Source organism: Mercenaria mercenaria, unplaced genomic scaffold, assembly GCF_021730395.1.
Source record: "Mercenaria mercenaria strain notata unplaced genomic scaffold, MADL_Memer_1 contig_3606, whole genome shotgun sequence".
Taxonomy (NCBI): domain Eukaryota; kingdom Metazoa; phylum Mollusca; class Bivalvia; order Venerida; family Veneridae; genus Mercenaria; species Mercenaria mercenaria.
In genome coordinates, this window is record NW_026461762.1 from 1 (window position 1) to 67,454 (window position 67,454).

The following is a 67,454-nucleotide window of genomic DNA, read 5'->3' on the forward strand; positions in this document are numbered from 1 at the left end:
CTTTGACACTGCACTGCACTTTGTCGCAATGGCCTCTATGATTATGTGAAGTTTCAATCAAATGCCATTGATACTTTTCAAGTTATACACCGGACAAAAGTGTGACGGACAGACGGAAGGACGGACAAAGCGACAACTATATGCTCGCCCTTCGGGGAGCATAAAAGTATATAGTCAATCGATAAAAACAGTTCAACGTTAAAATGTTAGCCAACAACCATTTTTATCATTTGAGCCACTAAATGTTTTGAGAAAGTCCCTAAAGTATACCCGAAGTCAGATTCGGATTCGGCATCGGATTAATTCGCAAACGTCTAATACCCATTGAAAGAACTTTTTGCAGGACCCTCGTATGGCCACTTCTCCTATATAACCGAGCGGATTTCAACTAAACCTTTTAGCAGTGATCAGTGCAAAGCCTCAGAGTGAGTATTGTCGGCATAAAAAATGATGTTTCAGTCCAGTTATTTTCCAGTTATTTTCATTGGAGTTATTGCCCTTGTTTTATCGGCTTTTAGCTCGAGTACTAACAGAATGAATAACACCAATCTTCACAGAAGTGATAATGCCAAGTCTAGGTGTGCATATCATCGGCTTGCTCGGCTTCGTTGATTTTCACCTTAGTTATGACCCTTTATTTGTCAAATGTTATGATGTTTTAGTCATTTCTAATCTTAATATGCGGATTTACCTCTACCTTACAGGAGTGATCAGTGCAAAAACTTGTTTTGCATATCGCTGTAATGTAATTGTTCAGTGAATTTGTCACTGGTGCTCAGGCCCCGCTTTCACTAACGTTCTCAAAGTGAGAAAATTCTCAGCTCAAGATTGTTTCAGAACTGTCTGAGAATTGTCTCAGCTGAGAAATTTCTCAAGTTGGCTTTCACTAAATTTTTTCTCAAGGCTTGAGATTTTTCTCAGACTTGAGCTGAGATTTTGACTTGAGAACGTTAGTGAAAGCGGGGCCTGACCAATAGTTTATGGCATTTTACAATGTCTGCGTGGTAAGAGGTTGGAGACATACATTTTTTGTGAAATGTATGCTCTAGCTTCAAATTATTCTTTTAATGCCGAAATAATTAGGGGTCAATAGGTCAGAAATCAAGGGCACAGTGACAGTGATGCTGAAAAGTGTCTATTTTACTGTTCTTACTCGATTAGACTTTGATGTCAGAACCATCCTCTTAATGCTGAGCGCCAAGCGAAGAAGCTACTAGTGCCGTTTTCACGTCTTTAATATGACTCGGTCACACGACCAGCAATCTCACGAATTCGAAGAGTATTTTCTACTACTAGGCTATCGAGGCGCTCCATTAATATCATTGAGATGAAGACCCTACTTTGATGGATTACACATATTTTAGCCGTAACAGCAAAATATATGGAAACCACTTTTGAATAACTTTTACTTTAATCATCTTCTTAAAGGGTGTTCACTAAGCTTGGTCAGTAGCAAGATGAAATTGCCAAAGTGCTCTTTGTGCGATTAACTTAGGCCCAGTTGAGCCTCTTATAAGTGTTTTAAGCCTTGATTTTTTCATGCTCTGTAAGCAAAAATTGTTGTACTTCCTGTCTCGCGGATGTATTTGGGGACGATAAATCAGTTTACTGACAGCCCTTGTGTTTCCATATAAAATCTTGTATCATTTTAGTGAAAAAAGATCTTTTATTCCACAAGGATTGTGATCGCAAGATGAATGTATGTGTCTCGTGTATGCGGAACTCATATTGCAACCCAATTCGATGCCATTCCTGTGACACAATTGTGACTCCAACAATAGGTAAATGTTTGTTTGTTTGTTTGTTTGTTTGTTAATAATACATTTGCACTTTCATGTCTGGTCTATAACTCATGTCATTAATCAATGGACTTTTTGCCAAAACTATTCGAAGTTTATGGAGAGCTATCCTACTCGACCCGGCGTTGGCATCGTTTGTAAAAGTTTTGATACTCTTTCTCTCTGTAATTATTTCCTGGATTAGCTTCAAACTTGAAGTAGTTAATCTTCATCATCAACAACATCATATGGTACATATGGTACAAGGGCCATAACCCTGGTACCAACATTTTATGTATTATGCCCCCTTTTTACTTGGAAGTTCAGGTTAAAGTTTGATACACTTTCACTATATCTCTGTCATTACAAAATGGATTTGATTCAAACTGAAGATAATTGTTCCATGTCATCATCTATATCATATCGCACAAGAGCCATGGCGTGTACAAATATCTTATGAATTATGTGTCATTTTTACTAAGAATTTCGGGTTAATTTTGATGCGTTTTCACTATATCTGTGTTAGGTAAGCGTGACACTTTGCGAACTTTCGAGTATCATCTTGAAAATTGGCATGTGTAAAGTTGACTACATGTATATTTCAAACAAGGCGCAGTTTATTTTATACTAATAGACCCAACCAGTTTTTGTACACGAGAGGTCAAAGTCAGTTTTTGAAAATGACGTCTCTGCGTATCCATGGCAACTGTTACGGGTACTCCACCGGCACCAGCCGACAGATTTTCTTAAGTTCTACACTGCTGGACGAAAATTAATTGATCCTTGATGCTGATTTAAAATTATTGTTTTACGCCAACAAATATTCGAAAAGTGGAACGAAAACCGTCGTTTTTGACTAAGAATTGACGTTCAGTTTCACTGCATTTTCGGCTTTAAAGCGGCGTATCAGAAAATCTCTGAATTATTTTTTTTGTTCATTTTTTTCAATAAACGGTGTTTAAAATGTATACCGAGTACAAATGACAAATGAAATCGAGGGGATGGCACCGACTAATGCTTTTGGTACATGTGATTTTATTTCCCCCACCCACATGCGTACCGTAATTCGACGTTTGCAGATACGTTCGAGACATCTTAATTCGGCCATTGTGTTTAGCTTACCAGCTGCACAATTTAGTGTTTTACCTGTCACCAAAGACCTTTATGAAAAAATAGCAACAAACATTTCGTTCAATGGCGAGACGCTTATAATGTGAAAACAGAGATGAAAGGCACATTAATAAATAAAATCTAAATACATTTCAATAGACGAATTTACAATGCGGTTGGTTGCCAAGTAGATTCGAAGGATGTTTGGATTTTCACGCGCATGCGCATTTTACGTGTGGCAAAAGACCGCTGAACGATATGTAAACCTGCATGTAAATTTAATTATCATTATATTACAAATTGTATTGCCTCTATAAAATGATTTTGATCACACAAGGTATGACTAGATACAAAAATACCTATGCAATTGATAATATCATACCTTGAGTTCCGCATTTTTGTCGAGCCCGCTTTCGGTGAGCTCGACTTAGTCGTCACTTTCTGCTGTATGTACGTGCGTCCTTGCGTGCGTCCGTCCGATTTTGTCCGGACCATAACATTTGACATGCATGGACCAATCTTGTTTATATTTTGCATGAATGTTAACCTCATTGGGAAGGAGTTTCATTTCTTCTTTATGCGTGGTGCGATTTTGATGTAACTTGGCATGACTGTTCACCATTATGAGACAGATTGTCGTGCACAAGAAGCAGGGGGATTTTGATGTAATTTGGCACATGTGTTCAACATCATGAGGCAACCTTGATTTTAGAATAACTTTCCTTTGTTATTACTCTAAATAGCTTATATTGTATGATTTTTATTACTGGCCGTGGAAAAAAAATTGAGACTACTTTTCTGTGGTACAACATGCATGTTACATCCAATTTTAGATGTATTTTGACCTATCTGTACCTGGTAAGGAGTTTTGTATGGTCTTATATCATATAGTTTTTTTTTAATTGGTCAAAAAAAAATCCGTATGCAAATACAGGTGCTAGTGTAAATCAGTGCTAACACTGTCAGATAGTATAATAAATGTTACTTTTTAGACAGCTGGCGGGCTCGTCATTCTGCTCGTGGGCATGCGGAATGTATTTCTTGTTTCTTAATTTTTGTCCGTCCGCGAGCATTCTCATTCCCGCAAAATAAACATTAAGGCATGACCCGTGTAATAGTGCACCTTCTTTTTGAAGAGTATTTAATTTCTACAATAAACCTACTTATTTTCAGGGGGCATAGTTTCAAGCTCCACTGGGACCAAGTTTTTTTTTCCTTATTTTTCTTTTTTTTCTACTACGTTTTTACTTTTTTCAAGACTTATTATTGGTTTATTGTACAAAGGTAAAAGAAACTTCATTTGATAAGTGATTTCTTGCTGTTCAAAGTGAATTTACCTCTGAAACAGAAAGGGACTGAGTTAGACATATCTTTAGAAATACTGAGTTACACGCGGTAAAAGTTCTCTATTTTGCCTTTACTATTTAGATTACATATTGTGGAAAACAGTTAGTTAAGTTTTACTTCTGCCCCAAGGTTATTTTTGAATGAAGTAAGCAAAATTTAAAACAGTCCCACATGACTCGACCTTAATTGTTCAGTATTGGAGTTAGAATTCTGTCTAGAAGAAAATGATAGTCACAGTTTTATTTTGTCTTTTATAATTGTTCACCAATAGTTTGAAGTTTCTTTTATCATAATTGATGGGATAATGAATTTCCTGCAAAGCTTTTGAACAGTGGCCATCACTTTCAAATCTGTCTCTACTTGAGCTTGAGGAAATGTCATGAATTATACAAAATTTATAAAAAAAAAAAACGGCACGGTAAAAGTTGTTTAAATTTTTAAAAATAAGATCTCACTCACTGGATATTGCTGTACCTATGTTTTGAACATTTGAAATATTAACCATTAGATGGGTCAAACCTTGAACTTGTTCCTTACATTTGAAAATATATTTTTTTTCTTAAAGGATTTGTCAAAATAATTTTTTCCTACAAATACTTTTAGTATTTATTTTCCTTGGACTCGAATGATATTAATATATTTTGTACGGAACGCTGCCGTTTGTCCCTGTAGTAGATGTATTTAGTTATATACCGGAAATTGTTACGTAATATTATGCAACTGACATGATGAAAACCGTAAAATTGTTCTAGAATGTCACCTGATTACACCGGGTTTAAAAGTTACTGAATCAAAAAAAGATGTCTTTGATGTTTCCTTTGATGTTTCATCAATTCCATACTTAGTACGCACTCGAACAAATATCGGCGTCCCAGAATAGGAAGGGCGTAAGTGTTAGTTGCGCCCTTTTATGAATTATATATATTTTTTAAACTACATACCAAGGGGTATAGTTCTATTAAAACATTTATTTTTTTGTTACAAACTGCTGTGTTGACCAAATTCACCAATAATAAAAGGGCGTAAGTAAAAACGTTTTTCAAAATCATAGTAATAGAAGGGCGTATCTGCAATTAATTTTTAACCAGAAGGGTCCTTCTGTTATTTCTAGAAGGGCGTATCTGTCATAGACAGATTTTTCCGTTTTGTCAAAAACTATGATTTTCCACTTACGCCCTCCTAATTCTGAGGCGTCAAAATCACGTGGCTTGGCTGTTTCTTCATTAAAAATAAACATATCAAACGATACCTAAATTGAAAATAAAATCTATGAGAAGGTCCTTTGGTAGAAATTTCCTTTAAAAAATGTTCATATTGAAAAAAAAGAACAAAACAAAACAAAAACACAACATAAGTTCCTAAGATCTGCATCATATCAGGACAAAAGTATATATCTGCATTTCTTCTTGAAACAACTGTGTTTTATGAGCTGACAATTTTATTTCTGACTACGATATATGTTATTGGGACTGACTGACTACTGCGATATTCCCAGTGAAACGGGCTAAAGATAATAATAATACAAAGAACAAGAAATAAACTATTTCGGTAAAATTTTATTACTCGTACAATAGTTAAGTACACATTACTTTGTGAAGTCATGAATAAATCTCAATAAATCTGTTGAACACATTTGACTCCTAACGAATCTGCGTACGTCGAATTCCAGTACGAAATTTATGCATGGGGGTGGGGGAAATAAAATCACATGTACCGAAAAACTTGAGTCGGTGACCCTCGCCCTCCCCCTCCACAATTTTATTTGTCATTTTTGTCATTTGGACTCGCTATACCTTTTAACACTGTTGATTGAATAAAATTAAAAATTCAATTCAGGGATCCTATATGCCACTTTAAAGACGAAAAAATTCAGCGAAACTGAACGTCAATATTTAGTCAAAAACGACGATATTCTTTCCATTTTTCAAATATTTTTCGGCGTAAAACAATGATTTTATATTAGCATAAAGGAAAACTTAATTCTCGTCAAATAGTATAGAACTTAAGAAAATTTGTTGGCTGGTGCCGTTGCAGTACCTGCAACAGTTGCCATGGATACGCGGCGACGTTATTATCAAAAACGGACTTTGGTGGTCAACTTTGACGTCTCGTGTGCAAAAACTGGTCGGCTCTATTTTTATAAACTGCATCTTGTTTAAAATATATCCTCCTTTCTATCCCTTACACCGTTCCTCCCCATCTATCAATGCTTTGCATAAAATTTAAATGTACTTGTTAGAATTTTGAAGCAACCCGCCTGTAATATTTTACAGCTTATTTTTGTTGTGGGCCTACTTTGCAAATGCAAGGCTCTAAGGCTATGTTTTTGGTGTTCTTTGCTTCCGGGAAATCTACCCTTACCTTTTATCTTTTGATTCAAAATTAAAGTGGTTGTTCCACATCATCACGCTCAGCACAGAACACAAGGTCCAAACGTGTGTTTTATAAATTATGTCCTAGTTTTACTTAGACATTAAGGTTAAAGTTTTGATGCACTTTCACTCTATCTCTGTCTTTACATTAATTTGATTCAAACTTATAATTGTTGTTCCTTTTCATCATTCGCATTATAAGACGCAAGGGTCATAACTATTGCACTTAAACTTTGATGCATTTTACCATATCTCTGTTGTTACTAAATGGATTTGATCCAATGCAAACATAAAATGATTGCCCTACATCATTTCCTCATCATATGACACAATGTCCATAAGTCTGGTACCAATCTTTTATGAATGCTGCACGCTTTAGCATAAAGTGCTCGAGGTTAGCGTTGTGATCACCCTGTGTTTGTCGTAAAGCGACATGCATCATCCGTCTTGCGTCGTAAACAATTTGACTGTTAACAGTTTGAAATAAGATTTTCTAGGTCAAACACTAGATAAATATGTCAAATTATAGAAAGACATTATTAACATTCAGAAGGTTTGTCTTATTATTTCCCGAATATGTTAAAACTTAAGAATTACCCTTGTCTATCCATTGGCCGTCCGTCCGTCCGTCCGTTTTCGCTATAAGTTATAAATTTTGTATATTTCAAGTAAAATAAGGTATTTTTTCGTATTTTTCGTTTGTTAGGTATAAAACTCAATTAAAACTATCCAAATACCCGATTTGTTTCTTTTTGGGTATATTTTAAGAAAGTAACAAATAGCGATTATGGGCAGAATTTCTTAAAAAAATTCGTCCAATGTTTGGACAATACCTTGTATAAACATTACGACTAAATCAACGGGTTCAATTTCGCGCTATTTTTACTTTCCCACAATTTTCGATGGTGTTCCTGTACGCGCACCAACGGCGTCTCGATTTCTGTGTGTAGCCGACAGTAAGTAAACCGACAGGAAGTTTATCGGTAAGCGGAAGTGCCTGTAAGGTATTTTAATAAAAGAAACAAAAATGTTATCGTAAAAAAGAGTAGATTTTAGTAGCATTTTCTTTCGAAATTTGCTCAAATCAATGATCATGTAAGCTTGCACAAGTTTGGATATTGGTATTCTGTATTTTGACCGTTTACGTACAGTCCCCTTTCGACATGTCTAAGTAGTTCAGATAAATAGAAGCCCGCCCGCTTAGCTCAGTAGGTAAGAGCGTTGGTCTACGGATCGCGGAGTCGCGAGTTCGATCCTCGGGCGGGGCGTATGTTCTCCGTGACTTTTTGATAAACGACATCGTGTCTGAAATCATTAGTTCTCCACCTCTGATTCATGTGGGGAAGTTGGCAGTTACTTGCGGAGAACAGGTTTTTACTGGTACAGAATCCAGGAACACTAGTTAGGTCAACTGCCCGCCGTTACATGACTGAAATACTGTTGAAAAACGGCGTTAAACCCAAAACAAACAAACAAACAGATAAATAGATATTCATACATTTCATTCCATTCCTTCTGGAACGACCATCCAAACAAATTACGGACACATTTATTTATTTCTACGGTCAGTAGAAAAAAAACTAGAATTGTGTCGGCCATCTTAAATATAATGGATAACGACGTGTTGGAAGTGCTTGTCGTTATTTGTTTTTCAATATTGCCTTTAGCAGTGTTAGTTTTTACGAGTGTTTTGATCTTTGTTGTTTCGAAGAAATGAAACTTTTTCTTTACATCATGGTATGAAGATTTACAGCAATAAAATCATCCAAAAAAGTTATGTTTTTGCAATCATTTTGCTTACTCTAATTGAAATTGAGCAGAAATCATTCAATTTTATGTGTTTGAATCTTCGTTTGAAATTGAAAGGGTTAAAACGAAATCGACCTGCCTTGTGCATTTACTGTATTATTTTTTGTAGTGTTGGCAAATTTCTGCGGTAAATACGCATATACCCTGCCACAGCACTGAGGAGAGGTGGGTAGCGGTATGACAAGATAGATGGAGACATATACTATGTTCTGTTTTTCCGGTGGGTTTATCTGTAAGGCTGAATATGGGCCCCGTTCCCCTCTCAAATATTTTATATATTTCATCCAGTTCTTATGTTTTGAAAATAAAACTTCCCTTATGGACACCTACCTCCGACAGCCTTATCATGAATAAAAAAAGCACAATAAATTTTTGGTAAAGGCCTTTGGGAACCGAACGACAGACCGTCTATTTTAACTTGGCACATATATCAAACATTAAATATTCAATTATACAATGTGTAGATTTCAATTTAAACATTCAATCTAAATATGATTATCATTATTATATTATAACATACATTATAACATAATCAGACATACACATGATACAATATACATAAAAAGTTTTGAGTTCCTGTTACATATGTACAATAGATATGATATAACTCATATATTTCTTCGAATATACAAGTGAAACTTTAAAGTACTAGTAATAATTTCCAGTCCGTTTGTTTTTTATCTGATATCCTATCTTTTCTTATATTGTATATTTTGTAAATAACACTGTAGTTCATTATTTATAACAATAAAAATATAATAAGAATAAATAAACGTCTGTTTCGTCGGTGTTTCCAAGGCTGAATGGACATAACGTGCTGTTTGGTAAATCACGATAACTCGTGCTGATGCAAGCAAGTATTCTAATATTTCAAATAGTGACACACCGTTTGTATTTTGTCCATAGATATTAACAATAATATACGTTTTATTTGCAAGTTCAAATTTTATTGCAATTAACCTTTCACAGACTATTTCTGTGTATTTTATATTATTGCAAAAAAATCTTTTGTTAATTAGAAAGTATATACCTGCACTGTTATTCTTTTCACCACTAAAATAGGCATTGTCATCCAAAGCTGTTGCCCAATTCTGACATTTATTTGAGTTTAAGTGTGCCTCTTGTAACAGGCGTATGTCATAGTTTTGTAGCTTTAGCCATTCAAACATTTGTTTTAGTTTTAAAGTGTTACCTATCCCTCTTACGTTGAAACTACAATTTTTTATAGTCATGTCAATACAGTGTGTTTTTTTTTTTCTTCAACTGGTACGGTAGATGACCACACAAAAATGATGTATATGGTATATCTGAAAAAAAAAACGACTGTGTTTTATCATAAACAAAAAGTGGAAATATCTATAATTTTAAATAAATGGTATAGTTAAGGTGACTTCATTAACATATTCTGATATTACATCTATATCTACATTAAACAAGTTCCATCAATAACATTTAATATTAACCATGTCAGTGATTTTGTTGGTAGAGAAATAAATGCTTAAACGAGAACGCCTTTTTATCAGTGTCAAAGATTTTTAATTTGGTAGCAACGATATGCACATTAACGGACTGATACATAGTAATTAAAGGAGTTTATGGCAACAATTCTATGTGAATTTATATATTAAACTCTTATACTTCACAGAGGTTGAAACAGATGCGCCTATTATGCAAGTTACATATAAAAGATTCAATGCGTATGGATTTAGCTGTATATCTTATCCTCAACGAGTATCCTTTATTGTTTGTCACGGAAATACGTTCTCTTCAAGTTCTGACATTGTAATGTATGCATACGGCATGCTTCGTTTTAGTTTATGTCAGTTAAACAGACGTTTCGAAAAAAGTGTACTCTAAATCTAATTGTCTTAAAGGCAAAGAAAATCTCCTATATAAGTGACCCCCACTAAATGCCAGACATTTTAATCCCCAATAAACAGGATCCTGTCTGGTCCAGTCTGATTAGGGTCCATGAAACCCCTGTAGACTTGACATGTAGTCCATGTCAGAGGATCATAAATTTATTGATATGTAAACATAATTGGTTATTTCCAGTGTTTTTCATTACATTGATTGAAATGCAGCTTTTTTTTCAGAATATACATAAACTTGAAAATATATACTTTTTGTAATTATGTCCTGACCAATTAAAATATAACTCTTGCATCAAGGCAATTCTCACCCTTTTAGAAATCCCTCACCTAATGAGAAATAGAATAATTATTCAAAACTCAATAAGAGAATTGAAACGTAAGTTTTTTTTCAATTATTATGACCTTTTTATCTAATTAACAAAATAAAACCAGAAAAGAAAATGAATATTGCTGGATTTTATCAGAAATTAAAAAAGCATTCAGTTTCATTTTTAATAGATAATCAAAAAAGAAATATGTATATTCACAATAAAACCCAGCAATAAACAGACATCACTGTTCAAAATACGCATGAATGATTGATACATAAATGATAATTTTTATAAAGGTGCCTAAATGCATTTTCTTTTATTTTATATAAAAGTCCAGCAATAATAAGATATAATTTGTATAAAAACATAATTTATTAATCAAAGTTCAAAGTTCTATTTAATTTAATTAGTAATATTTAGCCCTAATTTAATCAGGCTTTCTAAACTCGTTATAAAGGTGTGAACTGGTTTGCTATAAAGGTGAAAAACATCACATACAATCTAGATAGAACAATTTAGAGGTAGATCAATTAATCTATATACTGCACAGTAGCTATACAGTAGCTCATTGTGATAAACAGAAACAAGTCTATCAATCGTCCAGTCATGTATATTTGCTCTCACCGCCATTTCGCAGACCATAGGCCACATACCTTGCATACCAGATCCGTGTCTTTAAGTACCTTATACGGGTTTGTGTAAAAAGGCAGCAAATAATATGGGTTTGTGTTAAAATGCATGAAAGCAAGCATCTAATTCAGATCGACAAAAAGTATCTCTTACCTTATTTGTTAAGACGATTTTTGTGTATATTCTTACGAACGTTTGTCCGCAACGGAGTGCAGTGTATGTACATTCCATAACCCTTAAAATACGGCACCTTCGCCTAAGCCAGCCATGCCGGTAATCTATACAATACGATGTATCCACATCCTCAATAAAGGATGTTTCAACACCGCTTATATAGGAGACCTTAACATGGCTGACATTTCAGAGGGTTCGAAATCCGCATACACTACACTATTAAGTGGCTATCGATGTTGAGAACCTTTGTCTCAATTACTTATTTCATTTTCTTCCTGAAATAGCCACAGACGACCGCCAAACAGAATGTACTGTGCAACCTTTTCTAATTAATCCCTTAAAAGGAGGTAATTCATCTGAAGTATAGAAGACGGCCGTAGCAATATGTAAAGATATCTTAGTAAAATTGGTCTATATACAAAGTAGGGATGCCTCTACCTGTACGTGTGCGCGACACACCTCCATGCTACTCTTTATGCTTAATTAAAACAAGAGCTGTAACTTTTAGTGACAAATGCCCCCGAAATATGCCCGTTGTCTGTGCAAAATATGCCAGACTACTTAAGGTATGCATCGTTTTGTGACCAGACAAAAAAGATCCTCCAAAGGAAAACTTAACCTTGGAGTTATGGGACTGGGTCTTGAGCGAAGGTTAAGATCATCTTTGGCAATTTCATTTGTCAGCTTTTGACTTTGTAATCTTTGACATTTTTTCATTAATCAGCTTTTGACTTATATATTTTAACTGATTACTTACCCTGTTAAGCGATTGTGATTATATTTCTTGCACAATAGAGTCAATGCCTTCATCACTGTAATAAGAATCAATATAATAGTGTTTTCCTTTCCTTTTTCTCTTTTTTCTTTTGCTTTTTTCCGTTATTCTGCCTGTCCCTTTACTAGAGTTTAATGATCGACTTACACTAATTGCTTCAGTTCTTTTTCTTTTCTTTTTACTGTCATTTACTTCTATTTCTTCATTGAAATTAGCTGGATGCTGGTCTGTTAGAGACATATTTCCGACCTCCCCTTCAGTAGGTAAGACACGCTGTTTTTAAATACTTTATAAAGCTGGTTCCCTTTTCAGTTATTTATTTCAGTCTGGACCATTTTTATCTGATCACTGTGTTGTTAAGATTCTCTTAGATGTTAAAAATGAGACTATTACTAGTAGGAGCGTGTTATTTAGAAACATCAAACATTTGAACGAATCAGAATTTTCTAGCGACCTAAGTGCAATAAACGTTGAGTCACAGAATAACAGCAAGTTTGTTAAAGAGTTTGAATCGGAAATAGAGGATGTCCCGAATAACAACGCTCCCCTAAAAGAAAAAAATATAATTCAGAGAACACCAAAACCGTGGTTCAATAAAAAAAATGCAACATCTACAACAACAAGTTAGAAAGTCCGAGCGTACATGCAGTTTGAGTCGTATAAACAAATAAGAAATGAATGCTATTTTGAAATCAAACGTCAAAAGAGAAACACACTCAGTGAAAAGATATAGTACGCTAAAGGTGACTCCAAGACTGAATTGATATCTGAACTAACTGGTACCAAATCTGAAAACCCACTGCCTCAAGGACAGTCTAATAATTCATTGGCCGAAAAAATTGCCGATTTTTTACAAGGCAAAAATCTCAAAAAAATATGTCAATCCCTAAGCGTATACCAAAACTTTGTACCTCAAGTATAGTATATACAAAATTTAAACGAATTAACTGAATTGACTCAAGATGAAGTGAAAAAGCTCATCATTGAATTGAATACTACGTCTTCAGAGTTAGATATTTTGCCAACACGTATTCTGACATCACATGTAGATGAACTTCTCTCTAGTACCACTAAATTGGTGAATCTCTTATTACAACAAGTGCTTTCCCTGTGAAATAAAAACAAGCGGTTGTTAGACCTTTGTTAAAAAAGCAGGTCTTGATCTAGAGCTTTCCAGTTATCGTCCTGTGAGTAATTTATCATTTCTATCAAGGAGAAAAAGGAAGGAAGTCACCGCCCTTATTGCGATTGACTTAAGTGCTGTATTTGACACTGTCGGCCACGACATTCTTCTGGATGTCCTAAAAGCACAATACGGCGTCTGTGATACAGCTACACTCTTCGATGGGTAGACTCTATTTAAGGCTTCGAACTGTAAGATTAATATCAACAATGTATATTCATCAGACCGCCATCTTGAATGCAGTGAGCCCCAAGGCAGTTGCCTTGGTCAGTGGCTGTATCTCACCTATGCTGGAACTCTTCCTTGATGTCATTCCAAAATCCATATCAGCCTACGGTTTTGCTGATATCATGTAGCAAATAAAATCTTTCGTCCTACATCTGTTTTCGTAAAATCACAAGCGATCGGAGACCTTGAAAGGTGCGCAGTTATAATTAATGTCTGGATGAAAAGAAACAAACTGAAACTGAACAGTTCCAGAACTAAATTTATGTTGTTTCGTAGGAGACCTCAATTGAACTTATTGCTGGTGATGATGTCAAACGTCACACGTGAATGTACAATTAGATATCTCGGTGCATTTCCTGACGTAACCTTGAACTTCAAAGCTCATATAAATTGCAAATGTCGTACAGCTATATTGAATTACCTACGAATTAAGAACATCCGAAAATATTTAACAAAAGCAGCCACAGATGCAACGTATTCAAAACATGTGCGCAAAACTTGTCCTTAATAGGAGGAAATGTTACAGTTCCAAACAAGCATTGTATCACTTATATTGGTTGCCGAAGAAAGCAATAATTGAGTTCAAGATAATTTCTTTCATGTATAGCTGTCACACCGGCAGAACACTTATGTATTTAACAGAATTTCTTACAGAGTATATTCCTAGAAGACAAGGTATGAGAATGTCAAATAATTATGAATGTCGTTATGTTGTTCCATGCAACTAGTGCAAAACATTCAATGGTAGAAGTTTCTGTACTATTGGTCCAAAATTTTGGAGTGAACTGCCATTAGAACTACGCAAAGTAAATCAGTTGACACATTCAAAAATTCTTAAGACATTTTATTTCAGAGATTTCATGGCATTGTTTTAAATGTTTTGATAACTGTTTATTATGCGAAAACAGCAGGTGATAGTTTTTAAATTTTTGTAAAGTGTTCACATTTTACCATTTATATTTATAAGGTGTGTTTAATTAAACGCATTTGTTGGTACAGGCTGTATGGGTAGGATAGTGTGTGTGCAGTATTTCTTTTTTAATAGTATATGATGGCACCATTAACCGGGGATTTGAACCTCTATATGCAGCCCGTCTGGGCGTAACATGTGATGCTTTAAGCACTGGTATTCGCAATAGGGGTAAAATGACCTCAAGGGGACCGGCAGTTATTATTATTATTATTATTAATATTATTATTATTGTCAATATTAACATTGTTATCATTATTATCATTATTATTATTATGTACAATGCCATTTAACATGTCATTGTATAAAAATAGGCGTTTCATCATATTATTCAGTTTCAGTTTCAGTTTTTGATTTACAGTAACATTGATTGATTCATCATTCTCAGTGTTTAAAAAGTGTTTCCAAAGCCTTCGGAAAGTTTATGGAAAAGATTGTTACCGATAAACGGCCAAAGTTATTATCCAATGTTATCCATTTGCAACAATTTCCTTTATTCACAAGTATTCACTGAAGATTTTGAACTTGATATCCGTTATATCTGCTTAGGTACCCTATTCTATTTCATTTTACTGGTATTTTATGATATGATATATTACAGTTTCCAACATTCTAAAAGGAAAGTGACAAGCTGAAAAGGTGACATATTATTATTATTATTATTATACCACATTTATATAGCACTCCTTTCATGCACATATACACGTTCAAAAGTGCTTTACAGAACAAGTTGCAAAAATACAAACAAATATGCATACAAAAATAATGCATTCCACATTAACAAAAATCGTATAGATTAAACAAGATAAACATACATACATATTCAGAAGCATTTAAGTGATCCAAGGATAAAATACTGTTCTACGCTGTTTTGTGAAGAAGATGAAGAAAAAGTATCAATGTATCGGTCATTTAACATAATATTGTTCAAAGAAGTGGGATTTGGCAGGCTTTTGAAAGCAGCTAGCGTGTCAGCTTCCCTGATGTTGACGGGAAGGGAGTTCCAAAGCTTTGGAGCAGGCAATGCAATAAAAGCTGCGATTGCCATACATCATGGATTTAGGTTTTGGCATAACCAGTGACTCTTGTGATCTTAGGTTTCTGACCGTTTTATACACCTCTATCATATCCCTAATATAGGCAGGGACTGATTGTGTAAAGCCCTAAAGATGTGTGTCAGAACCTTGTACTGCACCATGTATTCCACTGGCAACCAATGGCCTCCTTCAGAACCGGTATTATATGATTGTGACGGGGCGTCTTAGTGGTGACGCGAGCTGCCGTGTTCTGGACATGTTGCAACTTGTCAAGTGTGCTGTTTGGAATACCACTTAACAAGGCATTACAGTAGTCTAACCGTGAAGTAACCAGGCTGTTGATAAGGGTCTTTGTGGCATCACTGGTAAGATACCGTCTGATGTGACCTATTCTGCGTAGTTGTGCATATCCAGCCCGGCACACAGAGTTGACCTGTTGTTCCATATCCATACTGTTGTCAAATACTGCACCAAGATTCCTAACACATTTTGTGGATTTTATCATAGCGTCACCGACCTTCACAGAGACGTCATTACGCTTTGATGTGAATAGCATTACCTCTGTTTTATCAGTATTGAGCTTCAGCTTGATGCGATGCATCCACGAGACAATTTCAGCCAGACAGCTCTCAATGCGGCGCAAAGCCTCACTTCTAGCCACAGCCTGTATAGGCTTAAAGGATAGGTATATTTGAGAGTCATCGGAATAGAAAGGATGAAGTAGTCCGTGACGTCAGCATAAGGCACCCACGGGTTTAGTGTACATGATATAGTTCTTTGAACCAAGCACTGATCCCTGGGGCACACTGTATTTCATCAACATAGGCGACGACAACTCACCATCAACGCACACAGTTTGATAGCGGTCACTAAGATATGGTGACACCCATGCAAGTGCTTTGTCTGTGACTCCAAAATGATGTTCGAGTCGGTGTAACAGTGTTTAGTGGTCAATCGTGTCGAACGCTGCAGACAGATCAAGTAGCACGAGGACTGTTACAGAATTTTGGTCCTGAGATGTGAGGATGTCATTCTGCACCTTTATCAAAGCCGACTCATTTGAATGAAATAAAATGAAGCAGAAATGGTCCACTATTCTGTAGAAAATCTGTAGTAATGTACGAGAAATAGACATGCAAAGGGATGTTCTGGGCTTTTTATCCTTATATAACAGAGGTCAATATTCGGCCACTTCCGAATTGGAAAAAAGGTCATTTTGCTCAAATACGGCAGAGAAAATGCCCAAAATATTTTTATTTTATTTTTGTTGTAATTAAGCAATTGTATTCACGATATTAACGAGTAATGAGCTCATGTAGGATTAGGGAACAACCAAATTTCGTCCTATTAAGACCTCTTTTGCAAAAGGAAAGTAAAGCATTTCTCCATTGAAATGTTCTAACTCTAATGTATTCAAGACTTCTAATAGACAAATTTGCAAATCATAAAGTAGGAATCTGATATATCATGGGTCTGCAGTTTTCATGTATAATTTCTTGGATGCAGTATTATTTTAAAAGCAATTATTCGAATTAATCAGCAATTTTGTATTTCATTATATATTTTGCCATAAAGTGTACTAAGATACAGTAAAATACTGATCACTCTACGTCGGTTTGGAACCCGCAAAATGCTTGTGCTATTCAAGGATTTGAGCTCCTCAGATATAGAGAAAATACCAGGATAATATGTTTATTGTATTGTTACTTTAGTGTTCCCTTGTCAGTACAAAATAGTTCAAGACATGTTACTAATTGGTAAATAAAGTGGTAAAATTGCCTGCAAGTTGCAACAGATATACAATGGGCATTTTGTAAGTTTTCATTTCTGCCTGGTGCATGCATTAAAATTATTCTTCAGAGCTATGACACAAAATCCTAATTGTTGGGCGAAACATTATTTTTTTTTTTTTTTTTGTTCATTTTCTGTTTTGAATAGTGATAATATAGGGGGACAATTTTAAATCAATTATTGCATAAACAGTGATTGTAAATTAAGTGCTTGTTCGGGCAGTTGTAAAAGTAATAAATTATGCACATTAGTATGCACGTTAAACTTGCCTTATACGACCGAGGCTGGCATTGCATGTGGGGTCAATATCAACATGAGCATAGCTTAATTCATCTGCATGCTATGAAAATTCCGCTGTGGCGCGCTCATTGGTCTAAGGTATTGGTTTGTTGTACCTTTTCGATAGTAGAAAGTAGAGGCCAGCAGACATGTAGTGGTTCTAATCACGGTGCGGGCTTTAACTTATATAGAAACGGTTTTCGTAATAAAAGAGTCATTTTGATGCCACAAGGAGGTCACAAATGTTTCCCGCTGGGATCATCAGAAAGGTGGTTTCTGGTTTAAAACCAATTAGGATTGACATATAAGCGCCAGACTTGGTGTTTAGCTAACTTACACGAAGAACTAGCTTTTGATTGTATTTTGGGTCACTGTTACTGAGAACAGAAAATGATTTGCGCTCAGTAACACTAATTCGGACGAGATGTTGCAATGAAACGTTTTATGTGAGTAGCTTATGAGGACAGAAAGGTTGGGTGATTGTTTTTTGTAGCCAATAAAGTCAAGTTCACTGTTACTAAAACAGACAATGTTTGAAACATCTAGTTTTAGGAACTTACCACGCGTTTGTGTTAAGCTCACTTGAGCGCACAGTGCTCAAGGTGAGCTATTGTGATCCCCCTGTGTCCGGCGTCAGGCCTGCTTAATCCGTCGACAACAGTTTGATTGTTATCACTCTAGAGGGCATAACCTTGGCCGAAATCTGGGGTCAGAAACTAGGTCACTAGGTCAAATGATAGAAAAATCTTGTTAAAGCCCTAGGGGCTACATTTTCTACTTGGTTCTCATATTTCTTTGTCAAAATATTTGTCTTTATGAAACATAAAACAAGTTTAAAATTTGATTACCTGAGGTTAAGAAATATGTCACTATGTCAAATCATAATAAAAACACTGTTAACACTCCAGAGGCAAGATTTTTGACTGGATATTCATAAATCTACTACCCCTCTCAAGAACTATGTCACTAGGTTAAATCATTGCAAATTCTTGTATATTGATCTGCTTGATTTACATATAGCATAAAAATATATAAAAATCTAGGTCAACTTAGATACTAGGTTAATTGGGGTAAAATGTAGGTCAGATCAGCGATACAGGGGTTTTAGAGCCCTTTTGTATATAATATTGATTTATATTGCACAGAATTATTCATGTGTAAGTCCCTTTAGAATATGAATGTCAGAATTTTTATTTATCAATACATTTACGTATCTATTGCACTGTATTTTTTGCTCGCCGTTCCGAAAGTCATCAGAGCTATTTCGATACCACCGGCGACGGCTTCGTATGTAGACACATTATTTACGATTTTCAGCAAGCTCATATTTCAGTTCTTACTCATCGTATCATACATGCTTACCCAATGAAATACAATTGCATGACTTGAATAGGTTCCATAACTGTTGCTTTAATTTTGATGAACTTATACATCTTTGCCATGTTTTTCGAATTTTCTTTCAACTAGACTGGTTGTCAGCAAGTAAGCATCTCGGAAACTACACATCAAAACTGAACGTAATACACTTCTTCGCAGTGATAATACCAGCATAATGACATATGTTTTTTAAATCTTGCTATCATTTCTGTGGCTGTTTTTGTACTTAGCCACTTCTGTTATATAAATCAAATTTCAAGCTCCTGTTTCTTCCTTGGAAATCCTCCTCAAACGCATACACACATCCAACTTACCTAAAAGAATTGTTTTCCTTAGTTTCTTGCTGTTGTCTATTAGTACCCCGTCATCTGCCTCAGCCCGCATTATTCCCATTCACATTATCTCCCTCTCCCCCCTCTCCCCCAAAACACACTATGTTTTAACTTTCTAGGTACTGTCAACTTCACCCCTTTCCAACCTCCAAACCCTTCAGTGTTTTCTTCAGTTTCTTGATGTCTTTCAAAACCAAGTTGACCGCCCGCCTCCCCACCATCATACCCCGCCACAGCTTCCCAACAAAATAGTGTAAGCTCACCTAAGCACGAGGTGCTCGGGGCTGCATTATTGTGATTACTAACTGTCCGGCGTCCGTCTATCCGATTGGCTGTCATCTAAGGAGCCTTGATGTGTTAAAGCAAAATGTAAATCAGGAAGTGTTTGTTTCGATGATAAAAAGAAAACTTTCTTCACATGTTCTCCTTCAACTTGAAATTATGAAGGGGAAAGAAAAAAAGTGGTCTGTTTCTATTCTTCGGGATATGTTGTGTCAATACATTACAGCTAAGGAAGCTGCTGAAAAGTCAGACGGATTTGTACGTAAACAAATGGACAAAAGCAATCATTTTCATTCGCAAACACAAAATTACAGTTCAAGAGGAGCTGGAAATAACAACTCTAGAGGCGCAGCAGCCGGAGCTTTGGTTGCAAGTGACAATCAAAATACTCCTAAAAAGGAATCAAAGTTAGTGTGCAGATATTGTGGGAAAGATCATTGGAATGATGAATGTAAAAAATACAGAACAACAGATGAAAGAAAAAGACGAATCAAGTGAAGTTGTTACATCTGTCTAAAAGAGGGACATATGTCAAACGATTGTAAATCTTCAAAGTCATGTGTCTATTGTGGTCAAGTGAATGTTCATCATAGAAGTTTATGTGAAAAGAAATTCAAGACAAGTGATTCACGGGAAGCTGTGCATTTGTCAGGTGAAACAGAAAGTGCTACAAATCTAAGTGGAAATTGTGAAAATGAAGTCGAACTTTTATCATGCAATAAAAGTGTAGTGATGCAGACTGCCACAACTAAAGTTATCGCCCCTGAAGGTGAGAAGTTTGAAAATATGAGGGTCAAACTAGATTCTGGGTTTCATAGAACATATGTTACTGAAGATCTAGCACGACGGTTAGGGTTAAAAGAAGAAGAAGAATATGAAATACAGTTGGTAACGTTCGGAAGTAAACACACGAAGATTATTAAAACAAGATCTACCAGATTTGAAATAAAATCAAAAGACGGGAAGTACATGACCCTTTCTGCCAATATTATACCAAGCATAACAGGAACGATACATCGGCACCAAGTTAAGTTCCATTCTCCGAACAAGTTCCATGAACTTACTCGAAACTTAAGTCTAGCTGACACTATTCCAACACAAAACGTAACAATCAAAATCGATTTGCTCATTGGAAACGACCGACTTCTACCTAGACATAATTCGATCGGAAAAGATTGAAGTGCAACTAGGATTATAGTTGTTATCTTCGTGTTTACGTTGGATCTTAACGGGTAAAACACAGTCGAAAGAGCAAACAAAAATGAATGACATCAACATGTTAATTCTCACGTATGGAAATAATGTGACGGAGACAAGTGTATTTGCGAGTGTTGATGCTGCTCTTCAAACAAAGCCGAATATAGAAAACTTTTAGAATATGGAGGTAATTGGTATTACAGACAATGCTGATAAATCAGGTGATGAGATTACGATGTCACATTTTCAGAAAACAGTGAAATGCTCCGATGATGGAAGATATGAAGTGACATGGACTTGGAAAGATGAATTTCCAGAGTTGCCGGAAAATAAAGGATTAGCACTTGGAAGACTTCGGTCACTTTCTGGGAAACTACAGAGACAACCTGAACTACTAGAAAAGTATGATAGTGTCATTCAAGACCAATTGGACAAAGGGATAATTGAAAAGGTTGAAAGGTCGCAATGTGATGGAATGAAACATTATATTCCTCATCATGTTGTTATAAAACCTGAAAAGTCTACTACCAAGTTACGAATAGTATATGATGCGTCAGCAAAAACAAGGAAAGAACATAAAAGTCTCAATAAGTGTTTGTACAGGGGACCAGTATTACTTCGAGATCTGTGTGTGATTTAGACTTAACAAAATTGGAATGGTATCTGACATTGAAAAGGCGTTCTTGCAAGTGAAACTCCAAACACAAGAAAGAGACGTTACTAGATTTCTTTGGTTTAAGACCTGTGACAATCCAGTGGTAGACGAGAAGAATATTCAGGAGTACCGATTCTGTCGCGTGCCTTTCGGTATTATATCAAGTCCGTTTCTACTAGGAGCCACAATAGAACACCACCTAGATTTATATAGTTCACCACTTGCTGAACAGTTGAAAGAGGATATCTATATGGACAATGTCATCACTGGAACCGAAACGGTGAAAGAGGCAATAGATCTTAACAGAAATGCAAAGTCTATGTTCAGTAGAGCTAAGATGAATTTGCGTCAGTGGATAACCAACAATGAAGATGTAAATAATGAAATTCCTGAGGACGACAAAGATAAAGATAAAAGTGTAAAAGTTCTTGGACACAACTGGAGCAATAATAATGACACACTTAATGTGTGTAAGAATAAGATGCTCAATAAAGAATTAGAGTTGACAAAACGAAATGTGCTGAAACAAATAGCGTCAGTTTTTGACCCTTTAGGGATATTTTCTCCGGTAACTATGAGAGGAAAGATTCTCATTCAAAGGGCATGGAGCAAGAACTTGGATTGGGCGATCTTTTATACGAAGAAGATTCGAAGGAATGTCAGGAAGTTAAAAGTGATTTGAAAAATATTGAAAGTATTACATTTCACAGACGAATCACACAGTTGGACGGAGATAAAGATGTGAGATATTCCTTAGTGTGCTTTAGTGATGCGTCTAAAAAAGCATATGCATCAGTTGTGTATGTAGTGAAAGAGGTGAAAGATGACATAAAAACTGACTTAGTGTTTGCAAAATATAGACTCGCTCCAGTTAAAGAAATTTCGATACCAAGGCTAGAATTGATGGCAGTTCTAATAGGCGTGAGAAGTGTAAAATTTGTGAAAGATCAAATGAGATTACAGTTCAAGAATATATATGTGATGACAGATTCTATGTGTGTGATTCAGTGGATTTCAAGTGAAAAGAAAATGTTGGTGAAACAATACTTTTGTGTGATGAAAACATTGAATGTGAAATTGATACTCCGTTTGGAATACATAGTGAAAACTTTTCATCAGCGTCTCGCCTTCTCAGAGTAACCGCATGGTGTCTAAGATTCGTAAGCAAAACAAAAGGTATATCAAAGGAGCAGAGTTGTCTTACAAGAAAAGAATTAGATAATGCTGAAACATTGTGGGTGAAACATGTTCAACGAAGACATTTCGGAGATGTGTATACTTCGATCTCAGAAAATAAACCAAACACACTCGCTAGACAACTAGGCTTGTATGTAGATAAAGATGGCCTATTCAGATGTTTCGGAAGACTAGAAAATTCAAATATGTGTGAGGCTGCTAAGTTTCCAATACTGTTACCACAAAAAGAGATGCTTACATATTTACTGATAGAAAGAGTGCATTCAAAGATACTCCATAGTGGAATTTCTTAGACATTGGGTGAAATCAGAATGAAGTATTGGATTCCCCATGTACGAGCCACGGTACGCTCTCGACTGAAGCTGTGTAAGGTGTGTAAACGAGTTGAAGGAGGACCTTACAAATTACCAAATATTGCTCCGTTTCCAGAATCACGTGTGACGTCTTCTACGCCTTTTTCAAAGGTTGGAGTTGATTATATGGGACCTTTGTTTATAAAGAAGAGTAACGGGTCATCGAGTAAAGTTGGATATGTCTCTTCACATGTTTAGCCACGCGAGCTATTCATTTGGAAATGGTGCAAGATATGTCAGCTCGATCATTAATTCACTGTCTCAGAAGATTTATTGTTACGCGAGGAATTCCATCAGAAATTATAAGCGACAATGCAAAACACTTTAAGCTTTCAGATGAAACAATCCGTCTAATATGGAAAGACACGATAAAAAGTTGTGATGTTCAAAATTACGTTTCAAATGAAGGCATCAGATGGTCGTTCATAGTTGAGTTGGCTACATGGATGGGAGGCTTCTATGAGCGATTGGTAGGAATAGTGAAGCGATCATTACGAAAGGCTATTGGAAAAAAGATCCTGACCATGGATCAAATGTTGAAGTTTTAAAAGAAGTGGAATCTGTGGTAAATAAAAGACCGCTTGTATATGTTGGAGATGATTTGAATTCTTCAATTGTCATTACCCCAGGACACTTTCTGTGTTTAAATCCTTAAACAGGCATCCCTGAACTTCCATATGATGATGACCATGATCGAGAATATAAGCTAAGAGAAAGTACAGCCGAAAGATTACTTCACATTTGGAAAAAAGGTGAATAACTTCTTAACTGTTTCTGGAAAATATAGAGCAGCGAATACTTGCTGAAGAGAAAGATCACAAAATCGCATAAAGTGTAATAGAGTACAGGCAAGTGAGATACCAAGCATCTGTGATGTCGTTCTCATTAAGGAAGACCTTCCTCGCGGGCAGTGGAAATTAGGAAAACTCTCTCACTTACGAGTCAGCAGAGACGGTAATATTCGCTCTGCTCAAGTAACGATGGCTTCAGGAAAGGTTCTCAATAGACCGTTGAACTTACTCTACCCAATTGAAGTGTCAAATTCATAAAATCATAGAAGTGAGATCTGTGATAAAGTGTTGGATAAACGCGAAAACTCTGACTTAAGGCCTATAAGGAAAGCTGCCCTTAAAGCCGAAGAATTAGTGAAAAAGACGTTATAAATATCCGACTTTTTTTTCGCCGGGAGAGTCGCAGTTACTAAAGCTTTGTGCGAAATTACAGGATTTTTCATTTGTAAAATTTTTATACAGGCAGTTAAATGTGAATAATGGGGAGATAAAATACAAACTAAAACCTATAAAAGAGTAAATTATATTGCGCAGAATTATATTGCGCAAAATTGTATTGCGCAGAATAAATACAAAGTTTCATTTTTCTAGATTACATAATAAATACTTGTAAATAGTTTAATGAAAAATAATATCAGCCTTATTTATGTATTTTTAAAGGATAGTAACATATAATTAAAGAAATTAACTTGTGATTTGCTCTTATTAGCTTGCTATTATCGGATTAATGAATTTGCCATGAAAAGTACGTGCAACGGAGCAGTGTTGTGGAAATATATTCGTGCAACGGAGTAGTTGTATAAACAGTGAAACCACGTGTTATGTGCACGCTTTTTTTTTCAGTTAAAAATTGATATTTTGTAAAAAGGACGTAAAATTACTGTGCCGAAATCATTTAAATTGATTAAAAATCTTACACATCTGTGATCACTGTAGGAGGGAATATACATACAAGAAGAACTTGACACGACATATTAAAGAAAAACACAGTGATATGAAGTATTTTCCTTGAGTAATTGAGGAATGTGACAAAGAATTCGTTAGACGTGGATATCTAAGAGTTCACCTCTTGAAAATTCACAAATTGGAAGAAAATGCAGTCCGAAAATTGATGAGCAGCGGAAATACTTATAATAATTCATCACCAGCAGAAAACAGCAATGACGTCAGGAAATACTATCCAGAGGTTGAAGACATTAGCAACGAGGAGATGCCGGAACTGACGTTAACTGATGTAGAGGATGTTTTAGATGATTCTTCGGTGAAGGATTATAGACAGAATATGGATAAAAAGGATTTTGAAAGTAATATTGATTCATTGGAAAATAATAATAATTTGAACTCGGGAAATTCAGTCAATGGTTCTACTGAAAAGGACGTTGATAGTGTTTCTGTGGGAAATTCAGGTGAAAACAATGAAGAAGACGGTGACTTTGTGTACAGTGATGAGAGTGAGATTGAGTTCTTAGATGATGTTATTGGAAGTGAACCTGAGGACATTGATGTAGAGGATATCTTTGATGAAGAAAATGATGATGATGATGAGAGTGCTGTTGATTACGAGTTTGCTGCTGATGATGACTTGTATGATTACTTTTATAATCAAGAGCCAGAGGAGATATCCAGTTCAGTAGAAAAAGGAACTTTAAGAACAGAGGTGGAGGTATGGACGAGAACGGGATATCACTATGTGACTTACAGAGATGGGGAGCCAGAATTCAGTACAACAAGATATGAAGATGACTTTCACAAGTATACAATGAAAACACATATTAAGTGAAAAAATAGACTTTCAAACAGTGGGAAATATTATATTTTTTTGTTTTAACCAAAGACATTGGATTCATGTTAAATGTTACAGTTTGCTAAAAGTTGATAAATTTTCTCCCTTTGGGAGTGTCACAGATTTGCAAATTATTTTTGTTGGTGTGTTTATAGACACTATGTGTTATGTTTAAGTATACTCCGTCCTTATCTCCGTTGTATCTTTTGTCTGAATTCGTTGTGTAAGTCCGTGTATTATTTTTGAGTAAGCAATTTTCATGCAGAAATTGTTTTTCACGATATTCTTGATTTTATTGTTTTTTGAATGTCATGTGATTTTTAAGCGGGAAAATATTATATAGATATCCTAATTACGAGTGTATGAGGCAATTGCTGTTCATTTAGAATTTGGAATATTTGGAATTTATTAAAAGTCATTGAAAGATATGTGTGTTTCTTATCTCAATAAAAACCAGAAAACAAGCAGTTGTCATAAAATTACCAATGTGGCATGAAGAAAAAATAACTTCGCCACAATTGTCAGAGTCTGTTGACCCTTTACAATGATTGTACAAATAATACTGTTTTATCATACATTAATAATATTTTCCCTCCATACTTATTTTCCAAAACTGTCGAATCAAGCAGTGTATCTCAGGTGAGTGACCTAGGGCCATCATGATCAACTTGTTTAATTTCTTGTGTTCTTGATATTGTGTCTAAGTATCCTGCCCCCTCAGACACCCCCTTACGTTTCTATATATTTTTATTTTAACTTTTATATTGTATTTCTCAGTATTTTTTTAACCGCACCCACCCGTATAAATATTCCATAACCACATCCTTTCTGCTGACAACGCTTTCTTTTTTCGTTGTTTTTTATAAACTTTTTCAAACATTCCCATTATAGGGACATGCAAGTTTATCAAAATAAAATTCATAAATATCATCTTCATATAAGTTATACAGTTTCAAAACATAAAATCCTTCTTGTATATATTTCATGTATATGATGAGACGGTTCAGCTGTGAAAAAGACAAAAACGAATGGATCAGCAGTGCCACGGACGAAGATTAACGGCTCTGCAATGCCAAAGGCGAGACTTAACGGCTCAGCACTGTAACAGACGAGACTCACCGGCTCTACAGTGCCACAGACGATACTCAACGGCTCTGCAGCGCCACGGACGAGACTCAACGGCTCAGCAGTGCCTCAGATGAGACTCAACGGCTCAGCAGTGCCACATACGAGACTAAACGGCTAAGCAGTACCACAGACGAGGCCCAACGACTCAGCAGCGCAAAAGACGAGACTCAACGGCGGCTCAGCAGTGTCATGGACGAGACTGAACGGCTCTGCAGTGTCACAGACGAGACTGAACAGCTTTGCAATGCCACGAACGGCACTCAACGGCTCTGCAGTGCCACAGACGAGACTTATCGGCGTTGCAGTGCCACAGACGAGACTCAACAATATTAAACGGTTCAGCAGTGCTACAGATGAGAATCTTGTGATGAAGAATTCACCCATGTTCCTGATACCGTAAGTGATCAGCCAAATAAAATTGTGAATTCGGGAAAACCTCATACTGTAGAAGAAACAAGTGATTATGAAAATGAAACGAGTAATGTTAGTGACCATGTTCTTGATACTGTAAGGGATCCATCTCATGAAAAGAAGAAAATCCGATATTGCTGAAGAAACAAGTGATCCTGACAATGAAACAACAACTATTTGTGACCATGTTTCTGATACTGAAAGGGATCTTATAAATTGGAGAACAGAGATAAATCACATTATGCCGAAGAAACAAGTAATTCTGAATTGTAAGGGGCTATGTTTTGATGCTGAAAGATATTTACCAAATAAATTGTTGAACAGAGATTGATGACATACTGTTGACGAAAAAAGTGATTCTGAAAATGAAATAAGTATTGTTGGTGACCATGAAGGGTTTAAAACTATGGGGTTTTCAGTATGTACTTTCTATTGTAATTTTCTTTTTCAGCTGGCATGTATCAAGACATAATGTTTTGAAGAATTATTTCCTAGTTCAATTTTAACTGTTCAAGTATTCAAGCAATAAATTCTGGACTCTTTAGTCATTTTGCAGTGTTAGTTTGAAAATGATTAGATAATTGCAATATTGAAGTGTCTTTCGTTTTATTCACCTTGCTGTGTCAGTGATTTCCTCGACATTTTTCTGTTGACATGTTGCAAATTGTGCATAAGTCTTAAAGGGACAAACCTACACATTTTTGGCTAAAAATGATACCCCTCAAAAATCCATTAAAAGTTAGTACTCTGTTTGCAAGATATTTTGATACATAATCTAAAATATTGTGTAGAAGGTAGTTAATTATTGCAATGCTGTCATTAGTATGATGCTCTGACTCCATTTTGGTAATTTGTGGGAAATTGACTTTGAAAATTTGGTCTCTTATTTTCTGTGATAAAAATGGAAATACTATCTTGATTTTTTGCCTGGACATTGCTTTGGTAACAACTTCAGGTCCCCCATTTTCATGATATCTACCGGTATCTCGATTTTTTGGAAAATTAAACTTTTTATTCTAGCATTTCAAACGTTCAGTATTATATTGCTTTTGAATGTAGGACATTTTAAGGTAACAAATGATAGCTATGTTTTTTCAGTATTATGATGCAATAGGACTTAGCACTATGTAAGGGAGAAAACTAAGTGGATAATGTTACAGTATTTTTCAAGAATATTGCAAAAGATTGTCACGTGATCTCCACTGAAATGCAATATTTCTTTCTATAACACTGCTCTATCTCCACTATGATTTAACATTTCTTAGAATGACATTGGTCTATGCCCATGTAATAATGGACATAATACATTGTAATACTAAGTTCAGCTTCAGTTTTAGAAAACAAAAAAGGAATTCCATGCTATTATGTCAAGTAGAACTGCCAGATCAATGAATGGAATAGAGCTGGAGATAGGACTTGAAATCCCGAATCCAACGGTATATCATACTCAATTTTCATAAAAATGGCGTTAGAGCATCGTAATAATGACACGACGATATATACATTCTGTGCCAAACATAGTGGAAATAAATATGTTAAAACATTTCACCAAACCTGTGGATGAGTACCTTTAAACAGCATTTTCATTTTAGTGCTGTTGACCTAAACATATACTGTCAAATGCCTCTGTTAATTAGCTTTAAATAAATTTTGAAGAAATTGTTGAAATTTATGTTATTTGAATATTTTTAAAAGTGAAGGCGTGTTAAATAAGCATTTTTTAAAAAAGAATGCATGTTGCATACTTGTGACATACTTTAACAGGCTTGGAGAAATTACTGTCATGTTGATTTTTTGTCATATTTATTTGTCACTCAAAATTAATTAACATTCTACTGAAATATGTTCTTGAAATGCGAAAAGGATTTTACATGTAGTTAAATTTTATTGTATTGTAGTACACAGACATTAAACCTCTGTTCAGCAACGTTAATCCATCAAAACAAGGTCAAGTACTACTTGTTCTAATGTGCCACTGCCCATACTCATGTTGAATATTTGTCACTTAAACAATTTGGTAGTATGTCCAAGCCTTGTCAAGTACTATTTTGTGTATTATATTATTTTCCACATCAAGGTTAAATAGTTATCGCTAAAACAGTTGGGTAGTCTGTCCTAGACTTTGTCTTAATGTGTTATGTCACTGTCCATATCCAAGCTGAATACTTGACAAGTACTACTTGGTGTATTTTGTCACTTACCGTACCCGTATCAAATAATTTCACAAAACAATTAAGTAGTCTGTGCATGACTTTGTCGAGTATGATTTAATGTATAGGTCTCTGTCTGTACTATTGCTGAATACTTGCCACTAAAACAGTTTGGTAATCTGTGCAAAACTTTGTCAAGTACAACTTAGTGTATTATGTCACTGTCAATACCCATGTTGAAAACTTGTAACTTAAACAACTGGGTCACATGTCCGGGACTTTGTCAAGGACTATATACTGTAGTAGGTCACTACCCACCCGTTGAATAGTTGGCACTAAAACAATTGGGCAGTCTGTCCAAAACTTTGTCAAGACTTCAGTGTACTTTTATCTATTGGGTCAATTTCTATTTCTGTACGGAATACTTGTCATTTAACAGTAAGATAGTCTGTCCAGGGCATTTGCAAGTACTACCAGGACATTGTCAAGCGAATCTGTTCATTTTTGTTTAGTATATTATTATATTTACCATTGAACAGGACATCTAGTAGGTATTCTTTTTAGTTGGTTTCAAAACCTGAACGGGAATTTGGACATCCACCCAGCAACGTTTTGCACAAGTAACCAATCTGTAACCACTTGCAAGCTCAAGTTTGTGTATCCAGATAGTTTGATCCTGTACACAACAGTGTGGCCAAACAAATTTTAACATAAATGTAACCAGCATGTGCCTGTTTGTTGGCCAGACCGTCCGTCTGAATTTGTTTCATGCATGTCTTAACAAGTATTTGACATAGAGTCGCCAAACTACACTGTTTTGTTATTCAGCATTGGAAGAGTGCACCTGATGTTTTAATTGTGATTTCAGATTGCCACACCAGCGGTATGGATCTTGACTTAGTCAAATTTCAGAAAAAAAGAGTATAAAAAGGGCAGTTTGTGTCGTATGTATCTCAACCCCCCCCCCCCCCCCCCCGCCCGTGATTATGAAACAAAACAGAAATATCATTTAACATGTAAAGTTGTGCATCTCGGGTTTTATTAGAGATTTCATTCATTCACACAAGCGTTAGGCCCTTAATTTAATAAATACATGCATAAAATTGAATAAAAGTTTGTGTCGCAAACATCTGAAAACGTTTTAATGTAAAACGACTTCTTCTCATAAACCGCTTGATGGATCTTCATCATATTTGGTCTGTAGCATTCCTCTCCCAAGTCCTCTCCCAGTTGAGTTCCAATGGGGGCACTTGGCCCCTTTTAGGGGCCGCTAGAGCTAAAAATAGAAATACATTTAAACGACTTCTTAACATGAACCGCTTGATTCATCTTCATCAAACTTAGTCTTTAACATCATTATATGGTTTTCTATCAAGTTTGTTCAAATAGGGGCACTTGGCCCCTTTTGGGGGTCGCTAGAGCTAAACATAGAAATACCTTTAAACGAGTGTTTCTCATGAACCGCTTGATGGATCTTCATCAAACTTTGTCTTTAGCATTGTTATATGGTTCTTTCCCAAGTTTGTTCAAGTGGGATCACTTAGACCCTTTTAGGGGCCGCTGGAGCTAAAAACAGAAAAAAAAAAAAAAAAAAATTTTAAACGACTTCTTATCATGAACCGTTTAATGGACCTTCATCAATATTGGTCTGTAGCATAACTATAAGGTCCTGTCACAAATTTGTTCAAATGTGTTGAAATACATTTAAACGACTTCTTATCATGAACCACTTGATGGATCTTCATTAAATTTGGTCTGTAGCATCATTATATGTTCTTCTCCTAAACTTGTTCAAAAGGTGGCATTTGGCCGCTAGAGCTAAAAATAGAAATACCTTTAAACGACTTCTTTTCATGAACCGTTTGATGGATTTTCATCAAACTTGGTCTGTAGCATTATTATACGGTTCTTTCTCAAATTTGTTCAAATGGAGGCACTTGGCCCCTTTTAGAGGCCACTAGAGCTAAAAATAGAAATACTTTTAAAACTCTTTGTTTAATTTAAATTTTCAACAATTTTTTATTACTTTAATACTTTGTCACAAGCAAGATCTAATTTGGTCAAAGTCGGCCTCAGGTGAGCGACTTGAGCCTGTTTTGATGTCACTGTGCAAGACCAGAGTTATGGCCCTTGACTTACTTAAAATATACATACGGGCATAAAAGTTAGTGTCAAATGTATACTAAAATGTACATGACGTAGAGTCATACAACATTATAATATTGTTATATAGAATGTGAAATTGTGCGACTGGTGTTTTGTTTAGTATTTCACTTAGCCATACAAGAGTAATTTCCTTGACTGTCTCTAGTGCCTTGACTGAATTTTTTCGCTTAATCAATACACCCGCTTTAAAAGCTTTGGGTATTATTTAATTACCTCGTGAATATGGTGCCTGCTTTTGAATTTTGTCTCTTGGCAGTTTCTGTGATATGCAGGCTCCATATACTTACATCCTCTCAGGTTAGTTCTGCCCATTGCTTTCTCGTTTAGAGAAAATCCACTATTGTGTCCGGGGTCTATATGCCGCGTTTCATGGAATACACCCTGAGCATAATAGAAGTTTCCATGTGCATGTGCATACGAATATCTTTAAATTCTATCTAAGTACTTATATCATATGTAAATGTTGAGTTCTGCTCAACCCGGGGCTGGGGGGCGTAAAATGTAGCTTGCAGTTCCACTATGAGATTCAATCAAACCGAGCCTGCCACATTATCGCTTATGTCGTGTTTGGCGATCTGTAGTTTTTTTATTAAAGTGAAAAATAAGCTTTATGTGCTTAGTAGTTGTGTCTCATAGTTCTTCAATGTAACCACGTACAGTAACAGGAGTTGGAGGCACTAATGTGTTACAGACACACATCTAGTGACAATCTGGGACATATTTGTATTGTGTCACTTGGGTAAAAATATGTTATGTCAAATCATTGAAAAACTTAATATATCATAGAGGCCACATTTTCAATATGATCATAGTAAATTTTTGTCAGAATAATTGTCTGTATGAATTTTAGGTTAGGTAAACAAAGTTGATACCTAATATAAAAAAAATACTGCACTAGGTCAAATCATTAAATAATTTACCTGATATACATAAAACAGCATGAAAATGTTTGTCTCTAGAAATCCTGGCTTAATTAGATACGAGGTTATCTTAGGTATTATCAAAGTATTCATCACAGTAAGTTACGGGCATCCTTGCGTGTTCCTTTCATGGTGCCAGTTTCACTTGCTAGCTATCAAAATAGATAAAAGTTTTAAATCGTTCTTCTGAGGGACGCTTATGTTTTGCTTGACTGCATTTAGAGGTAATAATAGAATATTCGATCATGGCCAGGTTTCATAAGTAGTGTATAAAATACCGATTTTGAATCAATTTAACCTCGCCTGACCCCATATCCCTATTCTAGTGGACTTTAACCTTACCCTAAAATTAAAATACTAACTTGATGCCCTTGGTACCCTGAAAATCTTTTAAATCTTTAATTAAACCAAACGAAAACCTCCAGTTTAACCAAAAAGAAAACATTCAGTCCCCGGTCCGAACCAACTAATGCCGGACAATTTAAAACCCACAGGTTTTATCAAAGATACAAGCTGAAATAAAATTGACTTAAATATCAATACAGTACACCGTAGCGTATTTACCTTCTGATTGACAGTGCATATCAAGATAAAGATTAGGTTTTCAGTGTAACCGGAGAACAAATACTACGCTATAGCAAATACAATTCTATTGTGTATTGAGAACTTGTCCTACTTGTAAAACACATACTTGTCCTTAATGTACCTGTTGTGTCATAGGTAAATACCTAGCGCATTTTCTGAAAATGATAATGTGGGAAACCACAAATTCAACCAATCAAAAAACCTGCCATTTTTCTGCCAACTTGGCAGACACTGCCACATTGCTGCCACTTGGCAGACTTTTGGCAAAATTTGGCAGATTATTTTTATTAATAAAATGTAAGGTATTTGATTTTATTTTCAATTAGTAAGTATATTATTAGGGTACACATAGTAATAAAAACTAGGGATTAACTTAAAAGTTTGTTTATGAATTCATGTTCATCCGATACAGGTTCATCCAATATGTAGAATCTAATGTAACTATTCCTCATAAGTGAAAATGTTACTTTTGTAGATGTTGAATCGTCATAAGGATGAATGTCAAACATTGTCCCTTGTGTTAAATAAATTTTAATTTTTTTCTTATACATAGATATTAACTGATCAGTGTCAAAGTCCTCAGCTGCCTCAGCTGCTATATTTACATTATTAAATATACTAAGAAATGGATCATCATTATCATTCCGCCACCTAAATATAAAATGTGATATTGGGCTTTTAGTCGGTTTATACGGTTCACCTATAGGGCTCGAAGCCGTTAATTAAATTTTAATATCTATTATATAAATTCCGGTTTTTTCGACTATAAACACACCCCTCAAAAGCACATCTAGTACATCTATTTTATATTTTTGGTCTATGTGTATAAAATTTTTATAATCTACGATAATTCCAGATCCTAATTCAAATACATTTAAATAGTTCAAACCGGCCATATTTTCATATGTTGAATATATCCAGGCACCATAACGGTCAAAATACTTTTTCATTTGTATGTATTCATAAAGAATGTTATTATAGTATTCAAAGAGAAACACTTCACGTCCCACTTCCTCTAGCCTTTTTCTATTTTCCTGTCTTTCTTTTTAAGTTTAAGAATTATTTCAGCTAAATCATCAAGTCGTTTTGTTGTAGCAACTTCAGAAGCAGACAAATTGTCAACTATATTCTTTGTTCTAGCTAATTGTGTTTCTTGTTTTAAGAAAACATTTTTTACTTTTTTAATTTCTTCAGCATTAGTGGTAATTTCTTCGACATTAGTGGTTATTGCTTTAGTATTAGCAGTAATTACTTGGGTATTAGCAGTGATTGATTCTCCTTGTTTAACTGATATTTTAACTGCAGAGTTAAGATCATTTATTATTTTTTTAATTTGATCATTAAATTCATTAATATCCTTTTGTAATAAACCTGTAAGTTTACTTAAGTCTGCGTACTTTATGTTGTGACGTGCATCAACATTATTAATCATATCTACAAGTTGTTTCTTCAAATTTTCTAGCTGATTATTAATTATGTTAATTGCTTCAGTATTAGCAGTAATTGATTCTCCTTGTTTAACTGATTTTTCAACTACAAAGTCCAGTTCATTTTTATGTTCTTCAACTTTAGCATTAAGCTGCGTCATATCTTCTTGTAATTTTTTTGTAATATTACTTAAGTCTGCGTACTTTAAATTGTGACGTGTATCAACAGTACTAATCAAAATTCGAATTTGTTTTTTAAAGTCATCTATTTTAGAATTGAGCTCTTCTTTAAGGTTATCTAATGCTGTGTCATGATCATCACCTCTTTGTGAAGCTGCCTTTTCCAATTCAGATTTATATTCTGCAAGTTTATTTGAAATTAATTCTAATAAATCTTTATGCTTTTTTTCAGTTTCAGTATTTAGTTTATTTATTTCTGTTCTGATTTCTAACTGATATATATTTTGTAACTTTTTCTCAGCTTCAATAATCTTGTCTTTTAGTTCTTCATGTTTAATTATACTATCTTTTAATTCTTGAACTGGATTGTATAACTTTTCAAAATTGGTCCTAAATACTTTTTTTATGTTTTCATCTGTCAAATCAGATTTCTCTTCAAGTTCTTTAATAGAATCAACCATAGCTTTCATTTCTTTTTCAATTTTCTCTTGTAATTCAACTATGAATAATGAATTCTTTTTAAAATCTTTTGTTAATTCTTCAATATTCTTTACTTCTGCTTCTAGTGTTTGTTTTATACTTTTAACATCTTCAGGATTATAGTTATCTATTACACTTTGAACTTTTTTAAACACAAACCGTCTTGAAACTGCATCGTTGGGTTTATTTGGATCTCCTAGGTTGGTTATTTCATTACCTCCCATATCTAATGCTCTGTTCATTGTGTTATCAAGTTCCTTATTTCTATGAAGATACGATTCCGTTTCCTTTTTAAGCTTTCTGAATTGCTTTTTAGTAGCATAATCACTTAAATCAATATCAAATTTAACTTTACTTATACTTTCAGGTTCACGTAATTGTTCTATATTATTAAAAACTCCCATTATATATTACCAGTAAAGTTTTTTCTAAAAATCTTCCTTGGTTTGTCAATATATAAGAAATCATATTTTTGATTTATTGCATTAGCAAAAGAGTTATGGTTAATATTTTGTTCATTACAAATCATATCATTTTCTCGTGTACCTGGACTTTCAAATAAAATATAATGTGAACAGTTAATTCGAATCTTTTGGTGTTTTATAGTAAGACTGACTTAAATAAATAACACAACAGTTTTTGTGACGTCCTTGAATAAAGTATTTTGTTATTTCATTTTGAACTTTTTTATCTTCACATACAAAATCATCAAATATTACTACTTTTTGTTTTTCTAATTCAAAAATCTCACAAGGTTCAATTTGGTTGGGATCAGCTGAATATTCAAGTATTTCGTTTGGATCTACTTTAATTTTTTTTGCAATTTGACTTAAGTGGTTAATTAAATCCTGATATTTAGATTGTTCTAGGTTTTTAGCATACAAGTATAATTTATCATAATATATAAGAGGTTTTCGAAGTATATGCATTAATGTATTTGTTTTTCCAGATCCAGAAGATCCACATATTAACATTCCAAAACATGAATCTGGCATAAAAGGATAATGTTGTTTAAACTTATTAGATTTATCACTTTTTGTATCATAATTTGGAATTTCCATTTATATATAATAATACATTATCTTACATTATATTACATTATTTTACATTATTTTACATTATTATATAAATGCAATCAAAACTTAATGAAATAAGAATAAGAAAAAACTTAGCCGGGCAAAAGATGAGAGCTCTTAAAAAAGAAATAATGAGAGAAAAAATTAAGAAAGCTACAAATCGGGATATGTACACTGAAATTTATAAACCAATTACTGAAGGAATAGAAAGTCAAAAAGAACAATTATCAAGTCAGTTAAAAGCATTACCTGGAATAAAACAACAATTAGCGTTACTAGGTGATGAAATGAAAGACATACAAACATACTAGGGTTTACCACAGCTATTCCAAGAACCGCAACCAATTACAGGGTCTCCTGGAAAAGTTGAAAAATCTAAAAGACAACAAGAATATATACCAGTAGATTGGGGGGATGAACCTGTCGGATGGGTTCCTCAAGATGAACTTAAAAGATTAGAAGATTATGGAAGAGAAAAGATGGAATAACTGAAACAACTGATGATACAACTGAAGAATTTGAGGCAATATAAATATCGATAAAGATGTATTATCAGATTGGAACTTACCTGTATTATCAGAGTTAGCAATAAACAAAGATAAAGATGATTGGATAAAAACAAGAAAAGGGGTTACCGAAAAATTAAAGAAATGTACTCGTAGAATAAATGAACACAGTAAAAAAAAACCAAGATGAAATAGTTGAATTTACAAATGCAGAACCTATGGCTGCAAGTGAGTATGTTTCGGAGTTAGAATTAGACAGAAAAAATCTTAAAAGATATGGTGAACGCTTATCAAAAATGATTAATGACTCAGAGTTATTTGGAAAAGGAATAAGATATCATAACTCATATAAAGTTTCACCAAATGGACAATATGGAAATTTAATTATTAACTTAAATAAACTTTATGGTCAAAACAAATTAATTGCTAAGGATAGAATAACTGGAAAAGAAGTCATTAACACTAAAGTAGATAATGATTTGATTGATTTGATTAATAAAAGATATAACAATAATAAAAAAACATTCAATTCATTCTAGAAAAACATTTAAAGAATTAACAGAAAAATCAGGATTACCTATCAATAAAAGACCTATGAAATTTAAAAAAGTAATTAGAGGACAAGGTTATGACGTTTGTCCATGTAATCCAAAAGAATTGGTTAATGACTTGGAGTTAATTTGTGGTTCAATTGATGCTGGAAATAATAATGAAGAACTAAAAAATGAAGGTATTAGTATAATTGATGAACTATTAAAAATGAAAAAATTGTTACCAGAACAACATGAAATGTTATATAAAAATTATTTTTCTTGAATATATAAATGGAACAAAAAATAGTATTAAGTTCTGAAACAGTTAAAAATGATAACAAAAATACTCCGAGTGATTTTACAATCAGATTTAGTCGTTCTTTAATTTTAGATAAAAATAAAACTTATGTTGTTGGTTTGGATAGTATTAACACTATGACCTACTCTTGGCATAATATTAGTGATGAATATGACAATAAAAGAATTCGTTATTATAATGGTAAGGATTGGAAAGATATCATATTTACAAATGGTTCTTACAGTTACACAGATATTAATAATTATATTAGGGAAATATTATTAAGTAATGGTGATTATGAATTTGATAAATCAGACATTGCTCCAATAAGTTTGGAATTTGATTTAAGTAGTTTTAAGATTTTGATTTCAATTACAGATAATTTTATGTTGGATTTGAAAAAATCAAATTTTCATACATTGCTTGGATTTGAGAAAAAAATTGTAGACAAAACTGAATGGGGAACTACAACACCAAATATAACTAACTCTGTGGATACAATTTACATTCATTGTGATCTTATTGATAATTCACTTGTTGATGGTAATTTCAGTGATATTATCTATGCTTTAAGTACTGCAGATTTAACAAGAGCTTATCCATTTACAAAAGAACCACAAAGAGTTGGATATTCTGAAATCAATAAATATATTATAAATTCAATTAGAATATATAATATTACAGATGTATTTGGTAGAATAATTAATTTTAATGAGGTTGAAACAAGTTTTACACTAATTTTAAAAGAAATATAAATTTTAGTTTTATATAATGTACAAAAACGTTTATGACAAAAATAAAGGAATATTTATTTATGTTGATGCTCAGACCGAAGAAGAAATTATACGCGGAACAGGTATCTTTGACACTTTAACGAAATTGTTTTCAAGCGGAGTTGCATCTTCAATTAGCACAGCTGGAAAAAAAGCTTTGGAAACAGCAGGAAAAGCAGCACTTGAAAGTGGAACAAAAAAGGTTGGAACGGAAGTTGGAAATTTGGCTGCTAATAAAATTGTTGAAAAATTTAAAAAGAAACCTGCTCCGGCAGTTTGTAATTTAATTGCCAAGGAATTACAAGAAAAGAATAACAGTAAAAATAATAATGATAATGAGGAGGATATTAATATAAGATTGAATAGATTATTGTCAGGATTTGGGACTTCAGCTCAGCGTAAACGTATTAACAGATTAATTTATAAAAAATAAAATAATATATAATATATACATGTTTAGAACAAAACAATATTGTGAAAGATATGAATCAACTCCTATTCAATTAGATACAGCCTTAATATCTAACTTGGGAAATAATGTTAAGCAACAAAAAAAACGGATATCACTTTACAATTAATGATAGAAGATCATATTTTGATTGGTTTAAGGGTTATTTTGAAGTAAGTTTTAAAGTAAATAAGCTTGCTTATGGTAATAATTATGCTGATGGAGACCAAATTGCTATAATTAATAATGCAGATTCATTAATTGATCAGTTAGTGGTTAAACAAAATGGAAAAATTGTTTATGATTGTAACAATTTATATAAGGTAGTAAATGTAAAGAATCTGGTTGAATTGTCTGAAGATTATGCAGAATCAACTGGAACAAATGAATTTATTTATTTAGATGAAACTAATATTGCTGAAAGTAGGAAAGATCAAGATGAATATAATAAAGGTTTTGGTCTTAGAAAGAAATTAATCCAAGGTGGTAATGAGGTAAATGCTAAGATTCCATTAAATAATTATTCATTTTTTCAGGGTTTAGAAACTAATATTCTACCTCCAAGTCAAATTCAAATATCACTACAGCTAACGAATGATGATGAATTAATTTTTAGAGCTAATGCTGCTGATGCTGGTAGAGAAATTGTAACAAAATTAATTCTATGGGTTCCACGTTTAATTTTCAATGAATTTGGACTTAATTTAATTTTTGAAAGATTTACAAAAGCAAGATGGTCATACCTTCGGGAAATGGTGACACAATCGAATGATACACAACAAATTTATACAACTTTTAGAATAACGGCTGGTGTAACAAAACCACAACTTGTATTTGTTTATTTACAACGACCTGACAAAAGTAATTCACAAGAACATAACCCACATTTATTAGATACATTTAAAGTTAATGCAGTAGATAGTGATTGCACTTTAAGCTCCTGTCGTCTTGAAGTTGGTAATGGTGTTTTTTATCCAGAAATAGAATACACAAGTATATCAAGAATATATGATGATGTAATTAATTATTATTATAAACAAAATAACAAAACTACTGGAAGTCTCTTAAATAGATTTAATTTTCAAAGTTTGTTTGGATTTGTTCATTTTAACTTGGAATATAAAAAGGAAGTAATAACAGAAGATCCTAAGCATATTACATTACACTTTCGTTTAAATACACTTCCCACTGCAAGATATCGTGCTTACGCAATTGTATTGTATGACGAAACAGTTGAAATAAATACTATTGGAAATGAACTTGTTATTGTTTAAATAAGATAAATTTTAAATATATAATGTCATCAAATTATATTGAATATAAAGTTAACCTTAGAGATGGACAAAAGAAAAATTTAGCACAAGCTTATAATAATAGAATTCCACATACTTTTAGATTAAAACATGAACAATTACGCGGAAACTTTCCTTTACTTTTAACAAAAACACAAATTAATCAAATTGAAAAGTCTATTAAAAATAACAAGGGATTAGAAATTACAATTTCAAAAAAAAACAAATGTCCAGTCAAGGTCAAAATGGTGGATTTTTAGGAGCTTTGGCTGGTTTGTTAGGAAAAACAATTCTTCCAATGGCAGCAAAAATAGCTCCAAAAATATTAGCCCCTCTAGGCATTGTATCCCTTTCTGGACTGGCCAGTACTGGTGTTAGTAAAATACTTGGAAATGGTATGATTTCAGTAGCTAATGATAAGAGAAATATGATATCACCATATCTTACACCTAATCAAAGAAAGCAACTAGTAGGATCTGGAGTGATTAAATTAACACAAAAACAGAGACAAAATGGCGGCTTTTTAGGAATGTTGGCTGCTAGTTTAGGGATACCTTTGATTACATCTTTGTTAAGTGGTAAGGGACACGGTCAGGGTATACAGATTGATTCACAACGGAGACCTTACAGACGAATTCCTATAGTAAAAAAAATAAAATTTATAAACAAACCAATTTCTAACTTTGAAATTGAACAATGGGTAAAACAATTAAAAATTAAAAACTTTAGGGGTGTATTTAGTAGAAATAATTTACCAAGAGTGAAACTCTCGGAGACCACAGGTTTACCAAAAACGAAAGAAAAGGTTGAATGTGGAATAATAAATTTGGACGACTCTGTTGGTCCTGGAACACATTGGGTTTGTTACTTTAATACTTTATACTTTGATAAAACCAGAGGTTTTCTGAGAAATGCTTTGTATTTCGATCCATTTGGACTTCCTCCGCCGAAAGAAGTATTTAAGTATATACCAAATGTAAAATACAACAATGTTCAATATCAAGACAAAACAAGTACACTCTGTGGATATTATTGTTTATTTTTCATAAAAATGTTACAAGATAAAGTACCGTTGTATGATTTATTGTATAAAATACTAAAAATTAATAATGTAAAACAAAATGAACAAACTATTATAAATTATTTTAATAAAAAAGGTTAAAACTATTGTTTTAATTAAAACTTATTAAAACTGTGTTTTTATTTAACTGGAATAATTAATATAATGGGAATATTCAATAATATAAATGAAAAAGTAAATAAAATAGAAAGACAATTAATAAGAAAACCACCATTGTTTTTAACATGTTATACCCAAGATACCGATGGTGGATTATTTCAATGGAAAACTGTAAATGCTAGTCCTGGTTTAGTTCAAAATGGTAATAATTTAACAATTAAACAAAGTTGCATCTTAATTATTCTTGTTGATGCAATTAAATTAGATAAAGGTGAAGCTAAATTACAATTAAAAAATAAAGAAAATGTAATTCTTCAAAGTTATAATGTAAAAAATAATAGAAAAAATGAATCTATTTCTATTTATTATGCTAATGAATTTAAAATAAATAATGTTATTTCTATTAATTCTTTAAACGTTATGAATATTCAGTTAACAATTTATGGTTCTATAATTTAAGAATAAGCTAATGTATCAATACCATTATCAAAAAATATATCTTTTATCGTCATAACATGATAAAGATGTTTTATTTATAACATAACTGGAAAGATTGTGTTTAATCAGAACGAATAACTTTAAAGGTGTGATTACTTTGGGCTGAATTAAACAAAGTATCTTGTAATTTTTATGAACTATTGTTTTCTTAACAACAAGTTTTTTAATTCCTTTACATTTTTTAATATTAACTTCGTTTTCTAATAAATATGAATACATTTTACTTCTTAATCCGACAAATTCAACAATGGGAATGCCGGCAGCTTCATCTTTAAATTTTCCAATTACTTTTTTATTATTATCGAAATAAAATTTTGAATTATTATCGTAATCACTATTATCAAATAAATCTTTGTTCTTATAAAAATCCTCATATGCATCTTTGGTTTTTATTTCATAACATAATGAATCAGTGTCAGTGAATAGTAATTTACAATTACCCTCGTACTTTTCCTTAATGTAATTATAATGAAAATCATACATTAAATATTTTGATAAATCTAGAATGCACATTCCAACATAACAAGGTCTGTTTAATAACAAGCTTTCTTTTATTTGTATACCAAACAGATTCTTGTTAAACATCGTTGAACTAACAAATGAAGGTTTGGCTATGTATTTTAATAAGATATTTTCATCATGAGTTAATTTAATATTAACCCTCTTGCGTAAATTCTCCATCGTCTTACCGATTACAGAGTTGTTCTTTAACTTAAAAAGTCCTTTTCAAATGAATTTTTTGCTTTAGATTTTTTTTGAGTATTCAAATCAATATACTTTTTTAACCAAGGACTTTCATTAAAAGTTAATATTTTGTGTATTTTTGTTACTTTTAACCCTAATTGTGTATATAGTTCAAGATTTTTAAAATGAACTACATAATTTTGTTTTTTCATTAAAGTTGGAACTAATTTTTTTACATTACTTTTTCCTATTTCAAATTCTGTTTTAATATTTTTACTATAATCAGAAAGCCATTGATCTGGTATAATATTTTTTTCAGGAGCTAAAGGATAATCATTATGTACAGTATGTAATTCTTTTGGATCTTCAAGATCACATTCAACTATAAAGTTAGTTTTACCTTTTGCAATTAATGTCTTGAATTGTTTCTCAGATATAAACTTAAAGTTTCCAGAGGGTAAAGGTTGACACATGGCCCAACCGTAAAGGTTATTGGCGTCAAGGTACATAATGTATTTAGATTCTAATTCAGGATCATAATCTTTCATATATTTATTGTTTGCTTTACTGTATCTGTTTGAAATATAACTTATTCCTCCTCTCAGTCCCTTTTCAATAAAAAGATACACATCAATATCAGTTATTAAATCTAACTTAATTCCAGTCATTTTTAACATTGCATCCCAAGCTAAACCAGGACTACTAAAATAATGACAAGGATCTAATTTGTAGTACTCCAAACATAGTTTTCTAAAATTTTCAAATACATCAGCTAAAAGTAACACGTCAGTTTTTAAATATAGATCAAGATATTCTCCCATTGTTTTAATTTTAAATTTATTCCAAACATTTTTAGCATGTTCATATTCGTTGTCAGATATGTGTGTTTCATTTAAAATTGAATAAAACTCTTCTTTAGAAGGTAATTTTGTTTCTTTGAATTTTTTAAATGAATCCATGTAATCATATGGATAAACACCTTTTGTTTTTAATAATTCTAGTGTAACCGAAGGTTCCAGCTTCGCAATGTAATCAAATTCTTGAGATAAATATTTAAATTCTGGAATATTTTTACTAGGTTATCCAATGATTGAGACATAAATTGGAATGAATCAATAAAGACCAAGTCGGAAGTCATAAATGCCATATATCTTTCCATATTGTTAGGAATAACATTAATTTCTTTTTTAAATTTTCCTATTTGTTGCATAATAAAATGACCGTCATAACCTCTTAAATTATGAAAAATAACAGGAATTTTGTGTGTTAGTTTAAAATTAATATTACATTCTGAGTGAGTGCTTCCTCTAAATTTTCCTGTTATATGACAATGGTCTTTTACTTTGATTGAATCTTCTATATATTCTTTTTCACAAATATGACAAAACTTCTGTTTTTTAAATTCACTTTCATCTTTTTTAGACATTCTTAGTTCTTTGTTAAAGTGCTCTTTAAATATTTCTTTACAATATTCCTCTTCCTCAAGCATTTTTTCAATAAACTTATAAACTGTATTAGGGCCTCTATAAATCTGGGTTGGTTTAGTATATTTATCGTCATAACAGCAAACAACTTTATAGCCGTAACCACAATCTATATGATTTTGATATGGTTCAGTAAATGAAGATTCAGTTGATGGTAAAGCAGTTAAAACTTTTTAAGTTATTGATTCAAAATCAGCATAAATTACAAAAGGTACTGCTAAACCTTTATGATAATTTTTAAATTGTACTTTACTTCCCTCTTTTGGCATTTTTACACCTTGGATACCATTAATAGCTAAACAGTTTGGTATGTGTTCATTTAATATTCTTTCTTGGGTAAAGTGTTGCAGACAGCTTTTACAGAAGTGTTTTCTATGTTGGTCTTTGGTTTTGTTAGTCATTAATCTATTAAAGTCTTTTATCCAAACATAATGTTGGACTACAGTCCTTGAGGGCTTACAGTCATCATCGGTTATTTTATCATTAGTAATTAGCAACATGTCAGTGTTCTTCGTATTTATATTTTGATATGTACAATGGATAAATACTATTTTCTTCATAACCAAATATATTAAATGATATTTCATTTAAAACTTCTATTTTAGGTATTTGATTTAATGTAACAGGAAATTTAATTCCAGTATAATCAAGATCGTTTATATGTTTTTTTATATTTTGAAACTCTTTCAGAATGTTTTGTTACAGGAAATTTGTAAGCTAAATGACACCATCTAAAACATTCGTTATCATCATTCTTTATATTTATTAATCCTTTCATTGGATGTTGTAATGGTTTTGGTAACTCTAAATAACTTGAAGCAGCCAATGGACTATACTTATATCTATTTATATAATGAGCATCAACTGACTCTATTCTCCAACCACTTCCTTCAGAAATCAAATTACCAATTGTATTTATTATTTCATCAAAAGCTTGATGTAAAGTTTTTTTTATTTCGTTTGTGTTAATAATTTCTAAAGCCTTTGATTGAAAATAAACTGATTTATATATTGTATCAGTTTTATCCATTTTTGCAAAAGTTATTTTTAAAACAACGTTTATTTTTATACCTTTTAAAGTTTTAAGTTCAGATTTAAGTATTTCATAAGAGTCGTTTATAGTTAAATATAATTGATTTTTGGATCTTGTCTATATTCAACTTTAATTTCAAATTTCTTATAATATTGATTTTTTGATCTCCCGATTTCCATCTATATATTATATTTAGAAAAAAAAATCACTAAGGAAAAAAGGATTAAAAAATAATAAAATAAATAAAGTTTAAGAAGAACTAAAATATTTAAATTTATATCTTTTTCCGCTGGTTTTTGATATTCCACTTTTAACTTGGTTTTTTCCTTTGCAGCACATTGTTATTAACCCTGAATTAATATCAAGGTCTTTGGATGCTGCATAAGTGCTTCTATCTATTTTTTCTTCATTAGTATCATAATTGGTTGCAATAACTTTTTTAGGATTGTTTCGAATATTATTTGGTCTGGGACAATCACATAACCTTTCAACATTTTCTTCTTCAGTTAATAGACAACCACAGTTCCATTCAAATAAATTATTTTTTAAAAGATAAGGATCTATAACATTTTGTAATTTATCAATAACGTGATTTTTATATTCATCGCTAACTATTTGATCAAGTTTTGATTTAATAACATTTCTTCTTTTAAGAACTTTCTTATATGAATTTTTGTCTGGATTCATTATTTCTCCTAAAGTGCTAGATAATTTTGGCATAATCATTCTATCTACCTTTCTATTAACCATCTATATATAATATACTTATAGAAAAAAAAATCTCTAAAAACGCACGTAAAATTTAATACAGCTCTTCTTCTTTTTTACTTTTATATCCGTTAAGTTTAAATTCCTTCATATACGTTTCAAAAGGCATTGAATATTTTTTTCTTCCTGCATTTCTAATAGTATTGTAAAAATATCCTGAATAACTTTTTTCTCTTCTTCTTTATTTACTTTTCCAATCCGTGCTTTTGTTATTAGTTGTTTTATTTTGTGATGATGTGCTTTTAAAATAAATTTCTTGTCGTCAAGTTTTAGTCTATTAGTAAACATGGTAATTGCTGATGGAACAGCGCCAGCAACTGCTACAAATATAGGAATAGCTGGAACAAGTGCTAATGCAGCTGAACAACCAAAGATACCTGCTGTAATAAATAATCCGGTACTTACTCTCACACAAAATTTATAACTTTTTCTGTAAGCAGCAGCTAGTTTAGTTAAGTGAATAATTAATTGATCTATTGTTTCTATTCCATTATTAGAAATTAGAATTTTACGACTCATTTATATAATATATTTTTTAAATTAAATTTCTTCCAATTCACTAAATGGTACCCAACAATTTTTCATTGTAACCTTTCCATTTTACTAAAGCTTGTTTTTTCTTATAGTCTCGTCTGATAACTTTTTCTATTCTAAAAACCTCTTGTGTAGTAGGTAAAAGTTCTTGTTCATAAAATGAACCCTGAATTATTTCATCATTTAAATCTTTAATAGTGTATGTTCTGGGATTTGTATAAGTAATTTTATAAATTATAAATATTTCCTCTGTCCAGTTTGTTGTATATTCTTTTCCAAAATGTCTTTTAAGTTTGCTTAAGCGAACTCGATCACCAATTTTAAATTTTGTTTTACTCTTTGGTATCTTTAAATCACCATATAAATTAAAGTAAACAGTACCTTTATTTAAGTTTTTACTAGCTTCGGTTGGTGTCATTTTTATACTAGAATGTTTTGTTTTGTTATATTTATCAACCATTTCCTGCAAATTATCTAAATAAGTATAAGTATTATTTGCTGTAAAATATTTCCACATTATTCTTTTTAAACTTCTATTAAATCTTTCAATAACTACAGCCTTTCCTTCATTAAATGTATGGTACATGTTAATTTCATTTTTATTTAAAAATGATTCAAACTTTTTATTATAAAATTCTTATCCTTTATCCACCCATAAATTTACTGGTAGTCGTCCTTCTAAAATTATTTTTTCAAATGCTTCTGTAACAGATTCTCCAGTTTTATTCTTTAATGGAATAACCCAAGCATATTTACTAAATATATCAATAACGATTAACAAGTACTTTACTCCTTTATTATATTTTGAAAAAGCTTGCATGTCAACTAAATCAGCTGACCAAGTATCATCAATATCATGAACAATATCTCTTCGTTTCCTAAATTTTCTTTTAATTGGTTTGTGTAATTCTTCTGCTAATTCCTTCGGGGGTATACTCTATCCCCTTTTCCCGTTTTTTGACTTTTGTCGCAACCCAAGTGTGTATTTCGTTTTAATTATAGGTTTCACAACTAAATGTTTTGCAATTTTTTCTCCAAATGTTTTTGATTTAGTGTTATTTAAATTGGAAAGCATTTGCTTATCACATGTACCCTTTTTTACACCACTGTCATAGCAAGAATCATGGTCCATACATACTGCATCCAGTTCATTGACAGGGCGTCCATTATCTAGGGGATTTCCTGGCCCACAATAATTATATCCTGGGAGTGTTAAACCTTTCTTAGGTAATAAAGGTAACATTGCTTTGTGAATATCTAAATTACCCCCTGTACTTTTAACAAACTTTGATTTCATTTTTCCACAAGATGAACAAGTAGCCCTTATCATTTTTCTCCCGTTTATTGTTGTAACATAATGAGGATTTATATTATCAGTAAATCTTCTTTCTTTCAAACAATATATTCTATTCTGTAAACTCATCTATATCATATGTATTTAAAACTTTTTACTGGGTTTAAAACCTGTGGGTTTTAAATTGTCCGGCATTAGTTGGTTCGGACCGGGGACTGAATGTTGTTGTTTTTTTTTTTTTGGTTAAACCGGAGGTTTTCGTTTGGTTTAATTAAAGATTTAAAAGATTTTCAGGGTACCAAGGGCATCAAGTTAGTATTTTAATTTTAGGGTAAGGTTAAAGTCCACTTATAGAATAGGGATATGGGGTCAGGCGAGGTTAAATTGACTCAAAATCGGTATTTTATACACTACTTTCATAGCCTCAAATATCCTACCAGACAGTCATTAACAGGTTTTTATTTATCTGTAGGAGCCAACAGTAAATAGTTATGCATCAGGCCATTTGAAATTAACAAGTAAAAAAGGTGATTTTGTATTCCGAAGGGGAAGCAATTTAATATATATTTAAATGGAAAGGCAACGTTGTTCTAATGTTAATTTTGTCAGCTGGGATTTCTTAAATCTTTTAAAAAAGTGAAAGAATTTTCAAAATCGGAGTAAAAATTAGAAAGTTATGAACATTTACATATTTTGTCAAATTGGCGGCCATTTTGTGTCCATGGCAACAAAAAACAAAATGGCGGATTTATTAAATTTTAGCTGCACATTTGAACTGCATTTACCTACTACTGTAAAAACAATTATCTACTTTTTCCAGCTATAATGAAAAAAATTATCATGTTTTACACTTAACACTCAAGAAACATCTGAAAATTAGTCTTTTAAAAGATTATTGCTAAATAAATTATTCAGCAGTGTGTAAATGACGTCATCAACACACCAAGATGGCTGCCTCCATTATCAGCCATTTTCTTAAATTTCAAACTGCCATATCTTTTTCAATAGTTGTCGAATTTTAAATTTTTTTTCAGTCTTATGAAAAGCTTGATGATGGCTTTTATATAAAATTAATTTATTGTCAGGCTTTCCTTACCCTTTAACAACAACTTTCCCGTTCAGAAACAGAGAAAACCATAAATTATTTCACGGACTTTAAGTGTCCCGTACTACTAGTGGCATAAAATGCTTTAGGCTTTTTATTTGTGTTGGTAGCTCAATAATCTAAGTATTAAGGTAGTTCTGCACGTTTTAAAAACCGAAAATGATGGCGTAACGTCATTTATCCGTGTAACGTAGAACAACGGAAAGGAAAATCATTTCATGAATTAATGGCAGCCGGTGAGTAAATATGTTACAACGGCAACGTTACTGTCTTAAAAAGTTAAAATATGATACTTAAACAGTTAACATGTTAAATAATAGCAAAACAAAAACAAATGTCTTAAAAACAGCGTGAAATGCGTGGATCACCTTATTCATTTGCAAGTATATCAAAAACAAGCACACGGACCTATACATTTTATTTCACCGTATTATAAGCCATATGTTTATTTACGACTGTAAAAAGTTTCATTTAAATGTACATTGTGGAAAAAAATATTCGCGAAAGTGTTATCACAATTGTGATTTTACCGTAGATTCCCATTAAACTTGTATGAGGTTCAAATTTTTCAAATTAGTCTAGCAAAAAATTGAGTATATGACCCTATCTTTTTCCCAATTTTCTAAGTATATTCCAAAGGTTTGAAAATTCAAAGTTTAATCAAATTCTACGTTGTAGAAAATTGTTCAATCTAAACGTGCAGAACTAACTTGAGTTATAAACTATATCTACTATTGTTTGTATTTCTGAATGTCAGGTCATGGTTGGGCAGCACTGCTTATAGCTGGAAATGATGAAAGGGACTCTGTTGCTAAATCATTCACAGATGATGTAAAAGCCATACACAAAGTGATAACGTCAAAATGTCCACTGGTGATGGGAGTCAGGTAATGATACTTTCAGTATATAGCTATTATGTACTTTATACGTATAGTTTAAGCACAAAGTGTTCGAGGTGAGCTATGTGCTGCCGTATTCGTCGTCCGTCGTCGTGCGTCGTTGATAATTTTACTGTTAACTCTTGAGGTCACAAGGTCAATTTGTTCCCAATCTTATTAAAACTTGGTCATTGTTTACATCAGAAAAATTCATAATAGTTGAAAGCTGGGTCATCTGGGGTCAAAATCCAAGTCAATAGATAAGAGTTTAAATCAAATTACCACTTTAGAGTCCGAATTTTCTACCTTATCTTCATTACACTTTGTAAGAATATTATTCTCAATAAAATCTAGGTCAGGTTCAAACCTAAGTAACTTTACATAAAAAAACTTGGTCACTTTGTTAAATCATAGTAAAACTTTGTTAACATTGTAGATGCTACATTTTATACTTGATCATCATAAATCTTTGTCAGAATTGAATTCTAGGTCATCTTCGAAACAAGATTAACAGAGATCTTAAACTAGGCTAGGTCAATACACTCTAAATGCCACTTTTTCTAGTTGATCGCCATATCACGTCAGAATGTTTGTTCCTATGAAATCTAGATCTATTTCAAAACTGGGTTACCGGAGGTCTTCAGCTTGGTCACTGCATAAAACCATAGAAAACTCTTGTTAACACTAGAGCTTACATTTTTTACATGATCATCATAATATTTGTGTCAGTGATATCTAGGTTATATTCAAAATTCTGTTTCCTTAGGTCTGAAACTAGGTCAATAGGTCAATTCATGGATAAATTTCAAAATCAAAAGCTTTAAGCAAAAGTCTCAATTATGTGAGCATATCATAATAATAGTTTCATCTGACAAGGATTTATATCCTATTACATTCTATACTTGAGTGGCATACATTTAAAGACCCACCACAACCTAGTGACCTACCTTTTCCTTCCGCATGAAATTCATGCAAATCGTTTTGATAATACTGTTGTAATACAGATATTCTACAAGATGCCAGGTGGACAATTTATGCCCTCACTGAATAAATGTGTGTTCACAACTTCATCTGCAACTTATTCAGTCATTTTCTTTTCAGTTTAGCTTTACAAACATAGAATAATAACTATCTTACACTGTAGAAACAACGTATCTTCTAAACTCAAATTAATCTTTCAAACAATGTTCTTACTACTACATTAATTAAGTAACATGTTTAGACGTTTAACACATTGTCTTGGCCTTATATATGTCACTGTCAATTTGGAATCAGGCAATTATTATTTCTCAATTTTTTTCATGCAAAGAATGTATAATTACCATTATGGAAATATGAAAGAATACAGTTATTTTGTGGCGCGTTTTTAAATTTAAATATTGATCAAATACGGATCGTTATGTAATATATATCTTTTTAAGCTTTATTGTAAACTGTTTTAATTCATTGTAGACAGACCTCAGTTTACTTAAATGCGGGAGGTTTTTATGAACTTTTGTCCTCTAATACATATATGATATGTTTTGATGGTTTGACATACACTGCATTCCCATAACTCTGTTTTGCTTTTTCACGAAGTTTTTCCACTAAGTTGTTTTTTCAACTTAGCAATATTTATGGTGCAATTTGTTATGTCAGTAAACATCATAAGAGGGGAAAATTCTATGATTAAAAATTCTTGCCCCTCTTTTATTTGTGTCTGTGTTTTCATTATTTAATACAGGATATTATGATTATATGAATATCTTTTCATATTAAATTTATTAAAGAATTTGAATAATATAATAAAATACAGGTATCTGCCGAGCATTTTTTCCATTTTCATCAAATTTACAAAAGAAAACGATGTTCAAAGGTATGAATGTAATATTGTTTTTATCACGTGTCCGCGTCAAAGCTTCATTACACTAGTGTAATACCAAAATTATGTATTGGCTTTATTTCAATACCACAACGTCAAACATGTGCCCACCTATGTCTGTTTTAAATGGGGGGGGGGGGGGGGGCGGGGTAGGGAGGGTGCGAGCTGGAGGCATTTAGATTAACCATTGTTCGTACGTTTGCCTGCACTTACAGATATTTATGTGAATTTGAAAACAAAAGAGAACAGTAATTTTATTCAATCCGTTTCATTTATGTCGCTAAATTGTTTTACGTGGCTAAAAAGAAAGATAGAGAGAACGAATGAGTAGCAACATCATTACTGTACCATACGAACGTCGGCCAATCCGAATTTGTGTCATATATCATATCTCACAAAAAGTATTTGACGCAGAATCATCAAACCTCACAGGATTGTCATTCAGCATGTAAAGTAGTGCACCTTAAGTTGTAATTCGGCTTTCTCACAGCCAGACCGGTGTTATGACCATTGAGTTAGTCAGAAATATGCATATCAGTTGCATATAAATGGCATACAATTTGTGTCACGTTTTTTACTTTGGGACATGAAACATATAAGGTCAACATGTAAAGTTTTGCACCTGGGATTGAGTGTTTGATTTATACATGTATAGGTAAAACCACAATTATGGCACTTTTTAGTCAAAAATATACATTAAGGTCATAAATGTTTTTGTGATCTGATGACTTGACCAAGAGTCATAAAACGTTAGTGAATTGTTCTATAGCATTTGAAGATGTGCACCTGGTATTCTGTTTGGGATTGCATTCAGCCAGCCCGAATTATGGGGCTAGATTAAGTGAAAAATACACTTTAAGTGCTTAAAAGATATTTGACTTAAGAGTTATGAAACCGTGTACGAATATTTTTCTGCATGTGAATTTGTTCACCTGAATTTTGTTGTTCTGTTTGGGATTTCACTCTGGACCCTTAGCTCTAAAGTCAAAGTTAACAGGGCTTTTTTCCTTTTTCCTATCCGGTCTGTGATTCAGCAATCCATGAATGGATTTTATTTGGCATAAATGAGTGGAATTTATTTGGCATAATGGTTTCCCGAAATGGTAAGACATTGTACCATGCATAATTGTACCCCCGACAACAAAGTTGAAAGGGGGGTATACTGGTTTAAGGTTGTCTGTCTGTCCGTCTGTCTGTCCGTCCGAGCTCACATTTGCATACTTAGGTGGCTATAGGAACAATAGGTAACTGTACTTTTCCTTTGATGTCATTCATTCCGTAAGGCTTTTATGTGGCTATTTTTCTCTTACGTGGCTAAAAGAACAATAGAGAGAACACAAGAGTAGCCACATAAGTATCCATATGTAGGAACGTCCGTTTGTCTGTCCGTAGACACAATCTTGTGCTCACCAACTCTCCTCATCCCCTTGACAGAATTTCATGAAACTTTACACAAATGACCAGTAACAACAGTAGTTGTGCATGGTGCATGTTATGTTCTTTCAGGAAAATATTTTGCAGAGTTATTGGACTTTGTTTTTTGTTACTATACTATATACATATAGCCTGCTTATGCAATCTTGTGCGCACCAACTCTCCTCATCCCCTTGACACCATTTAATGAAACTTTACACAAGTGATCAGTAACAACAGTAGTTGTGCATGGTGCATGATAGGTTCTTTCAGAAAAAAAAAACAATTGCAGGGTTACGGGACTTTGTTTTTTGTTACTATACTATATACATAGAGTCTGCATATGCAATCTTGTGCGCGCCTAATCTCCTGAACCCATGTACACAATTGAATGAAACATTACACAAGTAACCCCAGCTGTGTATGGTGCATGTTAGGTTCTTTCAGAAAAAAATTCTGCACAATTATGGGACTTTATTATTTTTTGTTAATATACTATATACATACAGCCTGCATGTGCAAGCTTCTGCGCGCCTATTCTCCCGAACCCCCTTGCACACAATTTAATGAAACTTCACACTAGTGGTCAGTACCAACCCTAGTTGTGCATGGTCATGTTACGTTCTTTTAGATAAATATTCTGCAGAGTTATGGGACTTTGTGTTTTGTTACTATGCTATATACATAGTAGTCTGCATATGCAATCTTGTGCGCGCCTAATCTCCCAAGCCATTGCACACAATTTAATGAAACTTCACACAAGTGATCAGTACCAATCTTACTTGTGCATGGTGCATATGAGGTTCTTCCAGAAAAATATTCTGCAGAGTTAGGGGACTTTGTTTTTTTTGTTACTATACTATATACATAGAGTCTATGTACATACAGTCCACATAATTACGCAATGTTGCGTTGCATGCGGGGGGTACATTCATCACCTTCAGTGATAGCTCTAGTTTTCAGACCCCTAGCTTAAAGGTAAAGGTCACATATGAGATCAAAGGTTAAAATGGCAAGAAGAGCGGTCTATTTCGTATCCAGTCCAGAACTCTGCCGTGCATTAAGGAATTTCAATATAACTTGGCACATATGTTTCGGGTACAATAAGAATGAGCTTTTCCGTCTGTCCGTCATTCCGTCATTCCGTCCGTCTGTCCGTCTGTCCGCATTTTCGTGTCTGGTCCATAACTCTGTCATCCATGAAGAGATTTTAATATTACCTTGGACAAATTTTCCCCATGATAAGACGACGTGTCATGCGCAAAACCCGGACCCCTAGCTTAAAGGTCAAGGTCAAAATTGGAGGTCAAAGGTCAACAATGTTTTTTTTCTTCTCCGGTCCATAACTCTGCCATCCATGAAGGGATTTTAATATTACTTGGCACAAATGTACCCCATAATAAGACGATGTGTCATGCACAACTTTCAGACCCCTAGCTCAAAGGCCAAGGTCACACTTGGCAGTCAAATGTTAACATGGCATGAACAGGGTCTGTTTGGTGTCAGGTCCATAACTCTGTAATTCGTTAAGGGATTTTAATATCACTTGGCACAGATGTTACCCATGATGAGACGACGTGTCATGCGCAAATCCTGGACACCTGACTCAAAGGTCAAGGCCACAATTGTTGGTCAAACGTCAGCAAGGCTTTTTTCCTGTCCGGTCCATAACTCTGCCATCCATGAAGAGATTTTATTATTACTTGGCACAAATGTTTCCCATGATCAGGCAATGTGTCGTGTGCAAAACCCGGACCCCTAGCTCAAAGGTCGAGGTCACAATTGGAGGTCAAAGATCAATAGGGTTTTTTTCCTGTCCGGTTCATAACTCTGCCCTGTAAGAAGGGATCTTAATATTACTTGGCACAAATGTTCCCCATGATGAGACGACGTGTCATGCGCAAAAACCCAGACCCCTAGCTCAAAGGTCAAGGTCACAATTGGAGGTCAAAGGTCAATAGGGTTTTTTCCTGTCCGGTCCAGATCTCTGTCATCTAAATATCTAATATTAGAAAATGATACTTTGATGACTTGTATGTTCAGTTTTCAAACATTTTACTGTTGGACGCTACACTTTCCTCTTTGATTGTGCCTGACTGAATGGGCAGAATACTCTATGATAGGCAGGTCTTAAATCGCTTGCGTGCGTGTAAGCGAGCATATTAGTTCGTGTGTTTGTTAGTTGTGTGTACGTCCACTACGTTTTTGGAAAGTAACTTTCACAGTTGAATATTTATCTTTACCACAGAAAAGTGGTGTCGATTTTTCCCTACGGCCAGTAATAAGAAAGTTACAATATAATCTATTTAAAGTAAAACAAAGGGACGTAATTCTGAAAACAAGGGTGCTTCATGGCGGTGAACATTATGCCAAGTTGCAACAAAATTCCTCCATGCATGAATGCTCCGGACAAAGTCATTCTTGTAATTGAACTTTGACCTCTAAGTGTGACCTTGACCTTAGACCTACTCGGTCAGAATGTTTGTCTTGATGATCTCTATGCAAAGTTTTAAACTGTGTCATGTGGGATCAAAAACTAGGTCAGTAGGCCAGACCAAAGAAAAATATTATTAACACACTAGAGTCCACAGTTTAAGTTTGAAACTCATGAGAATTGGTCAGAATAATTGTCTTGATGACTTATAGGTCAAGTTAGAATCTGGATTATGTGGGGTCTAAAACTAACTAGGTCACCCGGTCAAATCAAAGGAAAAGCTTGTTAACACCATAGAGGCCACAGATGTGACCAATCTTTATGAAGCTTGGTCAGAATGTTTGTTTTTTTGTAATCTAAATAGAGTTTGAATCTGGGTCATGTGGAGTCAAAAACTAGGTCAGTAGGTTAGATCAAAGGAAAATCTTGTTAACGCTCTAGAGTCCACAGTTTAAGTTTAAAACTCATGAGAATTAGTCAGAATAATTGTCTTGATGACTTATAGGTCAAGTTAGAATCTGGATTATGTGGGGTTAAAAACTAGGCCACCCGGTCAAATCAAAGGAAAAGCTTGTTAACACTGTAGAGGCCACAGATGTGACCAATCTTTATGAAGCTTGGTCAGAATGTTTGTTTTACGTAATCTAAATAGAGTTTGAATCTGGGTCATGTGGAGTCAAAAACTAGGTCAGTAGGTTAGATCAAAGGAAAATCTTGTTAACGCTCTAGAGTCCACAGTTTAAGTTTGAAACTCATGAGAATTAGTCAGAATAATTGTCTTCATGACTTATAGGTCAAGTTAGAATCTGGATTATGTGGGGTTAAAAACTAGGCCACCCGGTCAAATCAAAGGAAATTCTTGTTAACACTGTAGAGGCCATATTAATGATCCTATTTTTATGAAACTTGGTCAGAATGTTATCCTTGATGATTTGTAGGCCAAATTTGAATCTTGATCATGTGGAGTCGAAAACTAAGTCACTAGGCCAGATCAAAGGAAAATCTTTTTAACGCTGTAGAGACCACATTTTAAGTTTGAAATGGTCAGAACGTTTGTATTAATGAAATCTAGGTCAAGTTTGAATATGGGTTATGTTGGGTCAAACACTAGGTCACCCAGTCAAATAAAAGTTGATATGTGTGTGCAATAGGGGCTGCATTTTTGACTGGGTATTCGTAAAATTAGATCAGAATGATATTTTTGATGAAATATAGGTCAAGTTCGAATCTGAGTCATCTGGGGTTAAAAACTAGGTCACCTGGTCAAATCAAAGAAAACCCTTATGTATACAATAGGGGCTGCATTGTTTGTTATTATGAAGTTATAAACGGTTTTGAATCTAGGTCACGTGGTATTAAAAACTAGCTCACTAGGTTAAATCAAAGGAAAAGCTTGTTTACACTCTAGAGGGCACTTTTTTGCTCCAATCTTCCCCCCGAAACTTTGTCAGAATGTTTGCTTTTATAAATATTTGAACGAGTTCTAATTTGTGTGATGTAGGGTCAAAAACTAGGTCACTAGGTCAAAACAAAGAAATGATTGTTTACGCTCAAGAAGCCACATGTTTGGTCAAATCTTAATGAAAATTGGTCAGCATAATGTTTTCCATGAAATCACTAGATCAAACATGTTTACACTGTTATGGTGTGTTACTCAGGTGAGCGACCTTGGGCCATCTTGGCTCTCTTGTTTACAATCGCCTTTGCAATCAAATGGTACTTAAAATGCCTTTTTTGTTTTTCCTTATTTTCAGTGCTGATCATGTGGAAACTGTTTATCCAGATGAACCAGGAAAGCCGGATAGCATGCTAGATAAGCTAAAAAAGTCTGTTCACACTTTAAAAAATATTGATGGTATTCAGACATTACTTGTGTATTTCTCCGGTCATTATAAGCCAAACAAGGGTGGATTTGAACTCAGTCATTGTAAAATGGAAGAGAGAGAACTTCAGAGAAAGTTTGAGTATCTTTCGAAGAAAGACTTTGAAGGGGATATAGCAAGCATTTTGCATCAGCCAAATTCTGTTGGAGAGCCGTCTTCAGTGTCGAAGCGTGTAATAGTATTGTTAGATTGTTGTGAAGCTCCAGCAGTTACAACACCATCTCAAGAGGAAATACATACACTGGATAAAAACATAACAATTGTGCAAATCAATGCATGTAGGCCAAATCAAAAGTCTATACAAGAACAAGATGGAAGTGTATTTAGAAAGTTTCTTATTCAAGGTCTTACTAGAAAAGCTCTTGGTAAAAGATGCCTCAATGATCCTGATTGTCGTTTAGATGATTGCTACATACAAGGGAATTTTGTAACTTTTGCAAATCTGAATGACTACATATCAGATCATCTGAAGAGTTTTAAAACAAAGCATTCATTTGATTGTGCCATGCATACTTACGATGTGACTAAGATTGATGCCATGATTGGCTATGCTATTAACTTTAATGCGGATTTAGAGTTCAAATACAAATTTAAGGAGGCGGTGGTTGAATATGACGTAATCCCACAACGAATGTTCAGTGAGCTGCGAGAACTACAGACTTTGCTTTTTCACAAATTCATAAGTAAGTGTACAAGAATATTTTGTGATACATTATTGATTTATTGTACCATAACTACCAGAAGGTTAAAAGGGAAATCACAAATAAATGCTTCTTCGTATCCATGCTTGAACTAAAACAGTTTCAGTGTGTTATAACTAACACAGATTATGCCTTTTGTTTCCTTTAGAGATGGCAGTCCTTTCAGCCGGTGAAAAAGATGTATCGTAACTTGCCGTTTCCGTAAAAATGTGTAAAAACCTTCATTGGTAGCTAGACATATCTTTGATATTCCACTATATAACTAATACATTCAATGGATGTACATATTTAAGCCCAACTAAATAAAGTATTTTGAAGAGTTGTCCTACTTTTTCTAGTGCCCACTAAATTTTGGTTGAGGTTATGATGAATAGTCTTTGTTATTCGTAAATAAATTTGGTCAAGCTTCAACTGGTTATTCTGCATTATCAATCGTACCAATTGGTTTACGGTCCATAAGTCTTTAATCAGTATTTTATTAATTTGACCCCTATTTGCTAGCTTACAAAAGCACAACGCGCTCAAGCTCAGCAGTTATGTTCACTCTTAAGTCTGTCGTCCATCCCTCCGTTGGCGTCAAAATTTTCTACAAACGCTTTCTCCTCTGAAACCATTAAATGGAAAGTGATGTCGTTTGGCTTGGATGTCCTTCCTTTTAAGTATTCAAGAAAATCCATTCCATGCAGAACTCTTGCTTTTTTTCCTTTAAAATCTCCTTGTCAGAAATATTTGGCCCGATTTAAAAAACAAATGCAAAGAAATGTTCTTTTGTTAACCCTACACCAAGAAAAGGAAATTGATATCAATATAAGGATCTTACATGCATGCCTGTGTAAGACAAGCTGTCCCGAGGGTTGGGAAAAAGCTGTCTTTTACAGGCAGACATGTTAGATCATTTTCTTGCCTATCACGTTAAAAAAGATCATGGTGACAAATATCTTTGGGTGTTTCCTGGCATTGTTCATATAGTTTATGACGTCATATTAGTGCCAGTACTATGTGACGTTTTCTAAGTGCACGCTATTTTAGACAAGGTTTCTCCCTAGGGAAAAACAGGAATCTCTATCCCTGGCGCGTGCTCGGACAAATGGATGCTTTCCCCGCTAGGAAGGCAAAAATTCGCCATAAAACATGGCCGTAAGGGGTGTGGTCACTTTCACTTTACGTATAAAGTGGGAACTTTAAAAAATCCAAAAAGCACTGTTGGCCCAATTTAGAAATACTTTTACGGACATATTCCAGCGATGACCCTCTACCAATGTTCAGACTGTGCGTACATTGAAAGCTTTATAAAATATTTTTGTATGAAAACTGTTGGCCAGATATTAAAACGATGTCTCATGGGTGACCTTTTGCCAAGGTTGTCTGTATTAATCCAATTCGTCAAAATTCATGGCTGCCATAGCGGGTTTCCATAAATGTATGTAGTGATTTCTTTTTTAAATTTGATATGTTCAGAAAAAGCTTCATTGATCTTAATAACTGCCTCGGCAGCCTAGTGGTAGAGCGCCCGCTTCGAGTGCGGGAGATCGTGGGTTCTCTCCCTGGCCGCGTCATACCAAAGACGTAAAAAATGGTACTAAACATGTAGCTTCCTCACTTGGCGCTCAGTATTAAGATAATAGTGCTAGGACTGGTCAGACCGGTGTCAGTATAATATGACTGGATAAGGTATCATGTCACGTGTCTTCGACAGCACTATAATGTTGGACATTGTGCTCACTGCTACAGTCTACAAGTAGACACCGTCGTTTATATGACTGAAAATTGTTGACATAAAACCCGAACACACACACACACACACACACACACACGCGCGCGCGCACACACACATTGATCTTATAGTAATTTCGGTGAGACCTTCTGTCCAAAAAAGTGGTCATCAAAGCTAAAAATTAAAAAAAAATTCAAACAACATCTCCTTAACCTGGCTCAAATTTGAAATACATGTATTGTCATACAAGTGTTTCTTGGCTGACCGGCTTAAATATGTTCAAATTATTCCAGTTTGTCCAAAAATGTGACCACCAAAGGGCTCTTTACTTATTATTCTGATTCGTCACAAAACATAGAAAAACAGGAAAAAGTCAAACATCCTAAATGGTTTGCCCCATTTTGAAATTATTATCCCCCGACGAAAGTCCGTCCGTCCATCAGTCCTTCCGTCCGTCTTTCCGTCCGTCCGTCATTCCGTCTTTCCGTCCGTCCGGAGCCATTTCTAGTAAATGGTTGGGAATATTTATTTAAAACTTCATATACGTGTTCACCACTATGAGTTCTTGCGGCATGTCAAGTTTCAGTCAGATTGCCTAAGTAACACCAGAGTTATGGCCCTTAGAAGTTTCTAGTGTTAACTATATAGGGTACTATAAATATGGCAATTTCTGCATCATAACTTTTGATATATTTGACCTAGAACTATGAAACTTAAACAGAATTTACATCACCATAACGTGGATGTGTACACACAATTTTATTCGGATTTATATGTAAATTAAGAGTTATTGCCCTTTAATTGTATAAAAATCCACATATTTGTACATAACAAACTTACCATTTGGCAGAATTTCATTAAGTTTCTTTCATTCTTGTCCATGAGCATTTATTGTAAACATGTGAAGTTGTGTACCCACACCTGATCACCCCCTTACCTTGATCACAGCCCTCCCCCCTATCCCCCGACACCCCAGCCTCCCCCCCCCCCCCCCCCCCCCGAAAAAAAAATCAAAAAGAAATCATTCCTTATTTTAGATTTTTTTTCAAACAAACTTCATATACATGTTCACCACTATGAGGTTATGGGGCCCATTAAGTTTCAGACAGATTGCCCAAGTAACACCAGAGTTATGGCCCTTAGAAGTTTCTAGTGATAACTATATAGGATACTATAGATCTATAGATATGGCAATTTCTGCGTCATAACTTTTGATATATTTGACCTAGAACTATGAAACTTTAACAGAATTTAGAGCACTATAATGTGGTTGTGCACAGACAATTTTGTACGGATTTCTTTTGTAACTTCAGAGTTATTGCCAGAATTTATATGTAAATTAAGAGTTATTGCCCTTTAATTATCTAAAAATCCACATATTTGTACATAACAAACTTACCATTTGGCAGAATTTCATTAAATTTCTTTCATTCTTTTCTGTGAACATTAATTATAAACATGTGAAGTTGCGCACCCACACCTGGTCACCCACTTGCCTTGGTCACACCCCCTCCCCCTCCCAACCCCCCTCATCCCACCCCCCAAAGAAAAAATATTTATTTTTTTCATTTCTTATTTTAGATTTTTTTCAAACCTTCCAAGTTGTACCATTCCCCCACCTCACTTCTCCACCCAGTCGTGCCCACCACTGATCATGCATCCTCTGCCCCCCAACACTCCCCCCCCCCCACCCAACTTCACCCTTTTACCCTTTTTTCATTTTTAATTTTCAATCAATATTTAAAATCAACAATCTCCCGTTCCCCTGCACCCCCACCCCCTAAAAAAATAAATATATACATATCTATATATATAGATATATATATTTCCATTCCCTTTTCTTTTTTAAAATGTTCTTGAAAACCTTCAACATGTTAAGTTGTGACTGCACAAACCTTGCCCTCAGCCATGTTCAAGATATCTTACCTGTGTTCTGTTAAGGACATCTGTTCTTTTAAGTTCAAATGTACATGTTAAACAGCAACACCTGGTGCCAAACCACTCAAAGACAATATTTCGTTCCAGTTAAACTTCAAGCTCAATTAACTGCATTTAATTTTAAAAGCTAAGCTTATTACAGTAAGCATATCCCATTCAAGATAAATTCTTTAGTCAGGATCAAAGTATCATACATTTATTATGTACTCTTTAATTAAACATTTGTTTTCTGTTAAATTGATTTTGACTAATGAAATTATTTGCTTCTTATTAACATCCTTAACTTTTTGCCGGATATATCTTTTTGCCATTCCTCACCACAAACCCTTTCGGCGGGGGATACCAATTCATCGAATTTGCTTGTTTCAATAGAAATGTTCCTTGAGTTACCGTCTACAAAGATTGTTTTTAAATTCCTTTGATTTATTGAACATATGGCCGTCAGAGCTAAGTATAGAAAGATCTTAAAACGCCACCTTTTCCTGAATAATGGGTTGGATTTTACAATAAGTTTACAGATATTTTTATTGGATGACCCTCTTCTAAAGTTGTTAAAACCATATTGATTTGTAAAAATGCTTGGCATGGGGATAGGTGGGGGTATAGTTTTCCGTAAAACTATGGCGCTATTGAAAACTTTCCACGCTCTATATGATTAATTCTAGAGAAGAATTACTACTTGGTAGAAAAGGGAATATATAAAACAAGGCGATGATGTCAATTTATGTGGTAGTCTGCCAATATCTGAGGAAAATGTGACTTCTGATGGCATTTTTTGTTAATGCTCGGATATTATCATAAAAGTGTTCCTTAGGATCAAACATGAAATTTAAAAGGGGCTGTCGCCTTTTAGGGTTCCTCATTACAGTATAATGGGGTAAAAGGTCAAATGAGTGCATTTACAAATAAATTATGACGCTGTGCACTCGTTTGATTTTCATATAACCATTTAAATTAGTTTAAATACTGTTTCTCAACTCCCTTTGGTATTTTGCAAATAAAACTGATGATAATATTGAAAATATATATTATATATATTATATTATATAGAATAATATATTTCTGTGAAAAATGGAATACGATGGCAAAGTGTGCTATACTTGACATGTTTGCTAATCTATATTATATGGATCAACTGCAGAAATATTTTTGGTACTGTCGTATCCAATGGTCATTTTAATGTAATTTCAAGGTCACAGACATGTCAACGTCAAAACTTAACTTTTGAAAATGACTTCTAAGATATTGAAGGAATCAAAATGGTGCGTATATTAACAATATACTCAAAAACATTTCTAACTCCACACCTGTTTTTTTTTCTTTTATCGCCAAATTTTGACAGATTTGAACGAATGATTTACACAATGTTAATGATTATTTTATAATAATAAAACGTAATAAACGATCATAGCCTGATATATATTTATTTAACCGTAAGGGTAACAATAAGTTTACCCTTGAATTAAAAGTCTCATAATTAGTAAATTCCAACAGTACACTTTGATCCTATGAATTCAATACAATTCATTTTTTTTATATTCTGAATGTTCAACTATGTTTAGTTGAAATGGAACATCCGTCAATATTTTCATTATAATTTTATATCAGTTTTGTGATGTCATTAATGACATTAATGACAAAATTGTTTAATCTCACAGATTGCAGTACTTGCCACATAGAGACCAGCACCAAGTTGCATTAATTATGTGACTGTTTGTTTTTGGGTTACCTTATTTGAACTGTCATAGCTCAATGAATGTATGCACAGTTGAGGTCGCTGTTATTTTTATTTACTTGAACTGGTCATTAAACAATGTGTCCAATTGTCATTCAAATCCATTAAATTTGGCAGAGATAAAAGACAAAAGTCAGTTGTCGAGTTAGAAAAATTGTTGAGTAAATGATTATAAAATGGCACAGCATGTCTTGCACCTCAGGTGGCAATAAAATTTGAATTTAAGCTTTGAACTGACTATCAACAAGAAATATCTTTAAAATTGATGGTCGGCGAATTGTAATAAGGAAAGAAGTTTATGAATTTTTCATCTAACATTCATCTTTCATCTAACATTTTTCAAATTGCAAAACTAAACACCGCACTTTAACAATTTAAATGGTTCTCTTTTAATTTTTCGCAAAGGTTTCGTAGGGTTGCAATTTTGTTTCGTTTATCCTTAGACGAATAATTACAGCAGTAGTTTGATGAAGATTCATGAAGCGGTTCATGAGAAGAGGTCATTAAACGTGTTTATATTTTTAGCTAAATTGGTCCCTATCCCCATTTGTAACAAAATAGCAGGAGACCTTACGATATTGTTACACATCGAGTTTGATAAAAATCCATTACATTTTAGTGGTTAATGCGAAGAAAGGCATATCTACTTTTAGCTATAGTGGTCCCTAATAGGGCCCAAGTTCCTATATAAATAAATTTGGAAGAGGACCTTATAATGATGCTCCAGACCAAGTATGACAAAGATCCACCTAGCTGTTCATGAGACGCTGTATAAAGGCATTTCTAGTTTTAGCTCTAGCAGCCCCTGAAAGGGGTTAAATGTCCCAGCTGAACAAAGTTGGCTGCGGGCCTTATAAAGATGCTACAAATCAAGTTTGATTAGAATACATGAGAAAAAATCAATTAAAGGATTTTTTTATTATTTATTTTTATTTATTTCTAAAATAGGCCAACTGATCCCGCTTTAACAAATGCAGTTTCGCTATTCATGAATCTTTGGACAATGACGTCACACCTATAAAAAAGTGAAGGTCAAGCAAAACATACAATTGTAATTATTTCAATATTTCTGTTTCATAAGCAGTTTGACCGTAGTCATATCACATAGATAAACTGTATGCAGCGTACTTTCATTTCAGAGTAATGAGATTCAGTCATTATATAGCATATATATAATAAAACAGATTTCAACTGAGTTCAATATTTGCATACAATACTAAAGAAAAATATTCATATATAATAAATCAGTTAAATAATTTATAACAAATATAGCAAAGCAATCAAGTACTCATTTTAATATGCAATCTGAATAAGTCAAAAAAGCAAGAAACCTTTTGATATACAGACGACAATTGTACCAAGGAAAACCTTTTAAAAAGCACTTCTCTACATAAAAGACTCTTATCACAGCCTTATTCATGTGATACGCAGACCGTATTCAGCTCTTTCTTTAATTTGATATATGTTGGTATTTGAACAGGTTTTTATCATATTTATTAAACTTACTTATCATTTTGAGATATATCAATATTCTTGCTAAATATACTGAGCCAAAGTTAGCGTTAAAACTGTGAACAGCGTCGTTTAGGATAAACGCTTTGTCTACATTTCACTCAGCGTAGCACAATCAACAGAGTGAAAGAAATTGACACTCTCGTCCAATCAGGCAGAGTGTTGCATAAATCTTCTATTTTGATAAATTATCTATAATGCGTTATCAAGTAGTTTGATTTGCAAACTGAAATCACGTGGCATAGGTAACGAAAACGAATTTAGACGGCGTCGCCGAAAAAATATTTAAATATTGTACTCCTTTTGATAAATGTGTGCGAAAGAGAAAATATGGTAGGTTTTGAGGAGGAAGACTGCAATGGAAAATGAATTACATATAAATATATAAAAATTCACACATAAACAGTTAAGATAACTTTACTGTCATGTATACAGCCAAGTACTTTTAGCTTAATAAGGAGAGCGCAGATCTAAGGATCGCGGGGTCGCGAGTTTGATCCCCGTGAGAGGTGTATGTTCTCCATAACAATCTGATAATAGACATTGTCAGGAGTAATTTCCTCCTTAACTTATGAATCACATGGAGAAGTTGGCAGTTACTTGCGGGGAAATGCTAAAACTTGTAGAGACGCTAGAAACACTGGTTAATTGACCGCCGTTCCATGACTGAAATACTATTGAGAGTAACATTTACATATATGGAATGCTTCTCCAGCTCCTTACAAAATGATTTCAATACTGGTGATAATTCATTATATGATATATATCTATGTTAATATGACCATGCGGTGATGATTAGATAGGACCATTTTAGAAGAATAACTGAAAAACTGGTCACATTAGAGGTGTACACAGCACATGTACGGTAATATACAAAACAGATCTGTAGGATTTCAACCAGTTAATCTATACACCATGTCTTTGATTTGCTGTAATTTCTTTCTATTTTTACTATCGGTCAGACATTTATTATCATATTTTATGTATTTGTAATTAAGTAATACATTTCAAGAACAATCACCGAAGCTCTTAATGCGATATTTGCATTATTATATTCTGAAAATTCAGCACGCTTTTTTTGTTTCGATTCTTGATATTTTTGGCCTTGCTTCTACACTCACTTTCTGTTCAAAACAAAAGTTGAAAACGAATCAGATCGTAACAATTTACACATCTGACACTGGTTTCAGACAGGATGCCCTTGATAACACTGTGAAAACAAAGCTAGTATCTTGGAACTGAAACATTAGTCATTCAGATGTTTTAAAATGTAAAAATAAAGATATAAAAACATCAGAAAGGTTGCTTTAGATTTTTTAACAGCAACATAAAGTCACATTAACTGAAATATTACAGATATATACCGATATACCTTTCGATATTTTCATGATTATGACAGATGATGGTTCAGCTTCAGTACAAACCTGTTCTCCGCATGTAAATGCCAACTTCCCCACATGAATCAGAGGTGAAGGACGGGTGATTTCAGACACAGTGTCTTTTGTCAAATCGTCACAGAGAACATACGCTCCGCCCGAGGATCGAACTATTGACCCTGCGATCCGTAGACCGACGCTCTCCCTAATGAGCTAAGCGTGCGGGTTGGTTCGATAGTAACTTAGAGATATACAATGCGTAAAAATAACTTCCTGCAGGATGAGAAGAGCATGAAGAAGAGATTTGAAATTCAAAACGATGGATTCGTAATATTAAACACATTCTGCCGATTGAACATGTCAGGCTTAGACGTCTATAGCTTTTGATATCGCTTATTTTTTGTACATTAATGGTATTTCTAAATGCCCACGCATGCCTGAAATTACTACAGCACATTCGTAAACCACTGGAATAGAGTTCTAATTGACAGCATAGAGTATTTTAGATAATGCTTGAGAGAATGTGCACATTTCATAATATCTCACAAACAGACTTAATCAAACCGAGTTTGCTATTTTTACGTCCATGAGTTATATGCTTCCGAAGGAATCTTTAGATCTGTCAACAAATAGTACAGTCAAACTATGTTCACTAGAGCTCGACGGGATAAGCAAAATTTGTTCGAGGTATCAGTAGTACAAGCCAACGTGAAGTACACATTATATAGACCTGACGAGTTCGAGCAAAGAGTAGTAAGCGAATAATCCGAATTCGAGCAAATGAAGTTTGGCTATACCAGTCTTTATAAAATACGCGCAATAGATATAACTACCTGTACTGTTCATACAGACAATCCTACAGGCATCAACCAGCTTTTTTGGAAATTGTTAGCAGAAAACGGAAGTTTCAGAAACATGAAAAAGATAGCCTTCATAAATGCACAAAGTATCAGAGTGTACTACAAGTTTGCTCATTCTATAGGAATGACTTTAATTATTTTGAATTTTGCCAGTCCCAAATGCAATAAATCTACAAAAAGTAATTTATTTTACTTTTCAAATTCATAATTATCACCGAAAAATTACAAGTTTATATTGAAAGGTAGCAAAAATGGCGAAAATTTGACGTTTATAACAAAAATGCACTTATTGACCTTTGACCTTGTGCTGTGACCTTACTATGACCCCTAGAAGGCGACAGCCCCCCTGAAACTTTTCCAAATTTTATAAAGTTAACAATGAACATGGCTGTCGGGCATTAAAAAAATAATGCCCCTCGTAAATGATAATAAATATTATTTACTATGCAAGCGTCTTATCTGATGGTTTCTCTTTTGAATATAACTCAATGTTCTAAGTTCAAAAATTTAAAAAATACAAGTAGGGTGCCTGAAACTATTGAGATTTGATTTATAAAGATT

At 33.6% G+C, this 67,454-nt stretch overlaps 1 protein-coding gene across 1 annotated transcript; it reads left to right on the top strand.

Moving 5' to 3' along the window:
- The first annotated feature begins 1,624 nt into the window (after positions 1-1,624).
- LOC128553226 (uncharacterized) lies at positions 1,625-58,131 on the top strand. Its single transcript, XM_053534350.1, has 3 exons — positions 1,625-1,781; positions 49,346-49,475; positions 56,929-58,131. The coding sequence occupies exons 1-3, from the start codon at positions 1,694-1,696 to the stop codon at positions 57,851-57,853; spliced, it is 1,143 nt and encodes a 380-aa protein (XP_053390325.1). The 5' UTR covers positions 1,625-1,693; the 3' UTR covers positions 57,854-58,131.
- Positions 58,132-67,454: the final 9,323 nt, after the last annotated feature.

Coding starts and splice junctions, on each gene's coding strand:
- LOC128553226 (XM_053534350.1), top strand. CDS start 1,694: ATGAATGTATGTGTCTCGTGTATGCGGAACTCATATTGCAACCCAATT. Junction 1,782..49,345: donor AATTGTGACTCCAACAATAG/GTAAATGTTTGT, acceptor TCTGAATGTCAG/GTCATGGTTGGGCAGCACTG. Junction 49,476..56,928: donor CCACTGGTGATGGGAGTCAG/GTAATGATACTT, acceptor CCTTATTTTCAG/TGCTGATCATGTGGAAACTG.